This window comes from Rhamphochromis sp. 'chilingali' (genome assembly GCF_963969265.1).
Source record: "Rhamphochromis sp. 'chilingali' genome assembly, chromosome: 19".
NCBI lineage: Eukaryota > Metazoa > Chordata > Actinopteri > Cichliformes > Cichlidae > Rhamphochromis > Rhamphochromis sp. 'chilingali'.
In genome coordinates this window covers 32,732,395-32,803,993 of record NC_137946.1, presented here as the reverse complement: position 1 = coordinate 32,803,993, position 71,599 = coordinate 32,732,395, and the positions used below count along the sequence as shown (strand labels likewise).

Sequence of the window (71,599 nt, the reverse complement as noted above, 5' to 3'; positions counted from 1 at the left end):
AAATAAGATGTTAAATGAATTTATGTCACACTAAATAACCACACAATCTTACTTCCAGCGCCTCCTTATTTGAGGGGTGACTGCACAGAACTGTCATCTGACGCTTCGCCTGGGAACGCACTTCTTCACGGAGTCGTGGTTCAGACGAACAACTTCCTGTGTCCGTGTAAAGCTGCGTGTTGGCCTGCGGTGTGAGGGAGGGCGCTGTGTCGGTCATCTATTATGCAGTGAAAACACACACACAGTATCAGAGTGTGTGAGAGCTCTGTGTGGTTTCTTAAGTTCAAGGTTTTTTGATTAATGTGGAAAGAAATCATTGAGCTGTACACACGCACGCCGTCTGCCTTTCTCACCATCTGAATACGTTTGTAAGGTTACTGTTAATAACCCCGAACTGCCTTTTTACCCCGAGTGTAAATTATAAATAACGCAACACATCCACGCTGTTGTTTGAGTCAGTAAGTCAGCCCTGAATACACGGCCCGTTTCATCCATATAATAATAATGGATTGCATTTATATAGCACTTTCCGGGGCCCTCAAAGCACTTTACAATTCCACTATTCATTCACTCTCACATTCACACACTGGTGGAGGCAGCTACAGTTGTAGCCACAGCTGCCCTGGGGCAGACTGACAGAAGCGAGGCTGCCATATCGCACCATCGGCCCCTCTGGCCATCACCAGTAGGCGGCAGGTGAAGTGTCTTGCCCAAGGACACAACGACCGAGACTGTCAGAGCCGGGGCTCGAACCGGCAACCTTCTGATTACAAGACAAACTTCCAACTCTTTGAGCCACGATCGCCCCTGTTATGATTTATTGATCAGAGTTCTGAATTATGAACAGTGCGTTTAAAGATTCAGGTGCCTGCTGGGACATGTTTTGTATTTCAGGTTAATATTTCATAACCAATCAAATAACGTGAATGTTGTTTGTGTGGGAAAAACAGGCAGATTTTCCTTGTTACTCACCCTAAAATAACAGGTCTCCATCCTTCCTCCTTCCCCGCGTCAGCTCCCCTGAGGTCAGACAGATTAGATGACACATATGGATACAGGATATCGTTAATGAAGCTCAACTCATCTTAAAATGTTTAATAGCCTGATCTGTAGGCTAATAAAGCACTGCTGCTATTGCTCCTGTGAGTCCAATATGAAGCTGTAATAATGAGAAAGCCTTTCACAGGGACAGCAAGGGGGCTTCTTAATTCTTACACAACTCTGTGTTAGACGATATCAGCCATATCGTGCTTACTGTACATGTATGTCTCGCTGATTTACAGGTTTAATTATGCACCTGATAACACTGGCCTGAAAGCACGGGGCCTCGTTAATCACACCCGTCAACTCTCCCAAACTTGATTAAGGGAAACTTTTGTCACAGTTACCGAAACCTAACTTTTGTTAAACCGTCCACTCAACACGACCTTCTCCAACGTGAGCATCTGTATGTAAGGGCGTCTTTAAAGAAGGCAAAGACAGCGCGCACAACAACATTATAGAACAGCTATTATCCGAGCAGAGCGTTGCAGCGCATGGCCTTCATCGGGCAGACATAAAAACACCATGTGACACAGAGCTGAGGTTTACTCTTTTCAAATGCTGTTGTTCAGTTTTGCAAGTGAAAAGACCTCAAGGATGAATGCTGGCTGGATGAGAAGGTGCACTTTGGCTAACATCATCGCCTTCCTTTAATAACACAGTCCCAGGAAACATGGCTGAAACCCTGACATCATCTCCTGGGTCAAAGCTAAAAAGAACAGAACCACAGAAAGACACATGGTGATGTTGTTTCCATGTGCAGGGTGGGCCATTTATATGGATGCACCGTAATAACATGGGAATGGTTGGTGATATTAAAGTCCTGTTTGTGGCACATTAGTATATGTGAGGGGGCAAACTCCTCAAGATGGGTGGTGACCATGGTGGCCATTTAGAAGTCGGCCATCTTGGATACAATTTTTGTTTTTTCAATAGGAAGACGATCATGTGACACATCAAACTTATTGGTAATGTCACAAGAACAACAATGGTGTGCTTGGTTTCAACCTAACTTTATTCTTTCATGAGTTATTTACAAGTTTCTCTTTGTTCACAGCCATTGACATGTCGAAGAGGTTAACACGTGAGGAGCGGATCGAAATTGTGTTGATATCTGGTGAACGCAGTAACCGGGTCATTGCAGCAGATTTCAATGTAAGACACCCTACGAGACCACCCATCTCCCATGCTACAGTCAGCAAACTGCTTGCAGATCGGGATGACCCAGATCGGCGCACAGAATTTGCAGAATGAGCAAAACAAAAATTATGTATACCAGTGTATCAGCTTTGTCCATCAATATCTGAGCAGCAAATGCCAACATTGCACTTTAAGGTAACAGTAGCTCATTTTCACAAGTGCAGAGATCCAGCACAAGTCTTTACTGAGCTAATGAATGTAGTAAGGGAAATTTTCCATCTATCATTTTCTTCCACTTGAACAAATCTGAGTCACGACTGCTCATGAATTTATTCAGCTCACAGGGCAAAACAGATCCCAGCCAGGTCTGTTTGTCCCCACAATGGGCAACTGCAGCTTGGTGCATCTTCGTCAGATACTTGCTGTCTTGTTTGGTCAGCCGTACAGAACAGCATTTTCTTTCTTTGAGGACTTTGATGACAAGATGAACCAGAATCCGCCAACGTTTGAAAATGATTGGACTATGGCCAGTAAGATTTATTAGAGAAGACAGGACTGACTTGAACTTGAAGTACAAATTCCCAGTTTATGAACCCAGAGGATCTCACAAAACTCTCCCAGAAAACATCAGACATTAGCTGCTGACGAGGAAAGACCTGATGGAATCTCCAAAGAATGAGCCCAGAGTCAGAAGCACTTCAGCTGAAAAAAGGCCTGAAAAACACTGGAGATGCCAAATCGATCTACATCTTAACTCTCACAAATATCCAGGCTGTAAAAGAAGCATCACAGTGGTCAGCCATCTGCATATGGTCACTCTGTGAGAAGTTAAAGCATCTCTATGCAATCTCAATCACTGCAAACATGAAATCAAAGAGTCTGGGCTGACAAGTATTGAACCAATTAGAAAAAATGCTAACATTTACTATCTAATCTAACTTATAAAGCAAGAACAAAAAAAAATCCCCTTATTTGAGGACTCTTTGGGAAGTTGCACAGTGGCTGAGCGTGTGTTTGTACTTTCATACCGCCATATTATCATTACCAGATACTGCTGATCTGTTTGCCTCTGGGCTGATGTGGGAGATGGAGGAGCAATAGCTTCCTCCATCATCGTTCACTGTAAATGTCAGAGTAATTGTTGACGCAGCACAGCACCTGTTCTTATCCTCACTGTGTAAAGAAAAACCAGTGATGATATAATAAAAAATGACTCGGTGATGAGAGCTGAAAAAGGCACTATTATTTATAAGCTGTTTATTTCAAGCATTTCATGACAAAAACAGAAAACAGTAAATCCGCCTCAGTAAAACCCACAAAAGACCTTTAAAATATCATAAAGAAGCTTAAAGAGCAGCTCCAAGAACACCAATAGCCATTTAAGTGAAATCTGTGGTTTTTCATGATGAAGCTCCCAATGCTTCACCACAGCTAGCTGAGTCACAGATAGCTGATGGCTTAGATGCTGTTTGACATTGTTTAGTATCATGAATTACATTAGCTGGCGAAGTCATTTGACAACAATCTACAGTAAATGGTAAATGGACAGGTTCTTATATGGAGCATCCATACACTCATTCTTTTTATTTCTTCTTTTTATTTATTAACTTACTGAGTGGTGTTGTCTTGTTTGTGTTGTGTTGTGTTGTGTTGTGTTGTGTTGTGTTGTGTTGTGTTGTGTTGTGTTGTGTTGTGTTGTGTTGTGTTGTGTTGTGTTGTGCGTAGTGCCACCGTGGGACAGTTTCTAATTTCATTGGACTGTTCTAGGTATGACTGTGCAATGACAATAAAGAGTTATCTTAACCGATAGTGTTAGTGATTCACGGTTTCTAAGCTAACAGTAGCTAATGTTCCTCACTAACTTATAAACGTAATAAATGTTACATGATGTTACATGATGCACATGATGTTAGCAAAAACCAAACACTTTTTTATGAAGTTAATGTGTACTTGGCATAAAAAGCATCTAATACATGAAAGCACCGTTGCGTAGAGCACATTTAAGTGCTTAATGAATATTATATCAAAGTAATGTGATTATTCAAGGACGTTTTTGGTTTTATGTTAGACTTTTAACACCTGAAACCTCCAACACAGGCTCCCATTTCACTAAAAATTCGATATTTTAAAAAAAAATACTAATTAAATATTATTTTGTAAACAGATTAAAGGTGGAATACTAAGCAGAGGTTCTTCCCATCCATGAATTCCCCAGAGATAAACTCTTCAGGTTACTGCCCTGAGTGCATGAAACCACCTCTTTTAATCTGGTTTGGACCAAATTTCTGTGAGTGTGTTCAGTTAACAAGCAGGGCTGAATATTTCATCACGTCCTCACTCTGGAGCATTAATCCAGCTCTGAGTGTTGGGCTGCTGCTTTGGGAGTCAGCTGACTCCCTAAACAGGGTTGTCTTGTCATTTTGACAATTCTGTTTACCTGTCACCTGTATGTGTGTGTGTGTGTGTGTGTGTGTGTGTGTGTGTGTGTGTGTGTGTGTGTGTGTGTGTGTGTGTGTGTGTGTGTGTGTGTGTGTGTGTGAGTGAGTGAGTGAGTGAGTCTCAGCAGGTGAAGCGAACCAATTACAGCAGCCGTGCGCGCGCCTGCGTCCCTCTCAGCTGTAACAGGGGAATGTGCAGTGAAAGCAGCCGTAAGTGGGAGCAAAACTCTTCTGAAGCAAAATGTTTTTGCTGATTTCAGCACCTCAGCTGTAAGCACAACAAATTGTGTATTCCCCCTCCTACGCACAGTTTCCCTGACACACACACAAACACACACACACACTGCTGCTCTGTAGAAATGTGTGTGCTGTATACAAAAAGCATAATCTCATCACTTCCATTTTCCTTTCAGAATTTGGACATGTATACGGGTTAAAATCAGCAGCTTATTTTTTTCTATTTTCTGGTGATGAACAATAACTCTCCGTCTACATCCAGCCTTCCCATGCTGCGGTCTGCACGGAGGGTGATGTGTTCTCAGTTTTAAATAAACATAATAAGATTAACAAGAAATTAACCAGGAGAGCTAAACAAAAAGAGGAAAGGGTAGCGTGGAAACATTAGCATTCTGCGGGGAGCACTCTGGTAGCCTCGGCTGAGCTTTGATTTATTAATCAATTACTTAACCAGCAGAAAGCCAAAAGGGAAACAGCTGATTGGGTCTTTGCTGGTAACCACTTCCCAAATGGGGATTTTTTTCCAATTTCCTTGTTTCTTTGATAACTAACTCAACATGTTTGGGTCTCTGACTGCTGGGCAAAGTGTAGAATATTTTGACTTTGACTTCAGGGATTATTGGTTAGAGAGGAAACTGCCACGGTGTCACTAATTCATGTGTTATTATTTAGTCTTTCATATTCATCTGTGGGTGGAAAGTTTAAACTTTATGACGTTGGAGAACAGCTGCAATAAAAGAAGAAAATAAAAGTAAAGTAAGTAATAAAAGGTTTTATCTTTGGTTTTCTCAGAGACAGACTGTGGAAGCGCAGCATAAAAACTTTAAACAGCAGAAATCAATTTGTTTTCCAGAGACTGAAGCTCGTCTGTTGCTTTGTTCCTCAGACACAGACAGCACGAGGTTTTCTATTTGTTGGACGAAGCCTGCAGATGAAAACCGTGAACAGAATCAGACTCAACTAAAGAAAAACATGTGAAACTCTCTGCAAACTTTTCAGTGGTTCATGTTTTACACAAAGTAGTTACGACTTCAAAACAACACGGGAAAAATGCCAAACTGGAGATTGTGTTTAACGTTGAGGTTGCTGTGACACTAATGCCAAACAAAGTTTATCATAATTTAATTCAGAGCAGTTTCATCTTTATGGTAGAAGGTGTCTCTACACATTATCATAGTAAAAATAAAGATAAATGCACTTAATTACTTCACTTGTCACCTCCCTCTCTCCAACCACTTCCTTAACAGTATGGAGGAGTAGTGGCGCAAACTCGGATCCTCCTACACACAGGAAGTGACTAGCAGCAACATGGCAGCTAGAGATGACTGACAGTCATGTCAATTCAGTTCGGTGTAACTTACATGGCGCTGAATCACAACAACAGTCACTTCAATGTGTTTAATATTGTAAGGTAAAGACCCTTTAGTCATACAGAGAAACCCCAACAGTCACACCACCCCCATGACCAAGCACTTTGGTGACAGTGGGAAGGAAAAACTCCCTAACCCGGACTTGGCATTCCACCTTTTCCCCATTTATAAGCAGATTGTGCCACAGATTTACAGATTTTCAGATTTGGAGTGGTTAATTCTCAGCACTTTTACTTTGCATGCTTCTACAAACTGCCTCGGTGTAAGATGGAGGTTTTGCAAAAACACTAGAGAAGCGATCCCGTGGTCACCAAATACGACAACTTGCAGATGACTCTTCTTCTTCTTCTCAAGTTATGAAAAGAATCGATGACAAATGGTATTTCTGAGGGAGACCAGTGTCCATCATCAGTAAGTCTAACTGTGGACCATCTGGGCAAACTCACCCAGTATGTCAATCATCTGTGAGAGAAAGATGTGGAGTAACACTTCTGCAGCTGACAGCTATCCGGTCGTTAAGTCTGACGTCACTAGCCGTGTCTGGGCCTAAACTCCGCTGCAGGTCCATATATCAAACGATCACTATGGCATTACTGAGAGTTGAAAAACTGTCTAAAGTCTTTCATCTTTAATAAAATGATCAGCGTTCTGCTCTACCAGGTGTAACAATTGAGTTTAACATCCAGGCATCCATGAAAACGGAATTTATGACATTTAACAGAGTTAGAAGTTAGCAGGGAGTTAGCTCGCTAGCTTCTATCTAAATACAACATAGCATGTCCTGACTGCGGGGTTTTGGAAACAAATTAAAACGTACAGCTCTGTTATCACTTCCAACATAAATGAAGACAGAAAACTAAACAGCAGTGACGTTTGTAGGGTTACTGAAGTTGGGCTAGCTGGTATATAATGATGTGCTACGTGACCGCTAGCGACACAGCTATGTTAGCATAATATAAACAAGCTAACTTTATTCCCACTTGATAAAAGTTAACGTGATCACTGACTGTTTTAGGAGCTTTTTGAGATTAAATAGAAGAAAATACAAAACATTAAACATGTTAACAACACAAAAGCCATATTAAACGCAGACTACTTTAGGCCCAGAAGTAGGATTCGTCACGTCATCACTTAACGACCGGATAATCAGTTTACTCTGGAGTTGGCTGATTATTGGATTATTAGAATATGTGCTGTTTATAACCCACAGAGATTTAGACTTTTGTTTTGATATTTGGCTGACCCTGTGGGACTCTATACATACTGATTAAGCAAAACCCACCAGACTTCCATCATGGGTTCTGCTCTTGCTCTTGACAAAGGCGGTCGCACTTTTCTCCTCTCCTCCTCTCCCTTAGCTTCCCTGCTTAGCCTCTTATGTCCTTGTCTAGTCTCGTGGGGGTTTTTTTGTATTTTCCCTGGAACACTCTCTCACAGTCTGTTCTCTAAAACCTAAAAGAGGAATTATGGATTTGATCAACTGGTCCCTGAATGCAATTGACACCTCTTTCTCAACGAGAAGTTTGGGCTTGGGTGAGCCTGAGTGCTGAAGATATCTACCTATTCGGAACCATGATAACAGGGTTCTGGCTGATCGGAGCTGGCTTGGCCCTGACTTATCGAAGAATTAAGGAAGCGGAACCGGCTGTTCAAACCCCCCACAAGGCTGCCCGCTGGGATTGAAACGATGGGAGAGGCGTGAGTTTCTCAAAATGGGCTCATTGAGTGCAGCACGGATAAGATCTTGGAGAGGCTTACGGCTGCTGTAAATACTCAGAATAAGATCTCTGACTGCAGACTGGATTACATCTCGGGGAGGCAAACTGTCGTGAGCTCTCAGAAATCGCCTCTTTGAGCACAAGAATGACAACATCACAGAACGCAAGTATGGCAAAGCCCGCGGCTCTCCAATGGGAGATTGAGAGACCAGTGTTGGACTGTTAGAACTGCTTTGAAATTCATATGAGTTGTTCGCACTAAAGTAAAAAGCACCATCACTTCATGCGGTTACCCCTTTGGCACCAGCTGTTGTCTCAAGGCTGGAGCCGAACAAAAAACACCCTGATAACGACTGTGTTTAGTCTGTTCCCCCCATTCCATGCAAGGCCACCTGGGTTGGCTGGAAGACTGTTTACTTAGCCTGGCAGGGCGAAGGACACTGTCTCAACTGAACTCTGGACACGCACACACATACATATACACTGATATGCACACACTCCCCCCCCCTCCATCTCCCTGTTGGAGCTCAGTCTGGGGGGAGTTATTTTTTTCTCCTTATCTTTCCTCATGTGGTGCATTTTCCATTGTTAGACCTCTCTGACCTGTCTTCCCCATGTGATGTTTTGTGTAATGTACTGTATGTATGGTCGGAGGGTAAGATGGTGCCGCCATTGCGTGCGATACGTCGGCAGCCTTATTAAATTTCCCGTTGTGGGACTAATAAAGGTATATCAAATCAAAATCAAATCAAACACTCTTCTTTCTGTCTTTTCCACCTTTAATCTGATTTCCTCTCCTCCTTTCTTTCACCCTCTCTGCCTCCCAGAGATGGTGAGGTAAAACCAGAGAAAAAGAGGGAGAGGAAAGCGAGGGGGCGGAGAAGCCATTTGATAACTGAGTGACCTGGAAATGTCAGAGATGAGGAGCGAGACTTTCTACAAGACACACGCACACAATTTTTCCTCTCACACACACTCGTACAAATTTAGAGTCTCACACTCTTTCTTTCTTTCAGACACACTTTTCAGGGTGAGACGGCCCCGCAGGTGGTTCTTCTTCTCTTGTAAAAGGACGTTTGCCTTTGAAGCAACTGAATCCAAATCAAAAGGGAGCTACGCAGGAAAGTTGTATTACATGAGATATGAGACGTGTTTGTACGCCGGCAGCCCCACATGGTGACGGGAGGTAAGTGCTGGCCCCCTGAGAGTGTCACTACCATAGACAATATAAAAGACGAACGTATCCACGGTGACGCCCCCCACTGGTTTGTCTTGCTATGGAGCCTCTAGATGAGTGTTTGTGCTGTCACCATTTTGGTATTTGAAACAGGGTGTGACACGCAAGGCGTGGACTCGACTGTGAATCCAAACAAAACAAAATGTATATTTTATGCAGCATGACCCGAAAGAGACTGAGCCATAAACTCCTGGCAGTGTTTACAGAGCCAGGAGTTATAACACCTGGTTATAACGAGTGTCGTTATAACCAGGTGTGTCACACCACTACTGAAGTTCAGCTGAATCACGAGAATGGGAAGAAATGGGAAGTTGATTTAAGTAACTTTGAATGTAGCATGAGCAATCATGCTAGGGTGGGGTTGGTACTTCAGAGACTGTTGGTCTGCTGAGATTTTCCCACACAACCATCCTCAGTGTTTACCAAGAATAGTCTGAAAAAACAAAAGTATATCCAGTTTACAAGCTAAAGTTTGGAGACAGTTACTTGAGTTGCAGTTTTGAAAAAGGCGTTTATATCCACAATAATGATGAAGTGTCACCATTGAAGGCTTAGTTTTATGCTAATATTGCAGACTCATTGGTTCAGTATGTTAATGCCTGAAAAACAACAGCACTGGCAGAGTGTTTAACAGATGAACCTCACAAGAGGATGAATGATGACTCACCACAAAGCCTGCTAAATAACCAACACCTCCACATCCACGGCTCACTGTGCACAACAGAAGCTGTTCATCATAAACGGGGCAACACTTTTTGGCGTTCTAAACCATCAATCTGACACCAAAACTCTGGTACCAACAGCAAGGAAGGGATCAAGAATATTACCTACAAAACAGCATCTGGAAACCATCTTTGCCTTCAATAACTTTAATGGCACTGTGCACTGAAGGGTCCCTGCGAACAATCTGAATGGGATGGATAGCAATGACTCACTTCCTTCTGATAAGTTGATGGTGTAAATCCAAATTGAAATCAAAACAATTACGAGGTCTTTGAGGTCTGACCTGTATAGTTGTTTTTTTTTACTATTGCCACAAATATGTGCCGTTTCTCATGACACACATTGGTTGGTTTAGACAGGTGGAGGGACTCAGACTCACAGAGGGGCTGTGTAAGTAACAGGTTATTTCACACAAAGGAATGATTCTGCATTTTGTCATTTAATTTCCTCGTTTTATACACACAACTCTCACCTTCAGTATTACAGTATACAGTTGCTCATGTAAAGGAGGGAACTGCACAAAATAAACCTTACACTTTATTTTGTGCACTTTTCAAAATTTCTGGTTTTGTGTTGCAACTCTGCAACTTAGTCTCTTAGGAAGTGTAGCCCTTTCTACAGGTGACAGCTGCTACACCTTAAATGTGATCACTTGTAAACAATAGTTTTGGCCGTGTGGTATAGATGGTCCATGAAGTTTGCACTTAAAATTGTCGAGCTAAATTCTAGTGCGTGATTAGTTTTCTGCGTAACAGTGATGCAACTTGGCACACATACAACCACCAAAATTGCTTGTTTTAGCTGACAGCTTAGAACTCCACAAGGTCACTGCTGGCTGTAAAAACCAACCCTGACACAGGAGGAAGAGTGGGTCAGAGGGTCGCCGGTCCAATTACTGGTGACCCTGTAGTATCCTTGCTACTAATTCATCTGTTGGAGTGTGTGCAAATATCAGACAAAGTACTTGTCTGCACTGTATGTACATCATATGTACATCAGCCCATTTACCATTTGAGAGGCTCACAGTAGAGCTGCTACTCATCCACATTGAAAGACTAGGATGCCCTTTAGTGGGAGAAGAGAAAGCCCTGGGGCAGACCCAGCTTCAGTGTCCCCCAAGATGAGCTGGATAAAGTGGCCGTGGGGAGGGAAGTCCCGATGTGCCTGTTTAAACCCGAACCTGGATAAGCAGCAGAGAATGCATGGATGGATACGTCAAAGTGCATCAGTACTAAGAGTTTCTCTACAACTGACTGCACGTTCACGTTATCTCAAAGAAAGCTGACCAGTAAATGCAGAGTGAAAAATGTATTCAACAGACTTTATTTCTTCTGATCTCTGTTTAAAACATAATATCTCCGGCCGATTAAAATCAGCCTTAAGGCGGGATGATTAATCATAACACAGCACTCGCTGCATTATTTTTCAGAGTAAACACACTCTCCACACATGATTGTGACAGCATGCCCACTCCTGTTATTCTCCTTCATATCAAACTGTTGCCCTCTTCATAAACCCTTTGGAGTTATACTGTGTTGTGTTTATTTTTCTCATCTTAATCCTCTTCATGTCTTTGTGAAGCCACTGAACTCGGTTATTTATTTGCACACTTACTCACTTTTCCCATTGTTCTCCTCCTCGCTTGGGAAATTTGTCAGGTGGAGTTTTTGTTTTTTCTGACTGGAATATTTTTGGAAACACTTCACGGTTCATGCTTACAGTTCAACCATCCATCCAGTCTGTTATCCATCAATCTGGAGAGCCAGCAGGGCTCCATCCATCATCCTCACATACAGCATCCAACATTTACTCGTCCATCCATCCATTCTGACAGCACACAGGCAGGCCACATGTTTATTCATCTATACTTCAATCCATTAATCTCATCACTCATTAGTCTGTTTTGTCTACTAATGTTCATCACTATCAATCCTTCTATCATTAATCAAGTCACACAGTTGAAATTATTGAGGGTATGCAATGATTCGCCCAGTAATTAATCAGTTTTCCTACTTCACAGCCTGATATCTTGACAAAAGATGAAATGGCCACAATAGAAGGATCGACCTGTCTTGAGGGACTAGGGATACATTTTAATGTTGGTGTTCCTGCTAGTCAGCACTAAAAAAATTCGTTGGTAAAACGAATTCTTCATGTTTTATCAACATAAAACTCCAGTTCCATGTTGGTTCAAACATGTTGTGGTGCTACTGAAGCGATGTGTAACCACATTTGGCACCTGTGTGTGGATGCTAGCATGCAACAAAGGAAAACAACTGGTGCTAGTAATGCTAACAAGCTACCTTTGGTAAGCTAATCTTTTCATGTGCGTGCAGGCTTATACTAATTATGCCCCACATGTCCATTGGACTGGGCTCTGTTTTGAACACAGACTCGCTGAATATTTGTTTCTCTCAAATAAACTTTGAAACCAATATAAATTAAACTATGATACAGTATGTTTCACGCCCTGTTTGCAGGTCTACCAGATGTTTTTTCAGTCCTCCGGGATAAATCATCCTTACAAACAAGAAAAAGTAGCAACAATTTTTTACACCCAAACCTAGTTTTATTTACAGTTATTTTATTTTCTATCTAAACGGTTTACCTTGTAAACCTAATCGAGTAGTTTTACTCTTGAAACCTGATCAAACACTAATGAAAGATTTTTAACGGGAAAGTAATACCACAGAAGGTTTCTCGGGGGTGTCAGAAGTAAAATGATCTCCACCTTTATCACCCCCAACCCTCCAAATGCAGACATTTACCTGCTTTAAAAATCCTCACTATGGGGAACATGACAGGTTAGATTAAAAAACTAGTTTTACACCACAAAAGAGAGAGAGTGTGTCAGGAAACACTAAGCAACAGCTTTAATTTGCTTAGGTTTCGATAATGAAAAGCAGTAGATGTGAAAAAGCACATTACAGACAAAGTAAAGTTCAGTTTTCTGAGTTGCTAAGTTTGACATATCTCCTGAGAGGACTCATCCACACAGGAAGCCACTAGCAGTGACATCCTTCTGTGACAATCATCAACTTCCAGGTACAATAGGTGAAATAAGAGCAGGTGATCAAAAGTGGACAGAAGCAAACTGCTGATTGATACATCAGGACATCATTTGCCTGAAGCTCCAGTAGCGCAATCGGTTAGCGCGTGGTACTTATAGGCAGTACTGGGCTGAGCAATGCTGAGGTTGTGAGTTCAAGCCTCACCTGGAGCAGTGTCTTTAGGCTTGTTCTTACTTATAATAGATAAGACAAATAACAATAGTATGTGAGGTGCCTGTAGCTCTGGAGGTAGAGCAGGTTGTCATTTCTGGGACCAACTATTCCAGTCTCCATGCCAAATATCCTTGGGCAAGATTCCAACCCCATGTTGCTTTCTGATTTGTGTGTTTATTGTAGATGGAACAAGCATAGTGAATGAGTGATCAACAGTCAAATCTGTTCACATGATACCAAACATTAAAAAGCATGCCTCCTATTTAAATATTCAATTCTAATTTTTCAGTTTGAGGATTGTTTTGTTTGAAATTGACAACTCAATTTGTTTCTACTCAGTTTGTTTTTACAGAGTTGTATCTTCAAAAAAGATAAATTAGCAACAACAATTGTGATGCATTGTTCATATACTGACTCATCGAGCCTTTCCATCCACTCATTATGCAGTAATTTATCCATACAGTTTTAGTTTCAATCCAGTTCATTCAGTCCAGCCCCCGAACCTACACAGATCTTCTATTTTCCCATAAACTCAATCATCCATTTAACAGACAACTGCCTCCTGATTAAAAAGCAGGCTCATAGAAACAGAAACTCAGTGGGAAAGAAAATGGTCGCAGATGTTGCATCAAATCGTATCATCACGCCAAATTACCCACGAGTCTCTGCTCATTTTTCTCCCGTTGTGTCCAATCTGTCCGTCTGGCTCCAATGCTCCGCTGGGCAGTGCTGATAGGCCTGACAGGTTTCTGGATCCTCCTCGGATAACTGGGCCAAAAAAAGAGAGAGAAAATGGATCTGGAGGGGACAGGAAGGCGCTGACACACTAAAAACTCTTAAATCCCTGTTTGGATTTGTGGCAGTTTACAAACAGGGACGAGTAACACTAAGTATAGCTGGAAGGAGGAAAGAGAAAGTGTGAAGAAGTCCGCTGGATAAACTAAATCTAAACACTCTAACTAGGTCATATGGATGGATGTCCTGAGTTTGGTTTATTAAATGTTTTTTCAGGCCCCTCAACAGAATGTGACACCATAACTCACACTGATAACATCTGCACTGTAGGAGTACAAAACACACACTGGATTCCATGGTAAAGTGTAAAAACCTGCTAAGATAATCACTAATTTTCTTTATTGAGTGGTTTTGGTACCTAAACCAAGTAAATATCTGGCAAAACAAACTTCAAGCGCTCGTCTGTTTGACGCTGCTATTCTTTAAAAGCTTTCCTTCAGGTTGTTTGTATGGATGTTCTAAAGGGAACAAACAAAAAGCTGACATGAACATTTTGGTTTATGGTTTGTTTCCATTTATATATTTTTATTTTAGCTCCGAAATGGTGGATTAAGCAAAGCTGATTGTTTTTAAAAGATCTTTTTGTCATAACCGTCTGCAGAACATCACTGATGACCTTTGTGGCAGTAGGGAAAAAGACATGGTCATTTTGGACACGAGGATGTGCTGCTTTCTGACGGGGAAACTTTGGACTTTCCAACCAAACAATCTGAAACAGGCCTCAGGTTGTGTCTTTTAGATGATTTGGTGTAAGGCCAGCTTTTTTCTCTCATTTTCTTCTTCTTACTTCTCCTTTCTCAGTCCTCCTCTTCCATCTTGTATTCCCCTCCTGTCTTTCCCTGCCTAAGGCCATATGTGCTACGCAGTTGTTCCAGCCATCAGTTTGTTTCATAAACCTCCACTTCTTCACTCTGCTTTCCTCCCCTCCCTGCTTGCGGCCATGCAGCTGAGAATTAAGAAGCGTGATGACCTCCCACCTCAACTCACTGATCATCACAAGGCAAACATGCACCGAAACACAGAAAGACAACCGCAAGGGACAAAGGTTTGGATCTGTCTGAACGAATGTTCCGTCGCATGAGTGAGCTATGTGCAGTTGATTTGGGGTTATCAAATTGTATGCTGGTTATGTCCATCAATGCTTTTACATGTTGAAACATCAGAGTCTGTGTAGATGGTGGATCCGAAGGAGGCAGCCTCTGAAAAAGGACATTGTGTTACTGAAAGGTCTTGAAAGCTTGAGTCTGATTACATTCATCAGCAATATCAGTAAGTACTGGAAGGATTTAATTCTTCCACTGTTACCTTCTTCAACGACATGTGTTGCTGCCATCAGAATCAAAATGTCACTTTTTGTCTGTCTGCTTTGTTCTACTGTGAATAAAATACGAGTTTCCATGATTTACAGATCTTTGACTTCTATTTTTTATTTACACTTTACACACCAACCCAACATTCTGGAAGTGAGGTTGTGCCTTCAGCACATGTTGCTGAGAGTCTTCAGTGCAATAAAGAGTATAAACTCAACGCAGAAGTGCCTTTATGTGTTTTCCTTTCAAAAGCCATCCAGTAAAACTAAACAACCGATGACTTTGTGGGCTATACAGCATATTTTAATTCACAGCATGAAATATTCATTCCAATTAGTAAATTTTGGTCACTCTAAATGTAAGAAGTAGGATTACATAAGGTTTGCCCATTGGCTAACAACTTGTGGTTGACAATTAATTTCCAGATGAGTTGTATCCATTCCTTGGTTTTGAGAAAAGCCTCAGCTTGAAACTTTATATCAGGACTTCAAAGCTGTTTGGCGTCACAGTCTGTCTTTTACACTGAGCTTTTTAAACAGGGACAATTTCATAGTTAAGCCCAAACCATTTACTGCCTACACCAAACCAATTAGGTTTTATCTATACTAGAAACAGATGAAATTAATAAGAGGATAAAAATCAGTTGCTGTGACAATGTGCTGAGCAGTGATTCGCTGGCAGTACCAGTCCTTCCGACCTCGAGCTGTGGACTGTTTTTAAAAGTGGGTCACGTTGTGTACCTGACATGTATCAGGAGCTATAAAAACAGGTGTAGGGTCATAAAACTGTGGTTCAACTTCACTAAAACTGAAAAAATGTGATCAAAGCAGGAGAAAAAGTTATTTAAATGTATTCATGATGACAATAAACAGGCTGCTTGATCGTTCACAGTCGATGTTAATTGTTAATTTCAGTTTGTAGAATGCCATTTACCTCATCAGTTCTTCTTTCTATATAAAATGAGTTAGCATGCCTTTGGCTCTTCCTCCCTCAGGAGTGTGATAAGCAGCGTCTCTTCCCGACAGTCAGTTTGAATTTACTGATTAGCCTTCAGCTAACCTGTGGGCGACAGGATCCACCGGCTCATGTCCGTCTGGATTAGGGTCCTCTGTTAATTCACCTTGTTGCTCCTGGCAAAATACCAAGTCTGGAGAAAAGACAGACAGAAGGAAACAAGAGGGAAAAAAACAGCATCTGCAGAAAGAACAACTTCCAGGAATGAAGAAAAGCAAAATGTCTAAAAACAGAAGTACTTTCTCTCTATGGTCATTTTCTTCTTCCTTGGTGTGTTCGGTTTCGTCTCCTCGCAGTCGTTCATCATCCTCAGGTACATTTCAGGCTGACGGGGAGGTTAACGTCTGGCGTGTTGAGTGCTCAGCTTGAGTCGCTACATTCACACAGCAGTTGCAGCTATCTTTAGGTAATTTTAGCGTGGCACTCCAAACTGCAGCGTAAACAGTTTTTAAGCATAACATGAGGAGTCAGAATAAAACTTACTGACCCAAAGAAATGCTGTAATGTATATGAATTAGCAAACATTTACTTCTCTTTGAAACACGGCTACTAACAATGCTTTTTAGCAGTTAGTTTCTTATAATGGACATTTTACTTTACAACATGTAACCCAATGAAACTTTAACATTTGGAGGGAACAAACAAAATCAAACAGTCTCAGCAGTTTGTAAAATACCCGCAACATTTAATGTTTTCAACTAACTATATTTTTACTTTTCCCGTTTTTTTCCCTGTTTCTGGGTCCAGGCTGCTCCTGCAATGGATGAGGCACATAGTCTATTGACCCCCCAAGACCCAAGCAGCCACAGGAAACAATCACTGATTATTACATGGCGTTTATTTATGAAGTACTGAGGGAAAACAACAGAACAGGAGCATCAACACTTCAGCGTCAGCCGAGGCCAAAATGATAAACAGCACAAAGCTAAGCTATGATGCCCGCACTTATAACCCCATGGAGAGAAAAAAGAAGCAAAACAAAGACAGAGTCTGACCTCCTTGTCCTATCCAAAAACAGGAGAAAACGATGGGTTAAAAGTAACAACAGCTCACCCCTACCCACTCCACTTTCTCAACTATTAGAAAGAACCTCAGCTGGCAGCGTCTAGTTTACGAAAATTAAAACAGCCATTTTTAAAATCGGGCAATGGGGGAAATGGCTACAAAAAAACAACCCCGTGTTACCAGAGTCTAAGGAAATGCCACAGTCCAAGCAGCAGGTATACTCTTGCTTTGACGTCCTTCTTTGTAGTAGTGTTCATGGCCCATATTAATTATGTTGCGGGACAAGCAGACCCTTTGCTATAATGAGAGCATGAAAACAAGGTTGTAACTGAAAATCAGTCAATTTACCCGACCCAACCAACCCCTTCAAAATATGAAACTGGTGGTGTACTGGGGGGTTCCATTTCTGACTCGTCAGGCTTCAAAAACAAAAAGTTCAGATTTACTGAAGTCTTGAAGTTTTTCAATGAGAAAAAAATTCCATAAACTTTTCCAGCTCATGTGTCTTGCCTCGTGGCGCAATGGTAGCGCATCTGATTTCAGCTCAGAAGGTTGTGTGTTCAACTCATGCCAAGGTCAAAATGAGTGCCTTCAACTTCCAAGTCGAAGCTGAAGGCACTGTTCTGTTACTACACATTGTTGAGTTGACAATTGAAGAAGTTTTTTTTGTTCAAGAACAACTTTATCTATTTCCAAAACTCCCTAAACTTTTTTTGGCTACCAACTGGACCTTGTGACAAAATTGTGTGATCTGTTTTCTCATCACATCTGGGTCAATGAATTTCTGGGGTTGTTTGTTTAGGAAACATGTTGGACAGAACTATGGAGCCAGCAGAGTGGTAAAATAAATGCTGCACATTCCTCTCCAGAGCCACCTCCTCCAACCTCCACCTTTTGCTGGGGGACACTGAGGTGTTCTCACACCAGCTGAGAGGCATAGCCTCTCCACTGGGTCCTTGGTCTCCCAGTTTGACATACCCAAAACACTTAGCTTCATGTTGACCAGTGAGGAGGTCTTGGTATCCGCTGGCTTATTTTTGGCTGGCCTTGTGGTGTCTTTTGGTAGTCCTAGTTCTGTTGACCGGTCAAATTAGTCCTTTTACAGGCCTGCATTTAACAACTTGTGTAGAGAGGAAAAGAAGGTGTGCAAGTGGGACCTTGTGGTGCAATGGAAGCGCATCTGATTCCAGCTGAGAGGGTTGCATGTTCACCTCATGTCGAGGTCACCCGAAAGCTTCCTCAGTTTCAGCATTCAAGGTGAATCTGGGGGTGCATTCCTATAAATTAATACACAGAAACTATGTCTTTCAGAAAACATGCCAAAGATTTAAAATGTATTCATGTTGGTTGAATTAATGACTGGAAATGCTAATTTTCTCTGTTCAAGAAGAAGCACTCCTTTATCTATTTCAAAGAGGTTCAAATGTCTTTTTCTTTAAATGAAAACAACCAAGAAGAATGTTTGAATATTTACATGAATAAGTTCACAATGTGTGTGTGTGTGTGTGTGTGTGTGTGTGTGTGTGTGTGTGTGTGTGTGTGTGTGTGTGTGTGTGTGTGTGTGTGTGTGTGTTGGCAGGTAGCACACTAGTTATCAGGTCTGTCCAGCTGCTTCATGCTCTCTAAGCACTTTACCAGTCGACACAACACTCCCAGGAAAAATAAAAGACATCACTCACGCTCACATCCGTCTTCAGTTTTGCTGTGTACCAGAAGCATTCACGTTTCTGTCCTTTCTGCTTTTACTCTCGGTTGTAGAGGTTCGACTTTCTGTAAAAAACATCAAAGTCACTGTTAGCCAGGCTTTATTTAAAGTAGAACAGTCTGTAAAGCTGCCTCTCACCATGTAACACTGACATATACCCCCATGACCCAGACGTGTGGACGGATGGACAGACAGATGGCAAAGTTAACCATGCAAGTTTGATCAAAGCTGAGATTCAAGGATCTTCTTATAGTCTGTGACTTTTCACATTTTGAATATTGTTTCCTTAAAAATGTCATTAAAACTCATTCTTATTTCATCACTATAACATTTAAGAAAACAATCTTTTTTCCCCTGATTTACCTTCATGAGCTGCAGCACATAATTTCCTCTGGATTCAATGAAGTGGTCTGATTATTATTCTGATTTCAGTGCCTCTCCTCCCCACAGGTCTGAGCCTACATACATCAAGTCAGCGCCTTCCCTGTCTGTAGATGCTAGATGGAGGAAACCTTGAACGGAGAGCACAAAGCAAAGGGGGTACAGCCTTTCACAGGACCTGGTTATGCAACAGGTTATCCTCCCTTCATGCCTTAAATCGTAACGATTGTGCTGTGACATCCCTCATAATTACAGAAAAATTTACTGCTGCAATACAAGCATCTGAAAATGTCTAAAAAAAGGAATTCTATCTATTATTTGACCTTTTCTATCAACCTCATAAAAAACAAATGCCTGGAGCATGTGTGTTCTTGTGTATTTAGAATTTCTCAGGCTCCAGTCGTGCGATGAAGTGACGTATTATCATCCGGTGACTTATCATTTACTTTGGAGGGCAAAAGGCAGATGACAAGCCGAGTATGTGGAGACAGCGTGCTGTTAGAAAACAAAAAAAGGACAAATATTTCACTCATCAGCAACTCTCTGTTCCACGTTCAGCTGGGACTGCTCTCAGCCATCAACACATTTTTTGTGAGGACGTGCAGTGACTTCATTCTAACCTGCAACCAAATTTAAAAGGAAAAAACTTTGAAAGCTCGTGTTAAAGTATTTGAGTCTAAAACTCAAACTGGTGCTCACAAAGATAGAAATACTCACTCCCACACATGCTTCCATCTTTCCAGCCTGTATTAATCCTGGAAGCTTCCCCTCACCGTGACCCAGAAATTTACCGATGTACCTTATGGGAACTTAATTTTTGTCCCCCGAAGGAAGATGAGTCCCCAAGTTGGGAGTGTGGGGAAGATATTTGTCCTCCCAATATGAGTAATACAAGTACACACATGTACAGGCACACAAACTGAGTCCTGAAGGAGATTTAGCTGTGACTCCAGATGATTCAGACAGATTTAGGGAATTGGAGAAAACAGATGGGGTGTGTGTGTGTGTGTGTGTGTGTGTGTGTGTGTGTGTGTGTGTGTGTGTGTGTGTGTGTGTGTGTGTGTGTGTGTGTGTGTGTGTGTGTGTGGTTCCAGATTGGCTAAACTGGAGGACAGGAGGAAAAAGAAAAATGTATATTTCGGAAGCTAAAGTCTGAAAAAACATTCCATTGGTTGAGTAAAACTGAAGTGGGCGGGGCCACACTCTGTGCATCTCTGCCGCCTCCTTATCGCAACAGCGTTGGGACATCGACAGCACCCTCCGAAGCTGTCAGCGCAGAAGAACAAACATCTGCAGTTCTTCTGATGTCCACTTGATGTCGGTCTGCACGGACTCCAGTATCAAAGCAGAAATAAACACGTTTACAGTCAGAACTTCAGAACAACAACGTCAGCCATCCGGATACTGGTGTGAGAGGTGTACCCCGTGTTGACCATCCTAGAAGTCCAGGCTCCAGTGTTGGTAATTAGCGTGTATCTGTGTGCGAGTCTTTGAGGTTCCCACAGTCCATGATGCTAATCCAGCTTCTACACTTCTGATGTCTCACAGAGGGAAAGAAATCAGAAACATCTGAGGTGAGAACCACGGATGGTTTAAAGAAATGCATTAAGGTTGGGTCAGATAAACTTCTCCCAATATGAGAAGTCTTTCATGGCTTCAGCTAACGTCCCCCTCTGTGGTGACCAGCTGAGGTCGTCTCTGTGTTGGCCGGAAACAGGAAACACGCTGCGTCTCATGACCCTACGAGGTGTTGTCACTTCACAGCACAACATATGTGGAAGATCAGCAACCTCGGACTCAGCCAGGTGGTGAAAAGGATCTTATTACTCTGTGTTTGTGTGAGTGTGGACTTCCACGCGGAGAATCTTTCCACTTTCCAACATGCTGTACTCCCCTGCCTCGCTCTCTCCCTCCCTCTCTGCAGTCCCCCGTGTGTGTTGTTGGTGTGTTTTTGTTCCCAGAGCACATTCGCTTTCTGCATCATTCAACAGCCCTCCAACCATCTACCACACACGCACAGAGACACGGACACAAACGCCAATGCGGATGCATTTCTTTCTTTTTCATTTTAATTTCAGTTCACGCACACACAGACACGCAGATTGAATATTTAAACCAAGAGGATCTACTCCGTCTCACTGAGTCAGTCGGATGATGTCATTTTTGTTTTGTTAGCGTAACAACCGTTTTAAATCATGCAAACTCTTGTTGCTCTGTTTTTGGTCTCCACCGACGCCTGACGGAAATATTTCAGGGATTTTCTCCAAAAGCAGTTGCTGAAAAAGAGTCTTTGACAGTGAACCACAACCCATGGGCTGTCTCTCTGGACTCGATACATTTATTGGACTTTACTCATTAAAAAACATCTGAACCTGATTTCAATTGAAGTTAAATGAAAGTGTTGTTCTTTCTCTCACGGTGAGCCTCAGGCTTTGTCATCATTGTCAGATCTCATGCTGAGTATCAACCGTGATTTCACATGTTTCAGTTGCATTCATTACCTGCTTTATTTTGGTATATTGTGCATTTCCTGTTCTTCTTCCTGCATCTGTACTTTATTGATTTTTGCCTCTGAGTTTCAGTGTGGTACTGTCATAGGATGCCGCTGTGTAATTTTCCACAGACAGCTATAAGTGGTATTCTTCCAAAGGGGAAGCACCGAGGAGCCACAACAGCTCACAGTCCACATAAAGGGGGTCACTGGCTCTCTGCTGGAGCTCCAGACCTCCTCCCACATTAACATAAGCTGTGTGGCAGGAGCTTCATCGTGGCTGTCCACAGCACATTCAGTAGGTGTAGCACATAGATGGTGCTTCATGGTACTTGTGTACTGTGTGCATGTGATTTTCCCTCGGCCGTCTGTCAGGCTGTTGCATGTCCTAATCTTGCTGTTTGTCTAAATTGATTTCAGTGAAAGGTGTTGCATCAGGACAGCAGTGCTGCAGGAGCACGTCACTGTTTTGTTTTCCTTCCATTCTCTGGCTCAGGCTGTGAGTGAGCTCTGCAGTAACATCCTGAGGCATCTCAGGGAGAACCACCTGAACCGTGCCGCCTTCCATCATGTTTTCATGAACATGAGACAGAATTTTTAACAGCAAAGTGATAAAAACTTACTGGGAAAGCACTGCACGTGTTGTGCTTTATGAAATAGTGATGGATTTGTGGTGTTTGTCGGGTAGGTCACAGGTAAACAACCAACTCTGCAATTCTACCAAGTCAGCTGTTTTTACACTGCTCCTGCTCCTTCTGTGGCCTTTAAGTGCTCATATCTGCTTTTCCTTATTTTCTGTCATATCTTTGCTCTTACAGCAGAGGACGCTCGTCCTAAACATTGATTGATTGATTGATTGATTGATTGATTGATTGATTGATAGAACTGAGGCCTGGGATAAGGTACAGAAGGATTATTTTGAGCAGTAAATCGTACAACTCCACTGTTAGAGTCTGAGGATATAAAGGAGCAGAATGGCTTCACATTTTGCTTTTGCTTTAGATTTTGACTTTGTTAGGGCAGGGATAGCTCAGTAGGTAAAGTGGTCACCCCATGATCGGAAGGTCGGCGGTTCGAATCCACCTAACGGCTACCCTGAGGTACCCCTGAGCAAGGTACCGTCCCTACACTGTAAAAAAGAAAAAGTTGAGAAAACTTAAAATTTCAAGGCAACATGATGCAAGAGATTTTTGAGTTTTCTCAACTTCTGCCAACTGTAGTTGACTTAACTAATATTTTCATGTTCTGCCAACTTGGATCTACTTGTTCACCTAATTAGGATAATCCTGTAAGTCTAACAAAGAAATTCTGGTTTCAATGCCATGTATTTCTGCCTTCACCAAACAAAGATATTCCTGTTGAATTAACATACAATTATTCCCTCCAAGGCCATGTATTCCTAAATTCACCAAACGCAGATATTCTTGTTGAATAATCATACAATTCTTACTCCAGTGAGTTGAAAATTTACCAATATAAATAAAGAAAAATGTATGCTGTTATCGTACTTGAAAAAACACTCAAACAGATATAGAATAAAACAAAGCACAACTGAATGTTATGTAAAAACGTATTTATTTTTTTCAACAGTGCTTTCAGTATATTTCAGAAGGTCATGGGCAGTGGGGTGAATTTCTGTAAAAAAGCAAACAAACAGAAAAAAACGTGTTGCCAGTTTCTTTAGGGTGCTTTGAGCACCCCAGCAGAGACATTAAAATTCCAGAGTCCAGAAAAAAAGAAAAGTGTCCAGCAGCTTAGTCATTCACGTTCACACCCTGACTGTCCTGTAAAAGCTTAACTTAACTATTGCACACTAAATAGGGTAGTGCAACAAACAATTGCCTATGTACCCAGACATCGACATTTTACATGGGCTTACTATGATGAACTACAGAAGTCAAAAGTTATTAGAAATGTTACCATCAATGAACAGCGAACTATCAGGTAAAATACCAGTTCCATACTTCAGGTGGAGTGAAAAACACTATAACAAATCTTTTAAAATCCTACAAGACAAAGTTTCACCATAGATTCTCAATAATACAGATTCATCTGACTAATATTTACATTTCAAATAATCCCTTATCCACTTCAACTTCATATTGACCGACCAGGTCAAAATGAACCATTCTGTTTTGACTGTTCCTTCTTTTCTCCCTTCTTCCTTTCCTCCCTCTTTCCTTCACTTATTCCTAATTAATTTTAACAGTTCAAACACTAAATATGCAACTCTTTGTAACAGGTGAACGATTATATAGAGGGAAAGGGGTTGAACTACTGGGTTTTTTTTTTTTTACATGACTCTACAATGCACTTGAACATGTTTAAGAACAAGTTAAACTCATGTCTGGCTTCCCCATTAACAGTCACAGCAAAAGCTTTGTTTTTAGAGACCTTATGCGCTGTGAGCATCGAGAGCCACCGAGTTCAAAAAAGATGCCCTGAATTGCTTCAAAGGTATAACTCATCTGCTTTGGATAATCAATGTTGAGGGCATACAGAAGGCCAAAGAGGTATGCCAAGGCAGTAGAGAGGTCTGGAATGTTATGTAGCACGATGTCCCCTTCCAACACAACAGCCTGTTCTCGCACAGACGTATCGGCATCGTCATCTTGCAGGATGGTGAGGATGGCAACTGATGCACCGTTCAACACTGGTTCCAAAATGTCAGTGTCCTGAAGAGAAGAAAAGTAAAATATGAATTATTGAAAGCTAAGAAAAATTAAAGACAAAATACATTTCTAAAGATCTTAACTTTAACCTCTATACCATGATGCTCATTTGACTCATGGAGGTTTTAAAAAGAAAAAGCTTATTTTCCTTTAATTAACAGCACAATATCTTTCACCAACCAACCTTGTGATGAGTTTTGTACAAAAATATTTTCTGCTGTTGAACACCCACTAACAATGCCCAGGTGCTCCTCAGCAGAAAAAAAAGCAGCGAGAGTTATGACAACTGCAATCCTCACCATAAAATTATCTGGACTGCACTGAGGAAGTGGACATTTCCATTTTGGATTAAATCATCTTTTAAAAACATCTCATAGCAATTAGTTTTGCTTGCATTACTTTTTTGTACTTACTAAGCACTTCAGGAAAACCTGTGTTGCATCCTCTCTGAGGAAAATGGGCAGGCCTCTCAGTGCTGCTGTCTTTCGGTGGGACACAATGTCAGATGTCTAAAGAGCATTCAGTGGAAAACAAGCATTTAAATTAGTATAGTAACGTGGTGTACCTACACACAATGCAAAATCAGAACTCTTATAGTAATGAAAATAAAATACAGATCAGGCCCAGCAACATGTAAAACTTAAAAAAACAAAACACCATTTTAACGATTTTACTTTCTTTTTACAAATTAAATAAAATACCGCCAAATAAAAACAAAGTAATGACTGATTACATTCATTTCCATTGATGTGTTTTGGCTGAAGCCAACATTTTTTTCTGTTATGACAAAGGTATACTCTCTTCTAAAAATGTCAGGTAAAGGAGCACTTACCTGTTCATCAAGTTTATCCAAGAGGTCTTCCATGTCCTCACCAAGAGCTCCCTTCTTAGACCGGTATAGTTTCAGCAGGCCAGGCACAAATTTGTTGAGGGATGCATTGAACGTCCCTAGGAGGTCTTTGCTTGTGATCCGATGAAATTCTTCAGATATCTAAACAAGACAATAACCAAAATATTGCCATTTATTCAGCACAGAAAATTTCTGGGTAGCTGCCTTGTACAGTCTGCACCATGTTATATGCCTGACTGTGTTATCAACCGCAAAACCTACTTCAAAAATCTCTCGTGAATACACATTTTGCACAGGAATAGAAACACCCTCCACAAAAAACAGTATCAATATGCAAATACATATTATGTTCTACGTTGCACCAAAATCTGTGACGAATCAGATTATGTGACCTGCCTTAGTATTCTTTCCCTAAAAATCTCAGTCTATAGAAGTCCTATTTCCAGCACTAAAATAAAAAAAACATACATGCTAAGTCAAAAATTATGTGATTGACTTTCTGTTTCACAGGAAGAACAATTTTGATTTAGCATGGGGACTCTTTTCTTGTACTGGCAGAAATGTTCAGGGTAAGAATATTATGACAGGTCAAATAATCTAATGGGTCACAGATTTCAATGTGGACTGGTTGCACAAGGTATAATAAAGTTGGCCAATGCATTACACCAGCAAATACTGTACTACTTCAATAATAGTCCATCTAGTATAAGTCATGCCCAATTTGAATAATAATTAAATTATAAATAAATTTGGACACTCTTACCTCCTCAGAGGAAAACAGCCCAGGCCATCTCTCCTGGACCTCAGATACCATAGGTTGACACTCCACAACCTCTCTCCGCCTGAGAGAAAATGTCAGCGCCATCTTCTGCTGTATGACTTTCAAGTTCTTTTGTTTCTTCTTCATTTCACTGACCAGAGCAACTCTTTCCTCTTCAAGAGTAGAATCATCATGGTGCTGTGGATAATCTGGGACATGATTGACCTCTCCACGTTTGGGCTTTTTAAGGGTGAAAGGACTGCTGGCTTCATCTTCTCCTTTCCTTTTCCTGTTTACATTTACTTCATTGCAGCCTGCCCGACGAAGCTTTGATCTGTAGTTTCCAAGTTTGTGCTTGATACTTGCTTTCCATCCCTCGTAGCCTGTGATGCTACCTGGCTCCTTCAGGCATGGATATTTGAGAACCAGTGCAGAAGCCACTGACTCAACCTCATCTTTCTCAGGGTAGGCTTTAATTTCAAACACTGCCTCTGCAATTTTATCCAAAATCTCCATCTTCATGTCTCTTGTTACTGCAAGGCCCTTCTTAGATTTTTCATATGTCACATTAGCCTTACACAATTTCAGTTCAACATCATGTGAAAACTTGGGAATAGAAAATGGAGAGGGCCACTCTGACACATGTCTTAAGTTCATCTGGATAGTATCGGTCCAGCTAGGCCTGAAATCATCAGAGTGCACACTTATTGTGTCCTGGGAAGAGACTGAAGCAGAGGACACTGAAGCAATGGATTGGTTAAGTGTAGATGAATCACAGTTCCACATTATATGCAGGACTGCACGCTCAGCTGGTAATTCAGATATTGCTGTAAGATTGCATATTGCATTTCCGAAATCTGGATCCTCAAACTGTAGTGAGAAGTCACCTGCAAGTTCAAGTCTTTCTTTAAGTATATCAATCAATTGTCCCACAGATGCTGGTACTTCAGGAAGCTGGACTCGCCGGGCTTCTCTGGAGGAAAGAACTACCCGAAGTAACAAAGTCTGAAAAGAGGAGAAAAAAAAGTTGGCAGAAAATCAATAGCCAAACACAATTAGAAGACAGTTGACACCTATACCATACAGCTGCCTTTTTCCAGATGAATCTGCTGACTACATTTGATTTGCAAATGATTTAGTCTACAAATGTAAAAAACACACACACACAAAAATTTTTTAAATAAAGCTCAAGTCTATATCCAAGTTTTCATTTTCTTCAGCCACTGTACTCAACTGGCCTACACTTGGGAAAACCTTCAATTCATTCAGCACAAAACTAATGCTTAATGAGGAGAAAACAAAGGAGAGAGAGATAATTTGGTGAGGATAGCAGAGTGATAGAAGAAAGAAGTGTGTGGAGAAGAAAAGAAAAAGCAAGGGGAAATGAGTTTTGAAGTAGAGTACAATAGAGAAAAAGGGTGGGTGAGAGGGGAGATCAGAATAGGAGACAGGGTGGAGGGGAGAGAACATACCATTATAAAGTTGCTTTAATAGAGAAGGTACGTCCTTGGGGTCACCATCAGCTTTCCACCAACTGTGTATGCTGTTAGAGGGTGATAATCCGTCAGCACATCTGGATCCAGCACAAGAAGGTCTGCACAGGTGTGTTCAACAAGCTCATAGGACCTGAAATGTTCAATGTACCAGGAACTCAGTCTTTTACAAATGAATGTCACCTCCTCTGCATTGACAAGAATGGTCACAATCTTGTGGAATTCTGGGAGGCCACTGCATTGCCCAGCAGATAAAATCATGCCCGCCACATACTGTGTCCCAAAAAAATGAACGGTTTTAGACAGAGACACACTGTCTAGATGAGGGTACTTCTTTTGTATTTCACACTTGATTGATGGATCCAATTCTGAAACCCTGACCACTTTCACATTGTCAACATAGAGCTTTGGTTTTAAAAGGTTCCCACTATCCAGATGGTATGCCATCATTTGCTGGTGTTTCAAGGAAAGAGTTAGCAGCACATTTTTCCAGTTGTGAGTGTCATGGACCACCTTTTTAAAGAAGCTATGTTTTGCTTCAAATCTCATCGTCCACAATTCCACTAACGGCCCATAGCAGCGTATAAGATGTGGGTAGTGGTCAATGAAGTGGTGTTTTGGCCTTAGTCTGAAGTCCGGAAAGGTACTGGTAAGCAACAAGCGATGATCCAGTAGTTTGCAAGATAAATAACACAATGCTTCCTCAGTGAGTCTGTTTGAGACAACAATGTCAACAATTTCCTTGAGGTCCATTAAAATCTCCCAAGCTGGCTCCTGTTCTGGTATCTTACATCCAATTATAAAAGGAAGTAAGCGCAGCAGTGTCCAATTTTCATGTCCATTACCAAAAACTGTTCCTTTCTCAAAGCTTGTTTTTGGAATTTTTTGAGGCTTGTTTACTTTGTCCGAATATTTGTAGGGAAATGATTTTATGAAGTTGTTTAATGTATCAAATGTAATGAACCCTTTTGAGATCAGCTTTTTTAAACATAAGGACAACTCCAAAGGAATGACGCCTTCAAAAAGGTCATGCAAAATATCTGGAGGAAATCCGGTTATTGGGTGAAAGAATAGTAAATGTTTGCTCAGTACACATTCCCTTTTTACCCCATTAACACTTTGGAGGTTGTCAGTTTGCCTAAGCTCTTCCAGAAATGAATTGTGTTGATCAACACCCCTCAATTGGAAGTCATTAACTTCAGTCGTTGCAATTTTGTCCCGACTTATCAAACAAAAGCGACAGAACTTGTCAACAGTAAAACTTTCATAAAAGCCTGCCAGACCATGTGCACCAAGGTTATCTGCGCTCACACAATATACAGTGCCCTTAATAAACTGGCTTACAACTTCCACAAAAATTCCCTCTTCTTCTAGACACCTTATATCTTTAATCAGTGGCTCAAAAAACTTTTCATAACCATATTGTTTGACATCCACACTTTTACCTAAGAGAGCAAGCTGAATTGAACAAAGATTAGATCGAAATCTGGGTGGTAAATTAAGAACTACCCAATATACTGCAGTAATCTTGTGACGTTTTCTAGAGGTGCCCAGTGGGTTACAAACTTCAAAATCATCAATATACAACCCCAAACTGATACATAAGTTTTGTTGTCCCAGTAACTTATTGCCCTTGTAGTACTTGCCGTCTTGAAATGACTTAAAGTGTCCAGATAAAGCTTCTTGATTAAATACAATTTGGTCCAAAAAATCTGCCCGTCCCAGTAAAGTCTCAAGTATCTTAGTGACAGATATATAAACAAAAGAGTTTTTATGAGCTGTGTTGTACAGATACTCTGTGGGTTCTACAACAGAAAACTGCTCTTTGAAATATATATTCCTTCTGTGATCTGTAGATAGGGAACCTTTCTCCGATGTTGTTAAAAGCAGTGGATTAGTTTGAACTAGGGCATTAGAAATGTCTTGCAAAACACAATCATTTACTTCTATTTCATGCTTTGAAAGGATCTCTTTTACACTGGTGAGAGTATGAATGTTAGAGAAAGAGAGCAGGTTATGGAAATCCTCTACAATCTTTTGTGTTGCAGCTCGAGAAACATGCAACACTGTTTGCATACACAGAAAGAGAGATGCCAGTTTGTGTTCAAGTGTCTCACTATCCACATCCTTTACAATCTTGTCAAGCTCATCTGGTCTCACAAAATTATAAGCTGATGTTCCTGCTTCACAATCAGATTGCTCACTTTCAATTATCTCATCTTCAGAAACAGTTCTTGCAATTGTTCGAAAATCCTCAAGTGTACAATTTTTATGGTTTCGACTTCTGTGAGAACTGAAGGTTGGGCGAATGTTTGTTTTAAAATTACACCTTAAAAAGGGACATTGTACGGTTTCTCGGTTCTTTAAATGATGTCCAAGATGGTTCCAAAAGGTTTTCTCACTGCAAATCTCCTTAAAGTCACACAATTCACACTGAAATGTGGAATTTTTGTGGATTTTTACTATTGAGTGTGACCTTGAGAGGTGTGATCGTAATGCTCCAGGTGTTTTAAATACACATACACAGTCTGTGTGAATGCATGGCCAATGTGCACCTTGTCCGTGATGAAGGCGGAAATGTTTCAAAAGAGTCTCTTGACTGGAGCTTGTGAATTTGCAAAATCGGCACTGCATGAAATCCACCCCTGAAACACAAGAGACATAGTCAATTTTGCCAAAAGCACTTTTGCAATGGGATAAAACATCCATATCTAACACACAGAAGGAATCCATAGATGCAGGAGCTGAATACATCAACAAGCCAAAACCAGAGACATCATGAAAAAAATATGTAAGGAATCATATTAACTTACATATGACCACTTGTCTACTATATCAAGTATATGATTGATAACATACATGACATGTAACATAAATGCAAGCTTGAATTCAAACATTTTTTTGTTACTATGATAAAAAAAATGCAATAACTATAGAAAAAAATAATACTATCTGTAACACAATATACATCAGCAACACACAATCATTCCTTAAATATTGTCTCCTTCCCCATTATGTAAAAAGCTCTGAAAATGTAGCAATCTTATAATACAGAGCATGAAGTACAACTTTAATTTGCGTGTGACATTAACTTACAGTACATTAGGCAATCTTACACCAGCTGACAAACTGTCAAGTCAGCTTTAAACATTACTTTAAAGTAACAGTGCTGCACCGGATAAACGGTGACTATTGAAAAAGTGAAAAAACAATATTAGACAATATGCAAGTTACTTATATCACTGTCATATAATTGGCGCACATATCCAACACCGACCCGTGAAAGCGTCTCCATGACAACGCGTGCTTGGCCCAGTTTGTTGTCAATGTTAACATAACGTTTTCATGCAAAGATAACATTGAAACTGGTTACAAAACGGGTAATAAGCTAATAAGTTTTACCATGGCAGAAGTGCTGTAAAAAGCCAGTGTGAGATACCGTCATTTAGTGATGTCTGTCTAAATATCAGAGTGTTTAACATTAAACATTACTTTTTGCGCTGGCCACTACTCTGAGCTAAAGCCTTCAGAGGCTGCTTGTAGCCCGATTACGACACAGCGGCGCGACGAAGGCTGCCCAAATTCATAGTGGACTCCTCTAAATTTGTCCGAGAAATACGTCCTCCTTATAATAAGCATCTCTTAAAATGTTTGCAATATTGAAACATTTCAATATAATGTAGAAAAAAAACGAGAGAAAAAAAGTTACGGATCGGACTCCCCGATCCTTATTGCGCATGTGCAAATTCTACCTGTGGAATTAGTTTTAATATTACTCTTTCTGGGTCACAAAATAAACTTTTAAGATATTTTCAGGCGTTAATGTAGCTATGTAAATTGCTAATATCTGTTCAGTTTATTAAGACAACATATACTTGCAAGAGTGCGCCGACGCTTTCGGAGACGTCTGTTACCCACCAGCTCGATAGCTAGCCAAGGGGGGGGGGGGGGGGTGTCAATTAAGTCACTTAGATAACTTAAAAATGCTATTGTTGGCCTTTTTCAGTGTTTTACTAGTTCCATTCTCCCGGGTCCTCAGGAGGATGCAGCCTAGGCGCTTGTAGAAAATCTTAATAACACATGTAGTTAGCTTACCTGCTAGGGTAAATGGTCGGCAGCTCCAGCACCTGTCCAAAAGAATTATACACTCCAACTGCAGAAGTGAAAATCCTCAATGGTCGAAAAATTGCAATTTGCATCCAAATCCAGCCACGATGGTTCAAATTTTCTTAGGAGGTTTTTAGTCTAGAACACATGGTAAACCACTATCACACAGCTCAGGTCTGCTCAGGCTCAGTTGAAAGTCCGTTTGGTTTAGTTCAAACTTGTTCAGACCACATGTGCCAGTCATCTACGGGGTTTCCCACTGGTTCCCAACTTGACTCAGAAACTCTGCTCAAAAGTTGATAATCTTTGTTATGCTGTCTAGAAAATCTTAGTTAGGACAACAATGAAAGAAATTTGTTGGGTAGACAAGCTTTTTTAGGTTGTAAATAGAAAGTTTTATTTCTAAGTCAGTTTAATTTAAAAACTTTAGTGAAATCAACAATTGCTAGTTATCGTTTTTACAGTGTACACACTGCTCCCCGGGCGCCTGCTTAGTGGGCTGCCCACTGCTTCACTGAGTGAATGGGTCAAATGCAGAGAAAAACAAGTAATTTCCCCATGGGGATCAATAAAGTATCCATTATTATTATTATTATTATTATTATTAACTACTAGAAGACTAGAGGAAATATTAGTTACATTAATGGAAACAAAAACACACTCCCTATATTTATTTATTTATTTTTCTTTCCTTTTTCTTTTTCCTTATGTATTTTTTATTTATTTTGTTTGTTGTTTCCTGTTTTGCTTCTTCTTCTTTCATTCTTATTGTATGGATATTTTAGTTGTTTAAATATAGAAAAAAAAAGAAAAAATATATGTACTGACAGATAGCTGAAGTTGATGGTATTGTATAGTGATTCTAAAATGTCAATAAAAAAAAATAAAAAAGAATGGCTTCACTTTAACGCGTCTGTGGTCCTGTGTGTGTTTTAAGAGCTCTTTACAAGCTATAGTTCCCTTCATGCTCATGAAAGATGTCAACTCTTTATGTTCTATAGGTGAAAGTCCTGCACTAAACAAAAGCAGACAAACCCAGTGAGTGCATGCAGTTAGTTAAATGCATCTTTATTTATTTCATCTATCACCTAAGTTACCTGCAGTTTGCAGCTTGGCCTTCTGCAGGTTGTGGTGTTTCTGCACCGTTCACGTTATCAGGCCGAGACGTCATCTCACCTTAAGGCTCCAAAACCTGCACAGGTCCTGACGAGACAGAGGTAGCTTGGGTGCACCTGAAACTGCAAAGTGTTTACAGAGTTTTGTTTTAATTTATGCAACCAACAAAAGAGTATGACAGGACAAGGAAGAAGGAAGTTTAAAGGTAAGAGGAGGTAAGGAACAACAGACGAGGGAAAGCGAGAGGATATCACAGAAGAAGAAGAAGCAACAAGGGGAAAATTTGTAGAAAAAGGACAAGGAGGGTTTTGTTGGGGTTTGCATGGAGGAATTAAGCCTCAGTGCTTATGTAAGACGCCTCCACAAGACAGAAGGACTTACATAACAGGAGAGGAAACAGGAGGATCACAGTGAAACTGTCTTGTAAAGGCTAGAAAACACTACTAACTGTCCACCTGTGGCTGAAGAGCAGCTTGTAGCCCTGACAGTTCAGGGGCTGACCTGCTGGTAAGCATCATTTAAGGGGGTCTCCTGGGAACTACTGGCCCTCCAAAACTTTATATTCTGCCTACACTCGGATATTCTGAACCAATAATTCAGACATTTTTTGTTTTACAGTTTCAGTTTTTTAAAATGAGTGAATAACTGTGAGTCATTAGAGGCGCCACAGAACCATCAGGTACTTTGCAGCATCCAACATTCTGACTTTTCTCATCAAACAACACTTCAAGTCAGTAACTTCCTGACAACCACCACAACTGGCTTCTTCACAAGGACGTTTCTGTTGATGTTTAACAGAGCGACAGGGTGCCTTAACTGACCAAGCATGCACATATTTTCTGCATTTGATTGGTTCAGAATATCCGAGTGTAGGCAGAATATAACGTTTTGGAGGGCCAGTAGTTCCCAGGAGACCTCCTTAAACGATGCTTACCAGCAGGTCAGCGTCTGAACTGTCAGGGCTACAAGCTGCTCTTCAGCCACAGGTGGACAGTTGGCAGTGTTTTGGTTTCATTCATTCATCAATTTTGAGGACAATCTCATGAGCACCCATTTTTTCACCTCCATTTGAACTGAAGCAAATATCTGTACAACAGTATTAACAGGAAGTGGAGTGGCCCCCAAAGACACAGACAAGCTCTGGCTTCTGGTCCTCTAGTTCTGACTTTGGAATAAATTCTATAAAACGTCTTCTTTCCTTCACCTGTAAAAAGGAGGAGTAAAGTACCATAAACCATCAGAATGCACATTTCTGAATTCTACACTTGCACACGAACGAGTCTTTTACAGATTAACTGAAAGACTGGTCTGAAACCAGAGCGTCAGTTCAAAGGTTGCTGCCAGGAAAATGACAAATGTGACTTTGAACCCATTAGTTTATCATTGTGTGTAAGTGGTTTAGATTCAGAGGAGTAACAGGTCTTATGAACTGTGGACAGATGGATGGATGGACACCTCACCATGACATAACCTCATCAGACCTTAGGTCAAATGAGGTAAAAAGGAAAAAACATCCATAATAAGAGATCATTTATCTGCACTTGTGGAGCTGGATCGTTTTCACTGTATGTCTACAAAACAATCCCATCTGCGGTTGTGGTCACTGGTAGTGGCGTCTTAGATCGTAGATCTTAGTGGATGCTGGATTTTGTATTCACAAAATACTCATACAGTAACTTCTCATTGTCAGTTGTTGCCATCTTGGGTACATAGCAGAAAGAGAGAAACCACCCAAATTTCCACCAGCAGGAGTGGGACACGTTAAATAATAAATAAATACATTTTTATTTCTATAGCACCTTTCAAGACAGAATCACAAAATGCTGCACATAAGATTACAAGTCATAAAAAGATTTAAAAAGAGAAAATAAAACAGGCAAAAAATTAACCAAAAGCAGTTTTAAAAAGGTAAGTTTTGAGTTGTTTTTTAAAAACAGCTGCTGAGTCCACAGTTCTTAATGGGGAGAGAGTTCCACAGTCTCGGGGCCACAGTGGCAAAAGCTCTGTCACCCTCAGTCCTCCTCTTAGTATTTTTTATAGCAAGTAAGCCCTGATCAGATGACCTCAAAGACCTGCTGGGGACATCGGGCTGTAGCAGATCAAAGATGTAGGCTGGTGCCAGTCCGTCCCCAGCTCTGTAGGTCAAGACTAGGATCTTAAAATCAACTCTAAATTTAACAGGAAGCCAGTGTAACTGAGATAACAACGGTGTCACATGTGAGTACTTGGAGGATTTCGTCAAAAGCCTAGCTGCAGCGTTTTGCACAACCTGCAGACGATCCAGAGAACCTTTGCTTAGACACATAAACAGCGAATTACAATAATCCAAGCGTGACGAAATAAATGCATGTATAGCAATCTCCAGTTCAGGGCGAGATAAAATCGGGCTTAGCTTAGCCACATTTCTTAAATGATAAAAACAAGACCGAACCAGAGATTTCACATGCCCATCCAATGTGAGACTCGAGTCAAAGGTGACACCTAAGTTACCATTATAGCTAAAGCTAACCAGCTAAGAAAATGATGTGACAAAATGGGGTTGTTAGCAATCAGCTGGTGAAGGATTGCAAACATAATTTCAGCTAAAATGCGCCCCGTACAGTTTGAAACAACGCTACCTCATCACCTGGTCGAGCTGATGACTCACACACTGAAGACTGGAGTCCTTGTTGCAGCAGCCTGGGGGTTAGTGAGCTGCAGACCATTTCCTCCGTTATTAATGAAACTGTACTAACAGGGAGATTAAAAATGAGAAAATCAAGACTTCACTTAAACCTGGATTATTTTCCTGCCTCCACACTGTTGAAACTAGCAACACACAGTATAAAAGATGGATGTAGTCACTGTGACCTTATCCATTGGTGAATGAAGCCTACTTTTCCTTTGATAAAGAGGATTATGCAGAGCCAACCTTTGTCCCTGGTTAAATCTCCTTTCAGACTTTAAGAATGACTCCAAATTTACAAAATGAACATCTTCTTTTTTTTTTTAGTGGGAGTTCAAATGAGTGTCTGACTTCATAAACTAATCAGGAAGTGACGTGCGGAGGTGAGTGAAGAAGGTTGTTTCCTAATGGATGGCCATGAGTGAGACTGCAGGTTTAAAGCAATTCTTCAGAAGTTGCTTCCATCTTTTATACTGTCTGAGAGCTGAAGTGCAACAGCTTCTTTAACTGGGAGCCACAGATAAAAAAAGAATGTGTTTCTTCTTTTCTGTTTCGCCTCCAGCTCAGTTTCAGTGACGGCTGCAGTCAATGAACTAAGATTTCAGTGGAAAAACATCAGCCAACATGCCGTGACTACAGTAACTGGCAGCCCGAGGCCACTAAAGTGCAGATTTAATGAGTCGGACTGTCACAGGAAAACATTGCGTTCAGCTGTCTTTGTGCAGCTTGCAGGAATACTGTTGAGACGGACGCTCACTCCTGACCTCCTTACAGCCTGCCTGCCACGCTGGTGATCGAGGAAATGAAGCTGTCACTGCTCTTACACTCCTTTCATGTCGGTATAGATAGCAGAAAGCCTTTTGCTCAGCGGGCCAGTGTGAGCCGGTCTCCTATGATTTAACTGCCGAGGTCGACTAAAGCCAATCTGCTATGACTGAAGTCTGCAGTGCTGCGCTGTGCTTGTGAAGTCTGGTGCTTTACTTGAATTTTTCCATTTTATGCCACAATATACAATCCACATAACACAAACAGAGACAGTCCCTGTTAATACTGTCGCCCTCATCCTTACACAACCCTCACCTCAGCATCCAGTAAATACAACATTAAACACAAGAGGACATTCAAAGTAGAGAAATTCTTTCATACTCACTATGAAAGGGGGGGGATTCCTCTCAGCATATATCCTTAGGAAGTCCATCCCTAACTATATGCTTTAGCAAAAAGGAAAGTTTGAAGCCTAATCTTGAAAGTAGAGATAGTGTCTGTCTCCTGAATCCAAACTGGAAGCTGGTTCCACAGAAGAGGGGCCTGAAAACTGAAGGCTCTAACCCTAACCCTTGTCTGTGATGAAGCCTTTGTTATCTAATGACAAAGTTTTGTGTGGATGATGCATCCTTTGGTATTATAGTTTAATAAAATAAAAATAAAAAAAACAAATAAATTTTTAATAAATTCAAAATAGGCCAAATGGTAGTGTGCCCGGGGCAACGTTTCGACCCCGCAGGGTCTTCTTCAGGCCAGGGCACACGCGGTACAAACAGAAAAAGTGGCTGCTGTTAATAATCTGGAGATGTTGCTCCTTTGGCTGTCAGGGCAAGAATGTGGGCGTTAAGGCGTCTGGGAAGAAGTCTCAAAATTGGATTATAGATAACAGACAGGTGGTGTCATAAGCCCCACCCTCTGTTCAAGGACAGTTGTCCACAGTGGACCTTAGATTACTGAGAACCTTCACAGACAGTGAAATGTGAAAAACTGCAGTTCCTCTTTTGGCCACTTGAGTCGGCTGCAAAACTGAGTGAGTCCACATAGAATTTCATGTTAAAACATCCAACTTTACAGCAGAAATAAACATGTTAGAGCCTGACACAGGAAAAAACACAGTCTGGATAGACGATTTCTCTTTTAAAGCTCTGCTTGTTTGTTTTGTTTTTATGAATTTCTCATTAAGTCGTCAATTTAAGAGCGTAGTCGCTTGATAGCTATTGCAGGACAGGGAGCTCAGACGAAGCGTTGCAGGAGAGGACCTTTAAAAAAAGTGTTGTGAGCATGTCGGTGCAGGCTAAAGAAACCACAGCAAAATGTGGAACAGCTGACTGCACAGAGTAAGCCTCCGTCATAACTGACAGTCTATGCTCCTGCCTCAGTGTAACCGAGTCAGGGCTAAATGAATCCTGGATATCTGTGAACTCCAGTTTTCATCTGCTCTCGAGGTTTTGTGAAGCAGCTGTCAGGTGGATAGGTAATAAAGTGCTCGGTGTGTGTGAGTGTGTTCACAATGAGAGGTGTGAATTATTCCCGTGGATATGACCCCCATCACCAGCATGAGGGCACACAGGATGAGTGCAGTTACATGTGTGTGTGTGTGTGTGCTATACTCCAAAGTGTCACACAGACAAATCTGAGCTCCCCATGCAGCGACACGCTCCATCCCCAGAGTGCCTCATCTGCACCGACATATGGATGTGCACACTCCTCACCTCTGCAGCTGCTCTCCCACACATTTCCCACTCGTCTTCACCGCAGCTCATGATCTGCTCAGAGACTCTGTGGGCTCACAGCAGAGCTCTGTCATAATCCAACAGGACCAAAGTGTGCTGCTCCAGCCCGTCCGCTTCTTTAAAAACCTTTATCCATGCGGGGACGGAGGCTGCCGGCTTCACCATCACAGACTCAAGACTTCTCCCATCAGTGTCCGTTTTTCACCTGAACTTAGAGACCAAACCCTGAGAATTATCTCCAGATGTGAACAAACACCAACATGTGATCCCCGCATTCACCCTTTAACAAATAACAGCACATGAAGGCATCATGACGTGTTACTTTCAGATTACGTGTTACATGCTGCAAAACAGGAGCAAAGATTTTTGTCTTTCTCCATCAGGAGAACCGGGACGTGTCCTGGTGGCTGCTGTGCATCCATAATCACACATGGTTAAATAACACACAGCAAAATAAATCTCTTATCTGCTGTTTGAGAAGCAAGACTCTGATTTTGAACCTGTTTTAAAATGCTTCTGTTTTAACAATCTGTTAAAGAAATGCCTCCATGTTCAGCACACGAGGATCACTGACTCAGTGTTTTAATGGAAGTCATATCCAGTGAGCCCTACAGTCAACAGATTTGGGAGTTTTTGGACCGGTTTGTTGGTCCAAAAGTCCCAGTGTGGGAATATCAGTGGGAAATTCAGTGTCCATCCTCCAGGATACTTTGAGAGTCAATGATAAGAAGCGCTGAAGCTGCCCAGCACCCGGCTGAGACACTGCGTGGAGGTTTTTCTCTTTAATTTGTCACCCAGTGGTCACTCAAAATAAAAGAAAACTTTCAGCTTAAAAATGAGACTTTTGTGAGCTTTTAATCCAGTGAGGTTTCAGTGGATTTGTTCAGGATTCATAAAAATGTGTTTTTTCTCTGTGATGTCATCACAATAGAAAAAAAAATCAATGTGGGCAGAAGAATAAAACACTGAGCACGTGCAGCAGGCCAGGAGAAAACCCAGACTCTGAATCCTCCTTAAAGTGGATCCTTACTGCTTCTCCTCACGTCAGTATATATGTGTGTGTGTGTGTATACTTTCTGTTTGATGTCACACAGAGAGGAAGCTCCTAATATGGTTATCTCAGGCACAGAAGCCCCACCCCCTGGATCTCCAAGCGTTTCTTTTCAACAGTTCATGAAAAAGAAGTTGGCTTAACGGAGAAGCTAAACCACTTACTTAACAGAGGACGAATGAAATCAAGGCCCAGACTGACAGAAAGGATTATTCTGAACTGTGAATCAAGCAAAGCTACTCTGCTGGTGCCAGAAAGGAACACAACAGCTTCTCATCAAAGCGAGATGAATGGCTGTTGAGCTGAGCTGCTCTGTGGACGTTTGGGCTACAAGATGGCGTCTCCTTTACCGAAAAATAAAAGCTGCAGACGGTTTCTGTTTGACGTGCACTCGGCTGAAATTCCAGTGAGAAAAAAAACCTCTCCAACATAATCAAAATGTAAAACTTCATTTTCTGTGCAGTTAATCTAAGTGCATCGTTTTATATCAGTTGTCCTGTTGCAAATTTATAAACCTGGCCTTTGGCTCCATCTAGTGGACACTGAACAGAAACACTGCAGCTTCATCTCCTCTCCTTTGTTTATTAAATGTCCTGAAGGCTTTCAGAGGAACTGATGAGTGACACCTGTTTAATTTGAGACCAAAAGCATCCCAGCTGCAGCCTGCAGAGGATAAATGGGCCATGACAGAGTGCATGATGGGAAGCCCTGAAAAAGCCTGACTAAATATGGTGTAATGATCAACTTAAAAATTAATGTACCCATCATGTGAGGATATACTAATGAAAGTTTACAAGTCAATTAGTCTCATTGGGTTATTTTTACACTTTGAATTGAATCACTTAAAATGCAAATTGACTCCATCAGTTCAAATCTGCAGGGTTGGTTATATAATCCACTGGAAGCCTGTAATTATTGTGACAGCACACTGCAAGCTGCATTAGTTTAGTTGAAGCACATTTGTGATTTATTACAAGTCCACACATGTTTGTGCAGGTTTCAACATTTTTAACAGGTGTTTTTAACACATTTACAATATTTAGTAAGGAATAAAAGATTTAACATCCTGGGCAGGAGCTGCAACCTACAATCCTGCAGTCAGAACTTCAAGAGCACTCGATGTCCCATTAATGTGCATGTTGTGATCACTTTTATTTACCTGGGCCATGCATGTCACGTTTAATGTAAAAACTAAGTTTAAAAAAGTATCCACCAACTTTTTAAGGGCTGACCAGACTAACAAACCGATATTTTGCACACAGACAATTTCAAAAGCTAGAAAACACTGAATCTTTGAATAAATTTGGTTTGCCAATAAAAGTTAAAAATGATGACTTCTGATTTTCCTTCACATATAAAATAAACAAAATATGAACTGGAACATCTGTACCCCCTGCCAAAACATCTGGTCATGACTCGAAAGCTCAAAACTCATTTTCTTTTTTTCATGTAAATCAAGAAAATGAGCGACGTGAACATTAAACCACAGCAGTGAGCGCGGCTTTATGTAAACTTTTACAATAACAGGATATTTCACCGACTTTTGATCTTTACTATTGAAATAAAGTCAAGAGACAAATAATAATGAACACTGACCAAATTTTAAGGTGGAATGTTTTCTTTCACATTTTATTAAATGACGGAGGTGACATCACGAATCAGTCAAAACAATTAAATACCAATGCCAGCCGTGACCATTCATTCTGTCCTCTTTAACTCACGTCACTGATGGTTGAATTTCGACCGGTTTACATTAACGTGGATAGTCTACTTCCTCGTTTGGAGAAAAAAAAAGTGGCACCGCTTTTTTCTGTTACACTCCAGTCGTAACGCACCTAATGGTAAGCAAAAGAACTCTACAGCAAAAGAACTCTACTCTACTCTAAAGCAGCACTGAACCAGTCGAGGAGGCCCAGCAGTAACACGTCGTTCACATTTTAGAACCTTTATCGTCTAAGACTGCAAAGACCCCACATCCTGAGACACAGCTGGATCTGCTGGGCACTAACATTAAACTCTGATTTCAAGAAATCAAGTTAGAGAATCTTTATTTTTCCTGCCCCTGTAAACACCTGCAGCACATCCTAAAAATGTATTTGGCCTTCCTGACTGAATTCAAACATGATCAAGTTTCAGTTTTTTAAATGCAAGTATTTCTTCTTCAAGTTAAAAGATATTTGCTACAAGTAATCCCAAGATGTCAACAGTTAAAAAAAGAAAAATGTGATTGCGAGAGCTGTTTTTTGCCACTTTATAGACCAAAACAAAACTCGATCAAGCAGTCTCATCCTCTTTATGCCCACCAGGGTTAAGGTCAAGTTGGATTTTAGGCACATGCTGAACAGAAACAGAAAGAGGATCCCCATTTCTATATGAATGGGTAAAGGTGAATTTAACTGATTTAACCTGGTAGATATAAAGCAGTTCAGTCGCAACTCTATCCTGAAAACTGACATTTGAAATACAAACAGCAGCTAGAACTTTATTCTATCTCGACTTCCATATCAACAGGCTTCAGTTTTCGGACAAACACAATGTCATCATTGTCATTATTAAGGTCCGGCTCGCCAAAGTCATCCTTCGGCTCCTCTTTAAAGACCACCTGGGAAGACTCAGGGAACTTGGGGGCCTCGAAAGGGAGCTCAAAAACTTTGGTCAGGTAATCCCCTTTTCTGCATTTTTTGCCAGTCATGGCTAGGACCTGTGAGGCGATGGACCAGGCGAACTCCACCTTCCGGTGGCTCTGAGAGCTCAGGTCGAAGTTGTACTCCAGAATCTCATACAGAGCAGGAACGTATCGGTTGTAATTTTGTTGCACATATTGGTGCAACTCAAACAAAACTCCTCTTGTCAGAACCTTCAAATCAAGTTTCGTTTTGGTTTCTGATTTGGAGCTGAGGTCGAGGTCCAGTCCGATCTCCTTGCAGTTCTGGTAGTCAAAGTGTTTGACAAATCCACCAAAGCCATCCAATTCCCCTTCTAGATCTGGGTCCCCATCTTCGGTTGGTGAGTGTGGAATCTCTTGCAAGTTGCCATTCAGCGGGACAATCATATTTAACCACCTGTTGATTTTCGGTGACATGTTTTGCTTTTTCATCAAGCTTTTCTGTGTTGTGTACCATCTCTGGATCTTCTGCGCGGCCTCAGTCTCACCACTTTGCAGATGAAGATCAAAATTGTGCTCAAGGATGTCATTAACAGTATTGCGGGCCTCACCACACAGCTCCTTTACAAAGCTGAAGATCTCAAGCACAGCGCCTGTTGTCAGGATGGTCAAATCAAGCTTCTGGTCTGACGGGCGTTCTACGGTTGACCAAAGATTTAGACCCAACTTTCTACAAAAAGGGTGTTCTTCTTTTTCAGCTTCTTCCCTCTTTGCTGAATCTGATGAATCTAACCCTTTCTGCCCTTGACTCTGGAGTTCCTGTTGAGTCTGAAAACTGCTGGTCACATCAACCATGTGGTATATCTCAGGGAGTTTGAAAGGCTTGCAGAGAAAATCCATATTCTGACTCTTCGGGTGGTTCACAAGATTTTTATGTTTTGCCATCATGTAAACTAAGAAATTGCGCTCATGTTGCTCATCTTGGAGCGTAAGAGTAAAGTTGTTTAAGAGAATTTCAAATAAAAAACTGCGTACACTCCTCGACAAAGCAGTTCCTAACTTGAAAACCTCCCACATTACCCAGTTGGTCAACAGTTGTAGATCTAAGCTCCGTTTTGGTGAGCAAAAGTTGAAGTCTAATCCGATCTCTCTGCAGTGGGCGAACATATCATTGACTCGGCTTGACATCAGGATCTGTTGTGTGCGAGCGGCGCGCCTCAGCCACAGCCTCTGCTTTGGGGTTTCTGCACATCTTCCCTCAGAGAACAGACACCAGTACGATTCTTGACTTGCATCCTTTGTCTGTGTGGGTGACAAAGAAGATTTGTGGCCATAACTCAGAGGCTGCATCGGTGAGATGAAGACTTCTTCCTCTTCTGGCTTTACATCCTGCAGCACATTCATTTCTACCTCTTTTCCTGACAAACAACTTTCAGGTTCCACATTTTCTGGCTCAGCTTCTGTTTCTGACTGCAATTCAGTCTCAAACTCAACAGGACACATGTATGACAAATCATCCTCCTTCATCTCCTGCATTTTGCTAGCCTGCTGCTTCCGTGTTTGTCTTTTATTGGTGGCCAGCATTTGTGCTTCCAGTTCTTGGTTATCTGCATCAGGTGTTTTTCGTTTTTTACCTTTATATTCCAATTTATTCTTCTCAGCCGGGATCTTAAAAAGTTCCTTTCTGAAAGTGTCTTTGCCCTCAGCTGTCAGACAGGTGTATTTTCTCTCTATCACCCTGTTTAGACACATTCGGAACTGAGGTTTATCAAAAGCATAACCAAAGTTGTGCTTGACCAGTTCATAAACTAGGTAAGTGTGTTTTCCACACAGCACTCGGGAAAAATCAAGCATCTCTATCATCACACCGTTGGTGAGCAGACTTGGGTCCAGTTTCTGTTTGGGGGCGTGACTTGGTCGAATAGCTAGGGTCACACCAAGTTGTGCACAGAAAGGGTTAGCGCCCAGTGTTTTTCTTAAACGGATTCCTCCTTGTTTTTTTACAGTGTATTTATTGCTAGCATCTCTGGTAGTTTCAGCTTCGTGGTTGTCTGAAGACTGACAGTTCTTGCTGGAGACAGTGAGCACTGAACTATCAGCAATTTTGTTCCATTTAGGACAGTATCGTCCTGACACATCTTCTTTGGACCCGGCTAAAACACTTGGATTTGGCAACTGAAATGTTTCTTTCCATCTATTTGGCTTCATCTTTATTTGCTCCTTCAGGTGTTTAATTTTGTTGTGGACACGAACTGCATAGATGTAGCACAGACTGTCATTGTTTATGTCAAAGCCAAGGTCGAAGTTGAACTCCAGCATTTCGAACAGGAAATACTTCTCAGACCTGTTCACTGTTTTGGCAAACTGACAAATTTCCAGCATAACACTATTCGTCAGCAGGCTCTGATCCAACTTCTCCTTCCTTTCAAGTGCCGCATTGAACTCCAGACCAATATCAACCAATTCTGGGAAGGGGACTGCTCCTTTTTGATACCTAATGCCATGGGCAATGCGGCGCTCCCAGATGTAGCTCTCCTCAATGCCATCCATATTGACATTTAAAGCCCAAAGTCATTAGAAACTGCTAGATTATGTCAAAAATCCTGGTCCTTGCTCAGGCACCTGGCTAGATTCCTAGACAGCTTTCTTGTAGAGAAAACAAGATATTATCTGAAGGCATCATCTTCACTGCCACATCTTCTCAGTCTGTAAGTAAAGACAAAACAGTTTCAATTATTTAGGCTTAGAAAAATCTTAAAGCAACAGGATCTGATTTCATCAAAATCCATGTGATGTATGCATTAAAAAATATTGAGCACTTGTAAAACAGAGTTAAACCGTGCTTAATAAAAATAGAGTAACACAGACTTAAAATCTAAAAATACGTTTTTGGAGCTTCATTTAGCTGCTTCCGGCGCCCCCGTGTGTGGCAGCCTGCTACAGCAGCTCTGCTCATTCTGAGTTTCTTTCTTTCTCATCTTTTTTTTTCTCATAATTTTTATAACTAACATATTAGCAATTAGACTCTGCAATCATGTTCTACCATTTAGACTTCCGCAGGCACAAACATCCTCCACTGCAACCACTGAACATCCAAGGTATGGACATTGAGGCTGTGGACAGCTACAGGTACCTTGGTGTTCATCTGAACAATAAACTGGACTGGACTCATAATTAGGACGCCCTTTACAGGAAAGGGCAAAGCAGGCTGTACCTGCTGTGGAGACTCAGGTCTTTTGGAGTGAAGGGCCCACTCCTGAAGACCTTCTATGACTCTGTGGTGGCCTCAGCTATTTTTTATGGTGTGGTCTGCTGGCGACAGGAAGAGACTGAACAGGCTGATCAGAAGGGCCAGCTCTGTTCTAGGATGCCCTCTGGACCCAGTGGAGGTGGTGAGTGACAGGAGAATGGTGGCTAAGCTGTCATCCCTGTTGGACAACATCTCCCACCCCACGCAGGAGACTCTGACAGCACTGAGCAGCTCCTTTGGTGGCTGCGGCACCCACGGTGTCCCCACTGCTGTCAGACTCCACAACAAAGACTTTTACAGCTGATCAAACACACAAACCCACACACGTGCAATAACACTAAGTGCAATACTCTTTTTCTAAAAACTTGTATGTTTACTCAGTTGTATATATCATTTGTATTCTATTTTTATCCTATTGTTAGGATTGAAACGAATCTTATTGGATTATTTTATTCTATTGTATTCTACTGTATAGTATTTAATTTTATTCTACTCTATTCTATACAGTTGTGTTCAGTATATTATTCGTATTGTATTCTAATTTTTGCAGTTTAACTTTGCACTGTCCACTTTCTGCTGTGACAAAACAAATTTCCCACATGTGGGACTAATAAAGGTTATCTTATCTTAAACTACAGAAAGAATTTGAAAATTAGTTTAAAATATGCCACACCTAAGTGGTTTAAGTGCAAAGTCAAAATAAAATGCAGTCAAAGTATAAAGAAAAGAGTATAAAAAAGACATAAGAAAAGCTATACTTTTATCTATTCTCTATTCTTTTCTGTGCACAGTACATTGAGCTAATTGTACTGTGCACTCACTGTTTAAGGCCTGCGTAGCACAGATTGCCGCACTCTTTTCTTCCCGCTTTTGAAAGTGGAAAATATTCATTTTGTACACATCAGCACAAATCAGTAAAAAGAAAGACTGTCTGACAACGCAAGTCAATAGATTTAAGGTCATGAGGATTTTACATATTGACAGAGAGCACTGCAGTATCAGCAGATACCAGACACCAAAATACTGTGTGAATGTGTCACTAATGCAGCTTCAAGAAAAAGGTTGTGCGAGATAATGCACAGTGCAGAAATGATTAAAGCTCAACCTGCAATAACATTTTACTTCAGCTGGTGAATATTTTACTGTAAGTAAAAATATTACTTTAGCTTACTGTTTTGTATTTTAAAGTATTTTAATGGAAAAAAAGAATTGATGTAAAAGATGTGTTCAGGAACTCAGTTTTATCTTTTAAACAGTAAAACACACATGAGTTGTGTTCACTTCAAATCCACAGTACACTGAGAAACTAATTTATTTTAAACTAGTGGCATGCAGTACTGCAAGATTTGGTAATGAGCCGATAGCAAGAAACTACAGGGTCAGTATCAATTATACTAATACTTGTTTTAATAATTAAGGGTGATTCATCATCAAATTGCCAGATCTGAATAAATTTTCATGACCATTAAGTGTTTTTGGGGGATTTTTCCTTTGGATTATGAATTAGTTAAAACCCAGGACATAAATTATAAAATGTTTAAGTCTGCAGCACATCTACTTTCACAGGTAACACAAAAGGGTAATTATATTCAATCAAACCTGAGCCATATTATATTTGGTGAATTTTCATTTGCACTAAATGTTTTTCTTTAAACAACGTGCTTCAGTTAGATGACTGCTCTGTGCTGCAGCGGTACTTAAACAGACAGTCAGGTTGCCTCTTTGATGAAACCGCAGAAACTAAAGTATCAGTCGCATTAAGCTCATATCGATCAATATCAATACAATGATAGGTTTCAATATCATCGATATTTGGATCGATCCGCCCACTAATATTTTAAGCGTTCAAAGTCCAGCACATGGACTCATGGCTCATCTTTCTTAGCTTCTCCTATTTATTCTCTGAAGTAGTTATCATCACTGTGGGTGTAACATAATTGTGGCCATAAGCGTGCTGTGAAGGTGCTGTTTGCACATTTAAGAAAATGTGCAAATAAGACAAGTTTGTTGTCCTTTTGTTGTTCTGTCACGACTGTGAGTGTGGCTCATATTTTTAAGAAGCAAATAAAGATTTCATACAAGCAAAACCCCTCAGTTTTTATTGACATCTAATAACAACAGTAACATGCATTAACAGTAGTCTTAAGTATACTTACTTTTACCTCTTAAAAAAACATTGAAATGATTGTTACAATGGCATTAATGCTCATTAAGAAAAAAGGGTCAAAGTGCATCATGGTTCAATTGTTTGCAGATTTTCTTGCATATGCATCATTTTAAGAAATTGCTAAAATATGACAATTTTCGTATGAATATGGGATTTTCCTAGTCTAATTTTTAAAATGAACGAACAGATTTAATCTTGAATTCTTCATTGAATTGTTTTCTCCAATATTTATCCTCCCTGGCGTCAAATTAAACTTTTACTCCGCCTGGAATGGCTGCATTACTCTTTGCAGCAATAGGCTGCAGTTCTGCACCAAACCAGCGGATTTCAGGTATTTGAAAATCTTAGATTCTTCGCTTATTCTTGCGCATGTCGTGGGGACAGGGGTGAAAGGTTAGCTTCACAGATTTATGTTAAAAGCGAACTCCCTGAGTTTCCTGTTGAGTTTATGGAGCTGCAGAAACACCAACATCGGCATCCGCGCTAACGTTAGCTTAGGACTGCAAAGCTAACTGTGGGTTGTCTCGGCGGGTGGACAGAAGCTCCGAGGGCAGAAATACAAGCACTTACCTACAGCTGAAGCAGAAAACGAACACATCGGTGGTTGGTGGGAGTTAGAAAGTCTGTGGCTGCATAGCTTTTTTAAAGCACGTACTGCAACACGGCGCTAAACAACAGCTGCAGCGACACATGCGTGCTTCCTGAGTACGGGTCGCGTTCAGGGACACATGTCGGACAATTCAGTTTTCACACAGTCAGTTTATATTTGTTTCACTTGTTACCCACAACTAGGGTTGCCAACTCCCTGAAAAATAAATAAGGGACACCTCGTGGCCAGGGCCGGGCAACCCAGTTGTCTTCACTCTTCCCAGTGTGGTGAATTTTGTAGCTCTTTTTTTGTGTGTGTGAAATTATTTTTTAACCATTTGACTTGAATTTGATTTAAGCAGATGCATATTCTTTGTGATATGACCATATGGGAAACAAATGATCATTTAGCTATTTATTTTTAGCTCACAATGACAACATTAACACAGTAAAACAGGTCTCTTTCTTAAACAGAAGCCTGTCATGCTTAGCTTTTGAGAATATAAGTAAATCTTTCTTTAAAAGAACTCTGTCCTGCTTAACTTAAAATTATATAAATTAATAGAAAGCAATAGAACGAAAAATATTCTTGTAACTGTGCACATATAGTGCATTTAGTACAATTGGCTTCAGTTGAGGTATTATTTCAGCTTTTCTAATGCTAATCAGCTGCTCCTGTTTGTAAACCCACTTGTTCCCATGATTACGCATCTTAACTCATCATCATTATTCATCTATGTATTACTTTTATGTATTATTCATCTATTTGTTGTAATCATCCATCCTTGCAGTTGTTTATTACACAAAATAAGTTATATTATCACACTTCTGGCCACATAGAGCTGATATTCACCGCACATGCCCATATTAACCTTAACCAGAGGGTTTAAACAACAAACCAGTGTTTACATACCATATCTGCTTCTGCCGTGGCCTGGTGGACAAAAAATTGGTTAAGGGTTCCCCGAGCTTTCACGCCCCTCATGTTCTTCTTGTGCCCACCACTAGAAGCATGCCTATGGAAAAAGTGCGCCGGCACACAGTGCAGCACGCTTTATAGGTGTTATCGTGCACTTTCCCAGCCAGGTGTTTTCCTTTTCCCATTCCTCCCTGTACTTTTGCAGCCTTTTTTCTTTTCTTTCTCTGAGGGGAACAAACATTGCTGCTCTAATGCTGGGCTCACACTGTGCGATTTTTGGCCCATTTTGAGCCGATTTTTGAGTCGTGCGACCGATTTGGTGATCGGCCCGATTTTGGCCTTCATCGTGCGTCGTGTAGTATACGTGGGGTAACGAGAAGCGATTAACACCTCGAGCAGCTCCCGATCATCAATCGCTCGTGAGGGTGTCACCACAGCCGCTCACACTGCTCATGCGCAAACACGTAAACATCGGTGAAAAAGACGGCGCAGCACGGCTGTGCAGCGTGTGATCTGGACACAAGCGATGGAGGCACAACTTGTAGAACTTTGGAAAGCTCATCCGAGCCTTTTCGATGTGGCATCACAAAATTATCACGACCACAACAACCGTGAAAATAGTTGGATTTACATCGCTGCTCAATCACAGCTGCATGATCATGTTTTTCATTAGCAATTTAGCAAAGTTGATGGTGGTGGTGTGTCTGTGTGAGTGAAAGACAGAGAGAGCGAGCGACAGATTTTCTGTTATAACCTTCATGTTATGGAGGCACAGTGTGAGCACTCAGGTCGCATCAGAGCATCGGGCGGTATAGTGTGAGACCTGCATCGTGACCTGCAAACTTCTAATCCCTGCGAGTCAATCGTGCAGTTTGAGCAGGAGCTGAATAACGTGACTGAAAAAAATCGCACAGTGTCTGCCCAGCTTTAGGTGTACTGTCGTCCGAGACTTGCACCGCAGTGTCGGCGTTTGTTTCCCTGTTGGCCATGCTTGTTGTTGTGGTCATCTGTTGTCTTCCGGTATTTTCTCCGCAAGCGACCTTTCCTCGACCAATGAGATAATCTGAATTGTCATACTCGAATTGTCATAAGTGTGCTGTCAGCTCATTGGTCACAAAGCAGGAGAGGGGCTGGGAATTATGTTTTCAAACAAAGCGTTAATTCCATAAACATTTATAGACTACTTTTGATTCTCACTGTATTACGGGACAAAGTGCGTCCCTTATTAGGACGTGTACTTTTGTTTCTAAATACGGGACGATTCCGTTTTTTAAGGGACGGTTGGCAACCCTACCCACAACGCACCAAGACCACACGACTGCATGGCATATGGTTTGGTTACTTAAAGAAGACAAATTCATGAAAAAATAAAGTGAAATAAGATAAATAAATAATGTTTCCGCCCGGTTTCGAACCGGGGACCTTTCGCGTGTTAGGCGAACGTGATAACCACTACACTACGGAAACCGTGTGGCGGCTATAGACACCTGAGCATAGTTTTTAAAAGCTTGTATGCGGTCTACCGGTTGCACGAGTGTTTACTTGTCATCAGCAGCCCCCAACCTTTTTTGCGGCATGGACCGGTTTAATGTCCGACAATATTTTCACCGACCATTAAGGTGTCACGGATAAATACAACAAAATAAAATGATATGACCAAGACAGTGTTAGTTTGTAAATATAATAATAAACGCGAATTCACTGTGTAATTGTGTAACTTTATCAGCAGGATCCTCCTGAAATACGCCAACAACAATGAGAGTAACATCCTCCTCTCTGCCCCTTAAGGGTCTCTGGTCGCTATGGTAACACGTAAATATCAATCAATCGATCGATCGATCAGACCTTTATTTGTCACATGCAAGTTTGCGCCTGCAGTGGAATTGGACAACCAACCATACATACATAGCACAGACAGGTCGGAGACAGGTAGTAATTTGGAAGAACATTGAAATGTACAATACAATGGGCAAATGGAGGAGGGAAAAAAGAGACCTCTACTCATACTGGGCTCCTTGTGGGAGGTCAGCATGAGAACAGAAAACAAAAAAAACTCCTCTGCACAGAGAGCACATCACAACCCCATGAAGCACATGACAAGCAACAGGATGGGTAACGGGGTGAGAAGTGAGCTGATTACACACAGCCATCTTGCCATGCGCTACTAATCCAGCGCTGGACCTGCCGTCTGACCTCGGCCTTGGAAGCCTTCGAAGGCGTTTGGAGTCCAGAATGGGGGTGCGTAAGATGGCGGCAAAGAGTCTAAACAGTCCGTTATCAGGGAAGAATTTGTTGTTAAGCTCCAGCCTTGAGACCACGGTTGGCGCTGATATGGTAGCCACATGAAATGATGGTGTTTTCCTGTAGTGCGAACAACTGCATATCAATTTTACAGTCGATCTAAATGTCCGTCACTGGTCTCTCAATCACCCATTGGAGGGCCATGAGCCTCTCCGAAATGTTATCAATTTTGCGCTCAAAGAGCATAGTCTGAGGCTATGTCCACACTAGCCCGGATAACTTTGGAAACGGCGCGTTCGTCTGAAAACGCTTTGCGTCCACACTATCGTTTTCAGTTGTTTTCACAGAGTTGTGTGTCCACATTGAAACGGCCTAAAAAACACTTACGTTCCAGTACAGTGCATGTGTGAAACACAAGACGATTTGACCTGCCTCATTTCTGTCTGCCGTTTATTTACTTTCCGGCTCTTTGAAACTGCTGCAAAAGGCAGAGGAAAAGCACCAAGTTTTTTAAATGGACTAACAATGAAGTGGAGTTGTTGCCATGTGTGTCCCGTCTGTAACAACTGAAAATAAAAATAAATGAGTGGTCCAAAGTGAAGGATAAGCTCTGCATAATGTAACAAATGGCTCTCGGAGGAGGCGTATGCCCTTTTTCTCCTCTCCTCCTCTCCCTTAGCTTCCCTGCTTAGCCTCTTGTGTCCTTGTCTAGTCTCGTGTTCTTTGTATTACTTTCCCTGGAACACGCTCTCACAGTCTGTTTCTAAAACCTAAAGAGAATTATGGATTTGATCAACTGGTCTCTGGATGCTATTGACATCCTTTTCTCAATGAGAAGTCTGGGCTCGGGAGAGCCCGAGTGTCCTGGAGGGACTTTCCCTGCCGGATACACGATGGACGGGTGGCAGAAATGGAGGATCGTGTGCCTGGCGGGACTGTCGATTGAGGACGCTGAAGATATCTACCTATTCGGAACCATGATAACAGGGTGCTCACACACACAAACTACACCCTTTTTGGCTCCTACCTCAAAGCACACTGTGCGCTGTTGATCTTACGTGCTGCACAATAATGTTTAATATTTAGTATTTACTGTTATATTCCTATAGATCATCGTGATGTTGTTTATTATGTTGCTTTCGTTTTCTTCTGCTTGTTTTCTTTTTTCATTCTCAACAGGTAAAATCTACTGTTATCTATTGTTAGCTAGTTTATTGTGATGGTGTTGTTTTTATTATGTTGCTCTTTGTTGTTTGTTTTCTCTTTTGGTTTTTTATCTCCATACAGGTGATCCAGGTGTTTTGTTTGCTTTTCTTTTTTTTCTTACCCCCTTTCTCACCGTCTCTTCTCTCCTCCTCTATTTTTCTTTCTCTCCCTCTCTTTCTTTCATTCTTTCTCCCTGTCCTATCACCCAGGCATGTCTGTCCCGTCTTTAAAAAACGAAAATAAAATAAATACATAATTATAATAAAGGTCAATCAAATGGACCAATATGGCAAGGCCATGATGATCCACTTGGTAAAGTAAATCCACTTGGCATCTTTCTTGGCCTTCAGACAACAATGGCTAAAGATCCAAACGGGACAGGCAAAAAAAAAAAAGGAATACTTTGAGGACCTCCCTATTTCCACTGACACGTCTTCCATAAAGGAAGGCTTTTCTTTCAATGTCTAGCTAGCCAAGTGGTGGAAGGCTTTCACTTGGGTAGTATCTCATCTCTGAGATCAACAGAAGGGTTGGTGATAAAGACATATTATTATATTATACAGATCCATTGTGGTGAAGAAAGAACTGAGTGAATAAGCAAAGGTCTCAATTAACTGGTCGATCTACATCCCTACCCTCACCTATGATCACGAGCTGTGGATAGTGATCAAACACATATAAAGAAATCAACAGCGTTAGTTCAATGATGCTTTTATTTTGAAAGTAAAGAATAGAAAGAAATAACCCCGAGTAAGTTTGCAGTCAGTTATCTGTGTCTGGATTCATCCATCCATTCGCTTATCCTTTTCAGGGTCAGGGGAGCCTATCCCAGCTGTCATAGGGCGAAAGGCGGGGTACACCCTGGACAGGTCGCCAGTCTGTTGCAGGGCTAACACATAGGGACAGACAACCATTCGCACTCAAATTCACACCTAGTGACAATTTGGATTATCCAATTAACCTATCCCCACAAGCTGCATGTCTTTGGACGGTGGAAGGAAGCCGGAGTACCCGGAGAGAACCCACGCAAACACGGGGCGAACATGCAAACTCCACACAGAAAGACCGCGGCCTGATGGTGGAATTGAACTCAGGACCTTCTTGCTGTGCGGCAACAGTGCTAACCACCGTGCCACCGTGCTGCGGTGTCTGGATTCAGATGAAAAATAAGGAAACATTCCTCCACAGCACTGACACACATTTTATATCAAACTAAATCAGATGTTTACATTTTTATCATGATAGTCAGATTAAGTTTAACATCTGTTAAGAGTTTAAGAAAAACACCTGCATGATTATCAAAGAAGAGAAAAAAACTGTTGGATTTTGCCCAACTTAACAGGAAAGACTCCAGTTAAAAGCAAACATGTGGGCCAGCAGTCACCAAAATAACAGACTGACCAACACAGGACAGTGGAGCCAATAAAAAACGATGCAGTTTACCAACTTATAGAAAATAGTCAGGACCTAATGGAGGAGCAGCACTTTGTGAAGAGCCGACTCAAAGAAAGGACAAAGAGAAGAGAATCACTGAGCATTTAACTGGATTTATTTGAATCAAAGATAACAAGAAGAAGTAAATTATCTGAGTCAGTAGAAACAAATAAACACAAAACTAGAACCCAACCAGAAAGAGAGAGAGAGCAAGAAACTGATTATGGCAAATGATTTACTTCCTGTTTATCTAATGGCTAAGCTCCGCCCACACAGGTTAGTCCAAACAGGAATTGTTGGAGCTGTCACACCTCTCACATGGTGAAAATCAGATGACCACTGAAGGTGGTTTGATGGTTTTCATTGTCATATATCCTTGAATTAGCCCAGAGACGTACAGTCACCTGATCTCCAACCTCTAGAAGCAGTGAGACTCCATTAGAGGCACTTGCGAACCCAGATGATTGTTCTTCATATGCAAGAAATTTTTTCTCTTCATTCCTGAACAAGAAAGCACCTACAGATGCGCTGTCACGTCCTAGTACTTTCCAGTCAAAGTGGTAGACTCCTCTCACTGGTGCAGTGAAAATACCTGTGGGACATTTGTTTTTGTTAAATGGAAAATCAGCTGTTAGAACATCTGGAACATCAGCCTGACATCAACATAGCTCAGAAGTGACATTCAGTGTTATTACCTGTGTTTTTGTTGTAGGCATTTCCAATGTTTGTGACAACATGTTTGAAGACCAGAGTAGTCTCTGTGTTAAAGGGTCCAGTATATCCTTCACCTTGTTCCAGCAGAGAGGCTGAGAACGCCACCTGTGTGACTGAGAGAGAGAGAAAATTCATTTTAAACTTCCTGTTTTAGAGTTAGACTCTTCCCAAAAAAGTGACCATGACAAAAACTTTACAGCTGAAAGCGTTTCACTGTCACAGAAGAAATCAAACTCTGTCAAACTGAAATTTGATTGAATCTATTTTTGAGGATCCAAACTCGTCCTTTAGATCAGACAGGAAGGTATTTTGTAGCTTCTGCCAAGACAACAAACTGTGTTATTCAGTGTTTTAGTTGCATCTTGGTTTGTGCTTCAGACAAACATGAACTCAGTTTAATGTCATTCAGTAAATTAGATGCAGTAATGAACTTAATGTGTGTTCTGAAGCTCAAAGAGTGCTTTCACTTTGATGACCTGCACAGAGTGGGGATACACCTGTAAACAACACCTCTGTTAATCACAGATAACAATCACAAAAATCCTCTACTCGCTCTCCTGCTCCCACATTATTAGAACTACAAACATGGCTGCAGTTTTTATTTATTGCCATTTTTGAGAGTCAATATTTTACGGTTTGGACTGGCTGTAGTTTCAAATACTAATTTGTGGTGGGGCTTGGACTGTGGTGCCGTGCGAACGTGGAGTTTTAGGCTTAAAATTAGAAACTGGTTAAAGGACTTACAGGCAGACAAACAAAAATCATCCATTCAAAACATTCTGACACCCTGTTGCCGGTTTCACACTCATCAGTATTTGACTACTCAATCACTTAGAGTAAATCAGCAGTACTGACTCTAAATTGTAATTCATATATTGTAATTTTAAATCGCTATTGGGAAGAGTTGTCACCATTAAAATTATGATTGTGCTTAAAATAAACTACACCGATACCTAATAAACCCTCTCTTAAAATCATCACTGGTAGGTCAAAAAACATGACGGTGGTCTACAACTACCAAATTTGTATCACTACTTCTGATCCAATAGATTAAAAATTGATTAAACCAAGCTTATTAGACAGCTCTTGGCTGGACCTGGAACAAATTTCTAATCTGCCTTTCATATACTCCAGTATCATGACTTAGTTATCTTAATTAATTCCCACCAGGCTGGGAATTAATTATCCCATGTATCCCATGTAAATGAACACCCATTAGGAACAATCCAGGTCATAAAAAGAAGATATGAAATTTTCGAGTCATGAGTAACGTGTCATAGTCTAGAACAGCGGCCCCCAACCACCGGGCCTCGGACCGGTACCGGTCCGTGAGTCATTTGGTACCGGGCCGTGAGATTTGAGGCTCAGGTGTGAAATGTATGGTTTATGAATAAATTTTCTTTTTTTCGGTACCGGTACTAGTTTTATTTTATTGTATTTATCCGCGACACCTTAAAGGCCGGTGCATGAAAAATATTGTCGGGCATAAACCGGTCCGTGGCGCAAAAAAGGTTGGGGACCGCTGGTCTAGAACATCTTATGCGAAACTGAAACTTGAATTAAAATATGGAATCAGCAAAAGTAATTTTCTTGAATATCAGCAACTGAAAGCCTTCATGTGAAAAATGTGAAATGTGTCTGAAAATGTGTCAAATATAGAGATATTTCAGCATTTCTAGATTTCAGATTTCGACACAGTACCATGTTGCTGCTGCTGCTTCATCTGGTTGGCCTCAGTCCTCTGGTTCTGCAGTTCAGTCTTCAACTTTCCTGCTTGTTCTGAGAAAAATGTGAAATTGTCCTTGAGCACAAACTAAAGACATTTAAACACAGTGACACCACTTTATGGACAGATTATAAATTGATGAGCCAAATGTGAGTCAATTATCTGCACCTAACATTTCTACAGAGCAGAGCCCACACCTCCAGCAGAGCTTCAACAGCATCCCGAGGGAGAATGGCAACATTGAGTCAGAATGGACCATGTTCTGCGCCATCATTGCTAAAGCCATGGCCCTGAGCTGTGGTCGCAAGGTGGTTGGTGCCTGTCGTGGTGGCAACCCCCGAACCAAATGGTGGACACCGAGGGTGAGGGGATAGCCACCAGGCAGAAGGAAGAGTCCTATTGGGCTTGGTGAGCCTGCAGGACTTTGGAGGCAGCCGATAGATACCCACAGGCCAAGCGGAACATGGCTTGGGCAGTGGCCGACGCAAAAACTCGAGTGCTGGAGGAGTTTGGAGAGGCCATGGAAAAAGACTTTTTGATTGCCTCGAAGAGATTCTGGCAAACCATTAGGAGAATCATGAGGGGAAAGCCGTGCTCTACCTGCACTGTGTATAAGGCAGGTGGAGCACTGCTCACTTCGATTGAAAATATTGTTGGGCAGTGGAAGAAACACTTAAAGGACCTCCTTAATCACACTGGCATGTCTTTTGAGGAGGAAATATAGTCTGGGGATGAGAGGAACTATTCGTCTATCTCCGGAAGTGAGGTCACTGAGGCAGTTAAACAACTCCTTGGTGGCAGAGCCCCTGGGGTGGATGAGGTCTGCCCTAAGTTCCTGAAGGCTCTGGATGTTGTAGGGCTGTCTTGGTTGACACGCCTCTACAATGTTATGTGGAGATCAGGGGCAGTACTTCTGGATTGGCAGATTGGGCTTGTGGTTCCCATTTTTAAGAAGGGGACTGGAGGGTGGGATTCAACTATAGGGGGATCACTAAGTCCATGCCAGGGTGCTGGAAAGGAGAGACTGTCTGTTAGCTGAATCTCAGATACAGGAGGAACAATGCAGTTTTTGACCTGGTCATGGAACACTGGACCAGCTCTTTATCCTTTCAAGGATACCTGAGGATGCATGGGAGTTTGCCCAACCAGTCTACATGTATTTTGTGGACTTGGAGAAGGCATTTGACCTTGTCCCTCGGGGTGTCCTTTGGGAGGTGCTTCAGGAATATGGGGTTTTCTGGCTATTGCTACAGGCCATTTGATCCTTGTAAGACCATTGCTTGGTCCACTTAGCTGACAATAAGTCGGACTTGTTCCCAGTGGGTGATGGATGCCGTCAGGGCTGTCCTTTCTCACCGATTCTGTTTATAACTTTTTTGTAATGAATTTCTAGGGATAGCCAAGTGGCAGAAGGCTTTCATTCGGGTGGTCTCAGAATCTCAACTCTGCTTTTCACAGTTAATGTGGTGCTGTTGGCTTCATCAGGTGATTGCCTCCAGCTCTTACTGGAATGGTTTGCAGCCGAGTGTGAAGCGGTGGGAATGAAAATCAGTACCTCCAAATCTGAGGTCATGGTCCTCAGCCTGAAAATGGTGGAGTGCCCATTCCGGGTGTGGCGCAAGTCCTTCCCCAAGTAGAGGAGGATCTCGCCCCTTTAAGTATCTTGGGGTCTTGTTCACGAGTGACAGGAGAAAGGATGGGAGATCGACAGACAGATTGTTGCTGCACCTGCAGTGATGCATGCACTGTACCGGTCCGCCATGGGAAACACAGAGCTTAGCTCTGGCTTGGCTTAAAAGATAGGGTGAGGAGTTCGGGCCAGCTGAGAGATATTAACTCTCAGCTGGCCTGTGAACGTCTTGGTGTACGGATAAGCTGGAGGAGGTGGGTAGAGATATGGTGGGCTCAGTTTCTGTGCTTAGGCTGCTACCCCTGCAACCCGGCCCCGAATAAATGAAAGAAAATGGATGGATGGCTTTCATACAGTACCTTCTGACAGCTGCTTCAGCTGGTTGATCTCAGTTTTCTGACTCTCCAGCTTTGCTTCTAGTTCTGAGAAAATACCATAGAAATAAAAAGAAAAATCTCACTGACAGCACAAAGTAATTCACAGGTTTTTATCTATAAGTAGGAGAGTAACTGTGGCTCTCATTCTGTTCATGCTACACTGAGCAGTGGCCTCCTCCACGTCCCCACATCCTCCACCTCCACCTCATCTTTATCCACAGTCTGTGAACTCTGGCTGTCCCCTCTGTGTTTTCTGAATGTATGTAAAAGATGGCCACTAAAGCTTACCCCAGATCACTGGAAGAGTGATTTGGGTTACATTCTGCCATGTCCCATTTTCCTGTCTACTCTCCACTGTTCCTCCCCCGATAATGACTAAAAATGCCTGAGGAAAAACTACAAGATTTGAAGGCTAATCTTTTGGTCATATGTATATCCAGAACTCACATATACTTTTGGAGATATTCTCAGCTGCAACATTAAAAAAAATACCACCTTGTTGGAATATTGATATTACACAGCTATGTCTTCATCCATGAAGAGTTTAAAAAATCTGGATGTCTAACAAGTAAAACGAGCAACTTATATCTGCAGGTAGAGATATAACACAGACTTTAAATGATGGTTAGAATTGTTGTATCAGCAGAAACTGGTGTTTAAGTAAATGTTGAATTATTTGGTTTGGAAGAGTTTGCCATGAAGAGGAGCTGTGAGCCGTTTCATTATAAACACATTACAGTCAGTTCCTGATGTTGAGATGAAAAAAACCTGTCTTTTTCCTGGTATAAAATAATAGGTTATTTTGAAATAAACATTTTTTATGGGAGTTTTCTTTCTTTTTTTTTTTTTCTTTAAAATCAAATGTATGAAAAGACAAAATAAAATAAATGTATCATATGGACCAGGTCAATGATGGTTTCCACACAGTACCTTTTGACTGTCGCTTCAACTGGTTGATCTCAGTCTTCTGTCGCTTCAGCTTTACTGCTTTTTCTGAAATAAGTGCAAAAGGAATTTGTTTCCCTGTACCATGAGTTTCTATGAAGATTACTTTGAAATTTCTATACCAAAATATTCAGTTTCACAAGAAAACACATGACCATGAATGTTGGTCATTCCTGTTTCTGATGTTCTGGATATTTCTGGAGTCACACTGGTACCTTGCTCTCTCTGTAGGACAGTGATCCGCTCTGTCTGCAAAGCCAGTGAGGTGGTCAGCTCTCTCAGCTCAGCGTGGAAGTCCTGTGGACAGGACTGTTGCTCTGCAGTCTCAGTCTGATCTGCTGAAACAGAGCAGACCAGAAGCAAAAGTGGGAGAAACATGATGATCTTCATTCTGTCAACAGAAACCTGCTGTATAACTGTCATCTGTTAATCTGAGAGTTTTATAACGAGGGGAAAAGAGGCGTGAATGAGGAGCTTACTGCCCCACATGTCCCCTCATCCTCCACCTGACACACTGCAGAGCCACAAGACCACGCCTCCTACAGGTGCTGTTGGTGAATGATTGAAGAAGCAGACTGCATGAATAAACAATCAAGGTCATGTAAACAGAGCAGGAATGAAGAGATATCGTCCCAAAAGTTTGATTCTGTTCATCAGTTCCCAACGCTCCTTCACAAACAAAGACCATCCAAGCATTTTCTGTAATCCTAAAACTGGACTTTGTATGTGATGATGAGATAGCCTTTATTTGTCAGTTGCAGGTCTTTTGCCCACAACCGAGATGACAGACCTTGCCGACCGTACATACAATACAAACATCACATTGGGGAGACAGGTCAGGCCAGGTAGCGAGGAAAAAAAACATTGAAATGTGCAACACAAAAGGATAATACAGGAATGCACAGGTATCAACACACCATAACACAATAAACACAGACAAGCAACATGGGAAAGAGTTCCAGTGTGTACATCTGATCTGGGACCGCTGCAATCTTTCGACTGCGCCTCCAGCTGACCCAATGTCCACATCATGGGGGAGGTAAGCGTTGGAGGTGGCGTTGGATCCGGGGTAGGGAGGGTGATGCGTGAGTGAGTGCTTATCAGTATCAGTATGTGTATGTGCGTGCGCGTCCATAGTTCAGCTGAGACAGTGTCCTTCGCCCTGCCAGGCTAAGTAAACAGTCTTCCAGCCAACCCAGGTGGCCTTGCAGGGAATGGGAAGGAACAGACTCAACACAGTCGTTATCAGGGAGTTGTTGTTCAGCTCCAGCCTTGAGCTGGCGCCGAAGGGGTAGCCGGGTTATATAAATAAATGTAACTTTTTTTTCATTGAATGTTGGCTTGATCATGTCCAGAGGCGGAGCCAGACATTTGAAACACCCGGGGCTTAGCCCTAAAGGATAGTATGCATGTGGGATGGTTTGGGGGGGGGGTTAGAAATGACTGAAAGATTAATAGGCTCTGCTTTGAGTTTTGTTCAAAAAAGAATGACTTCATATAGGGAAAAATATATATCACATATGCAGGACACCTTAAACTATTTTTTTAATTAAGCAGCGAGGCAGAACAAAGTCGGGGCTGCATCAAGACACGAGGACTAAACCCCGATTCAACCAGACCCAGAACTGATCCAGAATTAAAACAGGACTACAACAGTTCAAAATCAGGACTACTCAGGACTTAACCAAGACAGAACAAGAGTCAGAACTAGATGATAGTAGTAGAGATGGACCGATCCGATATTACGTATCGGTATCAGTCCGATACTGACCTAAATTACTGGATCGGATATCGGAGAAAAATAAAAAATGTAATCCGATCCATTAAATATCACGAAAGCACCTCACAAAACTTGCAACACGCCGTAACTCACCTCAGAACGTTAGCAGTCGGAGCAGTATGCATCACGTGATAGAGCGGCTGTGGCATGCGGGACCTGTCGGTGGTCTGGATAGCATGTGGAGCTTCGCTAGCAACCCGGCATTTCATCTCCGACAAAGTTATCCCCGAGAGAAGTAAAGCAAGTGTGTAAGTCCATCTCTGAATGTTTGTAAAGCATTCCTGCGTTAAGCTTAACAAGCGACTGCCTCTCGCTCTCCGGCTGTAAAATGAATAGAAGTCAATTACTGTATATAGTGACTATTAAGTCTAATATATATACCCTAGTAAGCTATAGTACTTTTTCCTTTGGGAAGGTACCATCTGTGCAGTCTGCAATTTTGTTGAAGAAAGATGTTGAATCTATTTAATATTTCTTGAAAAATAATTGATTTCTGTGCATTTTTTTTCACACTGCATCAAATTAAGGTTGATTACGTCGATTAAGCATCATGAGGTGGAGTGTGAGGGGTGGTTCCCTATTTTTTATTTATTTATTTTTGTTGTTGCTGGGAGTTGGAACCCTATTAGTTAGGTTGCTTAATATTTATGCTAAGTACTCTTTAAAATACCAGAATAGGGAGGATGGTGTAGGTTTAAGTTTATTAGATTGATCAGTATTGCTGAACTATGAAATATTTTTTTGTATACAGGTATAACAGAATAGCTTTAGTGTAGTTGTTGTTTTAAACTTGAGTATGAACTTGCAGACTTGCAAATTGCAGCAAGATATTTAAAAAAACAGTTTTGTTGATTAAAAAACACTATATCGGATTCATATCGGTATCAGCAGATATCCAAATTTATGATATCGGTATCGGACATAAAAAAGTGGTATCGTGCCATCTCTAGATAGTAGCACTAAAAATCATCATAGACCTGAACTACACTTGTTTTTTTTAATTCTACCAAAGTACAATATTTAAATTGAGAAAAGTTTATATAATTATTTAGCCTTGTTGTGCAAACAAGCTGCATAACTTAGTAAATGTAGAATTTGAAAAATAGTAAACCTAAAAAGAAAAACTAGGTACGAGATACATGAGTACCTATGATACAGTGATACTTTTGGTAAACAACCATTTGACTAACATGTGTGTCTCACCTGCTCTTGTTCATCTCTGTTCTGTCCTCATTCTCCTCTCTCTCCCTCTCTGTTCCTCTCTCTCCCTCTTTGTGCTGACAATCATCAAATATACAGGGGAAACCAGATATTTACTCTTCAGATCAAAACACTTTTTTAATTGTAACATCAAATCAGACTAAACGTTTATTTTTTTAGATTGATAAATATAAAAAACATATTTGTTAACTTTAAGGGTAAAGAGAGAAATTGTCTGTATTTCTTAATTGCAAATGGCACCAAATTGTATTCAAAATTTAGCCACACTTATGGAGCTCCACAGTTGTTTTTCTGGTGTTTTGGTTGACATCTCTTGATTTTCCCATTTCAAAGCAACAGGCTCTGTGTTTTGCCTTATATGCATCCACAGCTGTGCCACCAGGTTACTCACATGGACTCTACTAACCTATCAGAAGCTTCTTCAGCTCAGAATGGAATCGTCTGGACTTTTGTTATTAATTAACAATAAACTTAGTGTATATGTACTCCTACATTTGATCAAAGTTATGATAAATAGGAGCTCTGTCTCTCTTTATTCTGACATTTAACTAATTCAAAAGATATTTCAATATTTATTTATCCAAAGCAAAACAAGTTTACTCTAAATTGATGTTGTACAGTAAAAATGTTTTATGTTTTCTCCCTAAAGTGTAAATATCTGGTTACAAATGTGAATATCCTGCTGTGTCCTGAAATCCCTCTTGTTTTGCATAGAAATATACTGAACAACATACAAAGCATAATATATAAAATAACATTTACCTGAGTTTTTTCTTTGAAAGAAGCCTCTAATGTCCATTCTTATATTTCAGTATGTTGTGATATTTTGATACCATGGTAGCATTTACAGGATATTGTTTTATAGTGATATTATACAGGAAAACTGTTACTCAATAAGGCCCATTTGTTGTTTTTCTCTTTCTCTGTGACCCAAGAATTAATGTGTAAGACTCACAGGCTGGTACCCCAAGGTCGAAAATACCACAGAGACGAGACCACTTCCTTACTCCCATCCTCCCTTCCTTATCCTTTAGAAAAGAGCTTGTTAAAGGCCAGGTGGTTTGTTTCAGAATTCACTAATGAAAGAACTCTGTATTCTATGTCTAGGAGTGTATTTTGCTGGGATGATCATAAATTGTAGCTGAACTGATAAACTACACAAAGGATACTTCTTTGCTCAGAAGGCAGGAAGACGTTTCCTTATTTGGTCTGTACCGGTTTGAACTGAGAACCTGCTGACACACGAACCTTTTTTTCCTCTATATAAACTGTTGTATACTGAATAAACCTTTGAGTTGATTGTGGGAGAGCAACCTGAACAGTCTCTGTATCATTTTGTTCTCCTAACTGCTCCCGACGTCGTAACTAACCCAGCTGAACGGCATACCTGAGCGTTACTTTGAATAATTAGGAATCTTATAAGGAAAGGACAAAACTCTGCTTATCGGTGCTCACGCCTTGGAGGAAACCCGATCCACGGAGAAACCCGGGACGGAGATTTCTTTCACAGTACATAACTGAAACCGATTTAGTCGGGGAGGGTAAGAACTGAAAATATGAAATAAACACACATAAGCTAAGACTCTCTAAAAAAAATAGCATTTGTTCGGCTTTTCATTTCGCCATTTGTTGATTTACTTGAAGAGCAAGTAACGTAATATTGGTCAAGTGATCAGTTTGATATCAATCTTTCGTGATTCACCGTCACATTTACATTATTTGTATGGTACGAATGATTTGCTTTGTTACCTGGTCGAACTTAAGCTCTCCTTAGTATGGCTGGCTCCGTTTCTCCAACAGCTCACTCACAGGCAGCAGCTGCCCCGCCCCCTCGCTCAGTCGCTTAGTGCCTGAGCTCAGATCGTACCAATATCAGGGGGGGATTCACGCACAGTCGTAAATTCCCACAGTGTGCACTATGTGCTTCGAATATTGTGTGTAGTTTTTGTTTTATACAGTTGTCAGCCAGGCATCTAACTATGAAAAAATTACACTCCAAAAGACAAAACAACCCGGGCTTGAGCCCAGTAAGCCACCCCCACGCTCCGCCCCTGCTGTGAAGTCACAGCTGACATGATCAAGCCAACATTCAATGAAAAAAAAGTTACATTTATTTATATAACCCGGCTACCCCTTCGGCGCCAGCTCAAGGCTGGAGCTGAACAACAACTCCCTGATAACGACTGTGTTGAGTCTGTTCCTTCCCATTCCCTGCAAGGCCACCTGGGTTGGCTGGAAGACTGTTTACTTAGCCTGGCAGGGCAAAGGACACTGTCTCAGCTGAACTATGGACACGCACACACATACATATACTGATACTGATAAGCACTCACTCACGCATCACCCTCCCTACCCCGGATCCAACGCCACCTCCAACGCTTACCTCCCCCATGATGTGGACATTGGGTCAGCTGGAGGCGCAGTCGAAAGATTGCAGCGGTCCCAGATCAGATGTACACACTGGAACTCTTTCCCATGTTGCTTGTCTGTGTTTATTGTGTTATTGTCATGGTCCTGGGCCATGTTGGCCCAGTGTTCTTGGTTTTCTTGTATGTTTGTATTTTATTCCTTATTTAGGCCATGTTTTCTGAGTTGCCCTGTTGTGTTGTTCCCTAAGTGTTTTCCCTTCATGGCTTTTACCCCCTGTGTGCCCTCTGTGTATTTATGAGCCCTCGTCTCCCTTTGTGGTTGTTTCATGTTTCCCCAGCCCGTTATGTCTGTGTTTTCCCCGTGCTCTCTCTCCTCCTGTCTGAACCTCTGTGCACTTCCTGTTTACTTTGTGACTCTCACGCCTGTACATGTCATGTTCAGTTCACCCCGCCCTGTCTCGTTATGATTATCAGTGTCACCTGTGTTCCCCTCTGTCTCTCGGTTCTTAGAGTCCTCTGCCTTATAGGTTATGTCTCTGTGTTTCTTAGTTGCCGTCTCCACTGTCAAGTTCGCGTCTCTGTGTGATCCTTCCTGTTTTACTTTGAAGGTCCGTTTCTTATGTGAATGTGTCCTGCTTTGCTTGTCTCGTCAGTCCTGATTTCTCCCAGCTGTGCCCTCCTTCTGTGTCTCATTCCCCTCGTTACTCCCCAGTGTATTTAAACCCTGTGTTTCTCTGAGTCAGTGTGACGTTGTCCCTCATGCTGTGTGTGGATCTCCCTGTGAGTTCTTAGTTTGTGGCTTCCCAGTTTAGTTTGTATGTTTGTTCTACCGGCAAATAAAGCTGTGTTTTGAGTTCATTCCCTCGAGTCTGTGAGTCCTGCATTTTGGGTCCAACTCCCGCCTGCCGCACAGCGATTCATGACAGTACGACGTCACCAGATATGGACCCAGCAGCACTCAACCCACCAGAAGAACTGCGTCTGGACATAATCTACTCCGTGGAAAGACTCCTGCATCTGTGGCTCGAACATGAGGGGAAGGAATTTCGCTGTGCTGTGGAAACCAAACGACAGCGTTTAATCTCTGGTCTTCCCTGGCTACTCAGTGCGCTCCACCCACTCGAACAGGATTTAATCCAAAATGAGCTCCACCTTCATCCCCCAGCTGCTACTGCCCACCTGCCTGAAGGGCCGGATGTGGAGCCGCTCGGCCCGTCAGAGCCATCATCTAAAAAGAAATGACGACCACGCCGCCAGCGCGCCACCCCACAGCCGGACATTCAGACTTGTACATCGCCGGCTGTGGTGAGTAAGGACTCTCTTTTTTTTTTTTTTTTTTTTGTGTCGAACCGTGGAACTATTCGTTCAGGGGCTGTGTTTTGTGCTATGGACGGTAATGTGAACAGTTTATCAGCTGCCCAGCCTCCTGAAGCTCTCTTAGCTGCCCAGCTACAAGCTGCGTCTCCTGTGTCCCCGCTAGCACAGCCATTAACTCCACTACACGCTCCATTTTCACCTCTACCATCGCTTCAGTCATCAGTTCGGTCTGCCACTCAGTCGCCCTTAGTTCCGTCATCCACACTACCACCTGTTTCCCTTCCACCACCACCATCACTACACCCAGCCATTCAGGCTGCTACTCAGTCAGACATTCAACCCATAGCCCTGCCGTTAATATGCTCTGTAGCTGAGCCACTAGCCGCCCAACCCGCAGCCACTTCAGCCACTCCTCCACCCGTCACACCTCCACTACAACCATCACTCAGTCTTCACTCTCTTCACCCATGACTGTATTTCCTCCTGCGCGTCCAATCTCATTGTTAAGTTTGCAGATGACACTACAGTGCTCGGACTTATATCCAACAATGATGAGACAAACTATAGGACAGAGGTGCAACAACTAGAGTCATGGTGCCACGACAATAACTTGGTCTTAAACACCAAAAAGACCAAGGAGATCATTGTAGATTTCCGGAAGAGGGGCCATAACAACCATCTGCCTCTTCATTGGCAGTGAGGCGGTGGAGAGGGTGAGCAGTTTTAAATTCTTGGGGGTAACTGTGACCGAGGACCTGTCCTGGGGCAACCATATCACCTCAGTTGTACGGAAGGCCCAACAGCGCCTCTACTACCTGAGGAGACTGCGGAGCGCACACATTCCCAGATCTCTGATGTTGAACTTCTACAACTGTGCCATCAGCAGCGTTCTGACGTATGGATTTCTAGTGTGGTTCCCCAGCTGCACCAAGGCCGATCAGCAAGCACTCCAGCGGGTGGTGAAAGAAGCTGGCAGAATTATTGGAACAAGTCTGCCAGAGATCAGTAATATCTTCCCCACTCGCTGTCTGAGGAGGGTGCACAGTATCCTGCGGGACCAACATCACCCTGCGCGCCACCTTTTCCATCTGCTGCCCTCAGGGAGAAGGTACAGGTCTATACAGGCCAGAACATCCAGACTGGCCAACAGCCTGTATCCACAGGCTGTGAGGCTCCTGAACTCTCTGCCCCCCTCTCACGGACAATAACCATATCCAACTTCTTAATAGCAATGAACTGGTCTGCATTGGTGCATCATATCTTTATTCTCTTTCCCCTCCTGCCCCCCCCCCTTTCTTAAATAGATAACTATCATATCTCACAGTACAATAATATTGAATGGGTTGCATTGTTGTATTTTGTCATGTTTCTCAGGTCTTTGTCTGAATTTCTACGAACATTATTGCTAAGGATTGTCTTATTGCATTGGAGTCACACTGGGTTAAATATGTACACTTGGGTTTTAAGGGGTATTTATTATTTTCTTTTTTTTTGGGTTGTATGGAAGCCCCAAACGCAATTTCATTGTTCTTGACAATAAATAAATAAATACTAAAAAATACTCTAGTGCAGTCTCCAGTGTCCCCAGTGCAGTCTCCAGTGTCCCCAGTGCAGTCTCCAGTGTCCCCAGTGCAGTCTCCAGTGTCCCCAGTGCAGTCTCCAGTGTCCCCAGTGCAGTCTCCAGTGTCCCCAGTGCAGCCTCCTTTAGCACAGTCACCCACTCAACCACCAGCACCACAACCGTCACTACCTCTAGTTCATTCCCCTGTGAAGTCATTAACTCCACCACCTACTCCACTCTCACCACCACCGTTACTACAGACATCAGTTCGGTCCCCTGTGCAGTCATTTACTTCTCCACCGTTAGCAGCTCAGGTCCCCGTGTGTCCAGCAGCTCAGGTCCCCGTGTGTCCAGCAGCTCAGGTCCCCGTGTGTCCAGCAGCTCAGGTCCCCGTGTGTCCAGCAGCTCAGGTCCCCGTGTGTCCAGCAGCTCAGGTCCCCGTGTGTCCAGCAGCTCAGGTCCCCGTGTGTCCAGCAGCTCAGCTCGCACCTGAGTCCAGCAGCTCAGGTCCCCGTGTGTCCAGCAGCTCAGCTCGCACCTGAGTCCAGCAGCTCAGGTCCCCGTGTGTCCAGCAGCTCAGCTCGCACCTGAACCTTTGGCCCAGTTCCCCGTAGCAGTGCAGTTTTCTAGCCAGCTTAACGTTGAGCCCGGGGTCCCAATTCTCTCTGGCTCTACATCGGCTCCTGCTGGAAGCTCGGATGAGCTCATCCAGCACTCCGCGGCTCCCGTGCCGCCATCTACCTCGTCCGCTGGGGGTTCCAGTGAGCCCAGCCAGCACCTCCTCGTCTCCGCTGGAGGGCCCGAGGAGCCCGTTCAGCCACCTGTCTCTGCTATGCCTGGTCTGGTCCGGCCTCAGCCTGTGCTTCGCCTGGTCCGGCCCCCGCATCGCCACCGTCTGGTCCTGCCTCGACTGGTCCTGTGCCCACCAGGCCATGGCCAGCACGCCTAAGACTGGAGGGCCGCCGCTGCCTTCCGCGCGGTCGGCCCCCTGAACTGCTCCGTCGTCTCCTTCGCCGCCGCCGCTGCCTTCCGCGCGGTCGGCCCCCTGAACTGCTCCGTCGTTGTCCCCCCCTTCGCCATCGCCGCTGCCTTCCGCACGGCCGGCCTCCGGACCAGCTCTGTCACCTGTGCCACCCACCTGGTCGGCCCCCCGACCGTGTGACCCGTGAACTCTTGTGCCTGTGGGCTCTGGGTCGGCCCCCTGAACTTTATTTGGACTGTGGTCATGTGCTCCTGTGTCTTCTGTTTGTTTTTGTTTCCCGTTCTGGTCCCTCCGTCCTGGTCCCCCGCCTCCCGCCCTGGGTGGGTTTTCTGTTTTTGTTTTTTCGGGTTTGGGCTGTTGGGAGCCAGCCCTTGAGGGGGGGGGGGGGGTACTGTCATGGTCCTGGGCCATGTTGGCCCAGTGTTCTTGGTTTTCTTGTATGTTTGTATTTTATTCCTTATTTAGGCCATGTTTTCTGAGTTGCCCTGTTGTGGTGTTCCCTAAGTGTTTTCCCTTCATGGCTTTTACCCCCTGTGTGCCCTCTGTGTATTTATGAGCCCTCGTCTCCCTTTGTGGTTGTTTCATGTTTCCCCAGCCCGTTATGTCTGTGTTTTCCCCGTGCTCTCTCTCTCCTCCTGTCTGAACCTCTGTGCACTTCCTGTTTACTTTGTGACTCTCACGCCTGTACATGTCATGTTCAGTTCACCCCGCCCTGTCTCGTTATGATTATCAGTGTCACCTGTGTTCCCCTCTGTGTCTCTCGGTTCTTAGAGTCCTCTGCCTTATAGGTTATGTCTCTGTGTTTCTTAGTTGCCGTCTCCACTGTCAAGTTCGCGTCTCTGTGTGATCCTTCCTGTTTTACTTTGAAGGTCCGTTTCTTATGTGAATGTGTCCTGCTTTGCTTGTCTCGTCAGTCCTGATTTCTCCCAGCTGTGCCCTCCTTCTGTGTCTCATTCCCCTCGTTACTCCCCAGTGTATTTAAACCCTGTGTTTCTCTGAGTCAGTGTGACGTCGTCCCTCATGCTGTGTGTGGATCTCCCTGTGTCTCGCTGTGAGTTCTTAGTTTGTGGCTTCCCAGTTTAGTTTAGTTTGTATGTTTGTTCTACCGGCAAATAAAGCTGTGTTTTGAGTTCATTCCCTCGAGTCTGTGAGTCCTGCATTTTGGGTCCAACTCCCGCCTGCCGCACAGCGATTCATGACAGTTATGGTGTGTTGATACCTGTGCATTCCTGTATTATCCTTTTGTTTTGCACATTTCAATGTTGTGTGTGTGGGGTTTTTTTTTTTTTTTTTTGTTTTTTTGTTTTTTTCCTCGCTGCCTGACCTGTCTCCCCAATGTGATGTTTGTATTGTATGTACGGTCGGCAAGGTCTGTCATCTCGGTTGTGGGCAAAAGACCTGCAACTGACAAATAAAGGCTATCTCATCATCACATACAAAGTCCAGTTTTAGGATTACAGAAAATGCTTGGATGGTCTTTGTTTGTGAAGGAGCGTTGGGAACTGATGAACAGAATCAAACTTTTGGGACGATATCTCTTCATTCCTGCTCTGTTTACATGACCTTGATTGTTTATTCATGCAGTCTGCTTCTTCAATCATTCACCAACAGCACCTGTAGGAGGCGTGGTCTTGTGGCTCTGCAGTGTGTCAGGTGGAGGATGAGGGGACATGTGGGGCAGTAAGCTCCTCATTCACGCCTCTTTTCCCCTCGTTATAAAACTCTCAGATTAACAGATGACAGTTATACAGCAGGTTTCTGTTGACAGAATGAAGATCATCATGTTTCTCCCACTTTTGCTTCTGGTCTGCTCTGTTTCAGCAGATCAGACTGAGACTGCAGAGCAACAGTCCTGTCCACAGGACATCCACGCTGCGCTGAGAGAGCTGACCGCCTCATTGGCTGTGCAGAATGAGCGGATCACTGTCCTACAGAGAGAGAATCAAGGTACAGTTTCATACATCAATGTGACTTCAGAAACATTCAGAAGATCAGAAACAGGAATGACCAACATTCATGGTTATGTGTTTTCTTATGAGACTGAATATTTTGTTGTAGAAATATTAAAGTAGTCTTCATAGAAACTCATGGTACAGGGAAACAAATTTATTTTGCAGTTCTTTCAAACCAAGGAGCTATAGAGCAACAGACTGAGATCGACCAGCTGAAGCTGCAGTCAAAAGGTACTGTGTGGAAACCATCATTGAGTATGACTTATTTTATTATGTCTTTTCATTCAGAAAATCCCATAAAAAATGTTTATTTCAAAATAACCTATTATTTTATACCAGGAAAAAGACAGGTTTTTTTCATCTCAACATCAGGAACTGACTGTAATGTGTTTATAATGAAACGGCTCACAGCTCCTCTTCATGGCAAACTCTTCCAAACCAAATAATTCAACATTTACTTAAACACCAGTTTCTGCTGATACAACAATTCTAACCATCATTTAAAGTCTGTGTTATATCTCTACCTGCAGATATAAGTTGCTCGTTTTACTTGTTAGACATCCAGATTTTTTAAACTCTTCATGGATGAAGACATAGCTGTGTAATATCAATATTCCAACAAGGTGGTTTTTTTTTTTTTTTTTAAATGTTGCAGCTGAGAATATCTCCAAAAGTATATGTGAGTTCTGGATATACATATGACCAAAAGATTAGCCTTCAAATCTTGTAGTTTTTCCTCAGGCATTTTTAGTCATTATCGGGGGAGGAACAGTGGAGAGTAGACAGGAAAATGACACACGGGACATGGCAGAATGTAACCCAAATCACTCTTCCAGTGATCTGGGGTAAGCTTTAGTGGCCATCTTTTACATACATTCAGAAAACACAGAGGGGACAGCCAGAGTTCACAGACTGTGGATAAAGATGAGGTGGAGGTGGAGGATGTGGGGACGTGGAGGAGGCCACTGCTCAGTGTAGCATGAACAGAATGAGAGCCACAGTTACTCTCCTACTTATAGATAAAAACCTGTGAATTACTTTGTGCTGTCAGTGAGATTTTTCTTTTTATTTCTATGGTATTTTCTCAGAACTAGAAGCAAAGCTGGAGAGTCAGAAAACTGAGATCAACCAGCTGAAGCAGCTGTCAGAAGGTACTGTATGAAAGCCATCCATCCATTTTCTTTCATTTATTCGGGGCTGGGTTGCAGGGGTAGCAGCCTAAGCACAGAAGCTCAGCCCACCATATCTCTACCCACCTCCTCCAGCTTATCCGTACACCAAGACGTTCACAGGCCAGCTGAGAGTTAATATCTCTCAGCTCTATAGTTGAATCCCACCCTCCAGTCCCCTTCTTAAAAATGGGAACCACAAGCCCAATCTGCCAATCCAGAAGTACTGCCCCTGATCTCCACACAACATTGTAGAGGCGTGTCAACCAAGACAGCCCTACAACATCCAGAGCCTTCAGGAACTTAGGGCAGACCTCATCCACCCCAGGGGCTCTGCCACCAAGGAGTTTAACTGCCTCAGTGACCTCACTTCCGGAGATAGACGAATAGTTCCTCTCATCCCCA

At 42.1% G+C, this 71,599-nt stretch overlaps 3 protein-coding genes and 1 long non-coding RNA gene across 5 annotated transcripts; all 4 read right to left on the bottom strand.

Moving 5' to 3' along the window:
* Positions 1 to 17,042: 17,042 nt before the first annotated feature.
* LOC308387776 lies at positions 17,043 to 37,069 on the bottom strand. The gene is made up of 5 exons (XR_013969985.1): positions 36,643 to 37,069; positions 32,809 to 32,949; positions 19,321 to 19,469; positions 18,932 to 19,022; positions 17,043 to 18,529 (listed from the first exon to the last, which is right to left on the bottom strand). It is a non-coding gene; the product is annotated as an uncharacterized lncRNA (long non-coding RNA).
* On the bottom strand, positions 23,915 to 31,960 carry LOC308387686 (sterile alpha motif domain-containing protein 3-like). The gene is made up of 7 exons (XM_080867914.1): positions 31,700 to 31,960; positions 30,160 to 30,249; positions 27,584 to 27,737; positions 26,115 to 27,116; positions 25,334 to 25,492; positions 24,915 to 25,010; positions 23,915 to 24,504 (listed from the first exon to the last, which is right to left on the bottom strand). Exons 3-7 carry the CDS (start codon positions 27,584 to 27,586, stop codon positions 24,196 to 24,198), a joined length of 1,569 nt encoding a protein of 522 aa, XP_080724040.1. The 5' UTR covers positions 27,587 to 27,737; positions 30,160 to 30,249; positions 31,700 to 31,960; the 3' UTR covers positions 23,915 to 24,195.
* A 2,936-nt stretch (positions 37,070 to 40,005) lies between the features above and the next one.
* LOC308387673 (uncharacterized protein) lies at positions 40,006 to 47,788 on the bottom strand. Of its 2 annotated transcripts, none has more exons than XM_080867888.1 (2): positions 47,634 to 47,788; positions 40,006 to 44,352 (listed from the first exon to the last, which is right to left on the bottom strand). In XM_080867888.1, exon 2 carries the CDS (start codon positions 44,194 to 44,196, stop codon positions 41,524 to 41,526), a length of 2,673 nt encoding a protein of 890 aa, XP_080724014.1. In that variant the 5' UTR covers positions 44,197 to 44,352; positions 47,634 to 47,788; the 3' UTR covers positions 40,006 to 41,523. The 2 variants fall into 2 exon arrangements, with proteins under 2 accessions (XP_080724014.1, XP_080724015.1); XM_080867889.1 differs by having other exon boundaries at positions 47,638 to 47,775.
* Positions 47,789 to 53,351: 5,563 nt separating this feature from the next.
* On the bottom strand, positions 53,352 to 59,321 carry LOC308387733 (uncharacterized protein). Its single transcript, XM_080867994.1, has 6 exons — positions 59,059 to 59,321; positions 58,829 to 58,891; positions 57,881 to 57,943; positions 55,867 to 55,944; positions 54,147 to 54,278; positions 53,352 to 54,043 (listed from the first exon to the last, which is right to left on the bottom strand). The coding sequence occupies exons 1-6, from the start codon at positions 59,264 to 59,266 to the stop codon at positions 53,766 to 53,768; spliced, it is 822 nt and encodes a 273-aa protein (XP_080724120.1). The 5' UTR covers positions 59,267 to 59,321; the 3' UTR covers positions 53,352 to 53,765.
* Positions 59,322 to 71,599: the final 12,278 nt, after the last annotated feature.

What these genes read in the sequence shown, in the direction of transcription:
- LOC308387733 (XM_080867994.1), bottom strand. Translation starts at nt 59,266, where the DNA reads ATGACAGTTATACAGCAGGTTTCTGTTGACAGAATGAAGATCATCATG. An exon ending in GCTGAAGCAGCTGTCAGAAG is followed by an intron (nt 55,945 to 57,880) that starts GTACTGTATGAA and finishes CATTTTTCTCAG; the next exon opens with AACAAGCAGGAAAGTTGAAG. An exon ending in GAAGCAGCAGCAGCAACATG is followed by an intron (nt 54,279 to 55,866) that starts GTACTGTGTCGA and finishes TCTCTCTCTCAG; the next exon opens with TCACACAGGTGGCGTTCTCA.
- LOC308387686 (XM_080867914.1), bottom strand. An exon ending in GGCTGTTTTCCTCTGAGGAG is followed by an intron (nt 25,493 to 26,114) that starts GTAAGAGTGTCC and finishes TGTCTTGTTTAG; the next exon opens with ATATCTGAAGAATTTCATCG. An exon ending in TGGATAAACTTGATGAACAG is followed by an intron (nt 25,011 to 25,333) that starts GTAAGTGCTCCT and finishes AATGCTCTTTAG; the next exon opens with ACATCTGACATTGTGTCCCA.
- LOC308387673 (XM_080867888.1), bottom strand. Translation starts at nt 44,196, where the DNA reads ATGGATGGCATTGAGGAGAGCTACATCTGGGAGCGCCGCATTGCCCAT.